Source organism: Corythoichthys intestinalis, chromosome 12, assembly GCF_030265065.1.
Source record: "Corythoichthys intestinalis isolate RoL2023-P3 chromosome 12, ASM3026506v1, whole genome shotgun sequence".
Lineage (NCBI taxonomy): Eukaryota > Metazoa > Chordata > Actinopteri > Syngnathiformes > Syngnathidae > Corythoichthys > Corythoichthys intestinalis.
In genome coordinates, this window is record NC_080406.1 from 19720928 (window position 1) to 19783498 (window position 62571).

Consider the following 62571-nt stretch of genomic DNA (forward strand, 5'->3'; position numbering starts at 1 on the left):
TTCTGGATTTTTTTTAGATAATGTCTCTATGAGTGGAAATGCATCTATGATTGAAATTTAAGACCTCTACCTATTTTCTAAGTGGGTGAACTTGCAAAATCACAAGGGGTGCAAATACAATCAATCAATCAATCCATCAAATTTATTTATCTAGCCCTTTACAAAACCCGAAAGGTCCCAAAAGTGCTTTACAACAAAGACAAACATGGCACATAGTAAATAAAAGGCAGGAAAGTATTATACAATGACATAAGGAAGAAAAAAAAAAGAAAAAAGAAACGAAACAACGCATCACAATAAAAGTCAGACAGCAAATAAAACAATAAAACATAAAATCCGAAAACATTAAAAACCCGAAAGAAATAAAACCAGGCTAAACTAATCTTGGGGAAAGGCGAGTCTAAAAAGGTGTGTTTTTAAACAAGATTTAAAAAGGCCCAAATTTGTAGTGGTGCGGATTTCAGGGGGAAGACTATTCCATAACCTGGGCGCAGCAACCGCAAAAGATCGGTCTCCCCACTGTTTGAGTTTGGACCTCGGAACGTGCAAATGAAGTTGGCCGGTAGAGCGAAGGGTCCTGCCAGAGTTACGGATGGTTAAAATTTCCAATAAGAAAGAAGGAGCCTGGCCATTAATAGAATTAAAAACAAACAGTAAAAGTTTCAAATCAATTCTAAAATGGACTGGAAGCCAGTGGAGCAATGATAGCATGGGGGTAATATTGGGAAGACCAACATAAAGTGCGTTGCAGTAATCCAGCCTTGAGCTTATAAAAGCGAGAATTGCTTTTTCAAGGTCGTGGCGAGTATGAAGAAGCTTCTCTTTGGCCAAGAAACGGAGCTAGAAAAAACTTGCTCTTACAACAGAACTAATCTGTTTTTCAAAGTTGAGCCTGCAATCGAATATCACTTCATTTCTATCATGTGTTTTTAAAAAGGGAGCCAGAGTGCCAGGGTTGGGCTCAAGGACATTTAACATAGAAGGTGTGCCAAAAGTAATATATTCAGTTTTGCTTTCGTTAAGATGTAAAAAGTTCTGTGCGTCTTAAAACATTGACTTCTGATCCTTAAATGATTTTGGAACCAACCGGGCAGTGTGCTTTAGGTTCTTGTCCATCTGAAAAACCCATTTGCACTTAAGCTATTCCTACTTGGCTAATTTCTTCAAATGTTGGCTTGATGAGTCCCTGTATTTCAAAGGTGGAGACGGTGTTCTAATGTTTCCAAGACTACCTACTTTAGTGGACAACTTTCAGTATTCATTTTACAGTGGATGACATTCTTAGCAGGTTCAGACAGAATATTCACAGGTTATCGGTTTTATTGGTTGAAAGAGTTCAGATTAAAAAGCCCATTTAGGACAAAAAGCCCATCTCTTTCTTGAGTGGTATGACGGCAAGTGGTTTTTATACTTGAATATGGTTTAGAGTTAGAAAACATGAAATGATCCTCAGCCACTGGAAATTGAACTCAAAGATAATTCAGACTTGTGAAAGCCCACAAATGTCTCGCTGATATCTTGGCTGCTTTCCTTTGACTTGCCATGATGTTCCACAAACAAGTAATGAGTGTTAAGTGTGTCTTAAATTCATCCATAGTCGTGTCACTAATTCGATAAAAAAAATGTCACTGAATCAATCAGAAGCTTCCAAAGAAATAACAGCATCATCTTGATAGGCAAGGTCGCGGCGGTCTCTTGACTCGATCATGCCAGCGATTCAAACATCCGTTGCTATGAAACTCCTGGATTCATTTACTACTATTAAGGGCAATTGAGAAAAGAAATGTTTTATTGAACCAACTTAACTCAAACTCCCAGACTTTTAGTTGCACCTGTTTGCTGGTTTTTAGTCATAACACAATTTGGCAATGAAAATATTTTATGAAGATATGAAATTGGATAAAGTGGCATCGAGGGTATGGCGTTCATCATGACATCATATTTTGGCAACATTGACCAATCACAATTGCTTGGGGGAGGTATAACAACACATAAAGAGAGATGGACAACAGGGAGGTTTTGGCAGAGCGCTGTCCGACCTCAAGGTTCTCCATGGACACTGAGGACCAATCGGATCTCTGCTTCCCACAGCTAGGCAACATCTCCTGCAGGAAGACAACCTCTGCTTGGTCTCAGATGTTTTTTTTCACAGTGTTCCCACCCATCACATGCATCCTCACTGTGCTGCTCAACCTCCTCGTCATTATTTCAATCTCCCACTTCAGGCATATGTTCTTTTTCTCTGAACCTAAGATCATGTTGTGACAAGCATAGAAATGTACTGTGTTGAATGATGGTTTCGTCTAATCCTAATCAAAGTGTTGTTAATAACAAGTTGTTTGCATTATCGATTGTTTTTTGTGTGTGTTTGTGCAGGCAGCTGTACACCACAACCAACCTCCTCCTCCTCTCCCTCGCCATCTCTGACGTCCTGGCGGTCTTGACGACGTTGCCATTTGTTATTAACAAAATCAAATCCTGCTGGTTTCTTGGTGACATTGCATGTAGTCTGATGAATTACCTGGTTTTCATTTGTCACTCTGCCTCAGTAGGAAACATGGTGCTGATATCCGCCGACCGTTTTGTGGCTATTTGTGATCCTTTGCGTTATACTGTCAAAGTCACCGTGAAAAATATTCAACTTTGTATTTTTCTCTGTTGGTCGGCTGCTGCTATCCATTGTGGCATCGTTCTGAGGGACAAATTGGCACATCCTGAAATTGGTAACACTTGCCTTGGAGAGTGTATTTGCTCTACTGACATTATCGGAGGGTTTCTGGATATTATCGTGAACTTCCTGATTCCTCTCGGCATCATTGTCATTCTCTACACGAGAGTGTTTGTGGTTGCTGTGTCTCAAGCGAGAGCCATGCGCTCTCACGTGAAATGTTATAAACTGCAAAATTCTGCCCCTTTCAGAGCGAAGAGATCTGAGCTGAAGGCCGCCAAGGTCCTGGGTATTGTCGTCCTGGTCTTTCTGATGTGTTTCTGTCCATACAATATCGCCAGTCTGATGATTTATCAGGAAAACGTGTGGAATTATGTTGCTTATTTGTATAGTTTGAACTCGTGTTTGAACCCTTTGATATACGCTGTATTCTACCCCTGTTTTAGAAGAGCTTTTAAGCACATTGTCACTTTGCGCATATTACAGCCTGGCTCCTGTGAAGCCAATATACTGTAATCGCAATGTGCTCACATTCAAAACATTTAAAATTCTCTATGAATGGACGCATTGATGTCTTACTGCAAGTTGTTTTACCCTGATGCGTTTTGAATCACCTCATTTTCCTCTTTGCCCTTTCAAATGTTTGCTTTAGTTATCACAGTACTTTATGTATTATAGAAAATAAATGTTTTAGTTTATGATGCTCCATCTTCTTGCCTCCCTCTTTCCAGCAAGCCTCACCCTGATCAAGCTATTCCACAGTCTACACTTTTTTGTAATTGTTCTACTGTATACACAATGTTGGGTTGAAAATAAATATATTCCACCTTCACAAAAGGGCAAAGAACATCATTTATGTCTTATTATATCTTATCTATTATGTCTCGTGTCTTCTAATTTATGTCTGGAAAAGTACTGTTCACTTATATATATGCATGTTTGTTTGTTATCACCCAAGATAAATGTGGTATTTATTGGGCATATCTAGTGTTTATATAACTATGTATAGATTGTGCATATATTAATGTAAATACAGTATTTTATAATGCACTTTGAATGACATAAGCCTTTACAGACTGCCTGTAGATTTGTCATTTGTTTTTTGTCCCCTACTGCAACTTTGAAATAAAAAGTTGAAAAATCAAATAAATCGATTGTCACTTTTGTTTCTCTGTGCTATGTTTAAGCTAAACATCATGTGGACTGAATTAGCGACCCTGACAAAAATAAAAAATAAAATAAATATAATATATATATATATAAACAAATCACGCTTTTTTCGCTTGCTCTTATCAAATGCATATAAACTATGCCCTGATTTATTTTTTATTCAATTGAGCGTGTGTTATTTTATTGCTTTGAATATTTGTGATGAAAACAGTTCATACTTTTTTTTTTGCAAATACAACTTTAAGTTTGAACCGACGTCCTCGGTCAATGCAAACCAATTTGCTTGCGTCTGCTGCTATCTGCTGGAGAAACAGCTGAGTGCAGGCAACCTGTGAGCACTCGAGACACATCAGATCTGTTAGCTCAGATTTTGTTCAGATGATTTCTCGATTGCCGTTGTGCCACATCAAGCATATTATTCACTGTATTGTAGCATCCCTTAAATGAAGACAACAAACCATTAACTCATTTACTCCCAGCCAATTTCACCGGAGCATTCCCATTCGCTCCCGGCCGTTATACTGGATTTTGACTGATTTTGCAAGGCCCACAGAAAATTCTGTTCTATTGCTATAGACCCTACCCACGTGACGTCACAACTCCGCCCTCCTGACTGGTGCCGCCCAATTGTCCGTCAACACATCGTGTTTACCTGTTATGGCTACGTACATTCCTCCTATTTACGGCGTGTTTTTCTGCTCGTTAACATTAATAATCAAAATGATGAAGGCGTGTGTGGCAGTCGGTTGCAATAACAGAGAAGATAGACGGAGAGACTTGAAGTTCTACCGGATTCCGAGAGACCAGGAGAGGAGAGCGAGATGGGCTGCTGCAATTCGACGAGAAAACTGAGCTCCAAACGATTACCACAGATTATGTAGTAGTCATTTTATATCTGGTAAGATGCATTTAATATATATTTAGAGGGTTTTGGGCTGACAACCACAATTAAGATCATTGCTAGGCTAATCGCCGGCAACATACACGTATGTATGTAGTGAGAGTGCTATCGCTAAACCATATAAACATTAAAAGCCCTAGCTCCATTGACAAATGACATGAAATACATTAGACTTGACAGTGGATGTTAGCAAGAACAAAAGATTTTGAATTGAAAATTTCGTAACTCACCTTTCCAAGCACAAGATAGATTCCTGCCGAATTTTCGTGGACGAGGACCTGTTTCACCCAACCAGCAACGAAGTATTTATAAACCTCCAAGCTCTTAAAGTTTTTCAAACTTTCGTGAGAATAGGCTGATTTTGTGTGGACAAGATAGTTGTAAATATCAGGGTAGCTAGCAGATGTCAGGCAAAGACAGCGAAGACAGCGGGTCGAAAAACATCGATTTAGGCATCAAATATGGATCTGGCGAATGGATAAACTGAAGCTTTTCCACATAACGCCTTTTATGCAACGCATCCAGTGAGTTTACGGCATCCGAAAGCACAGGGTCTTCCATGAAATGCATTATAAATTGCTCGATCAATTGAGACCATTGATAATACAGACACAAAATGACAGACAATGGGGCGGAACAATACAGCGATCACGTGATTTTGTGACGTCGGTGGGTAGGGTCTATATAAACATGGAACCCACCAAAAGAAAGATTAGACTCTCTTCTTTCAGCAGGAAAAAAAGTTGGTTCATATCTTTTCCGTTCTATAGAAATCATCATTAGAAAATAGCTTAGTTTGAGTAATTTTCCAATTTCTGATGAAAAAAACAGAAATTGAGCTTTTTGTCAAAGCATACATTTCAAACATAACTTTGACTTTAACACAGCTATTTTTTGCTTTTGTGACATCCCAAACATCTGAATAATGTTTTCCCTTAAACAAAATACCATAAACAACAAGACAAATGGAGCTTTTGATCGCAAAGTAACAATTTATTTACACATAACGAAACTATTGAGCTGAGAGATGATGCTGTTGTGGCCGCGACAGCCAGTGTAAACTTTTCCCTCATCGCCGCCTGACTCATCAAGATGGATTGTTTTTGAGTCTTTCTTTTGTGGTGACCACTGCCTCGTGGCAGAGTTCGCCTGGGGAACTTGTGTGGAGCACGGCGGCGCGGGCTCTGCTCGGTGAGTAGCACGAACTCAACGGCACGCTAACAAGTTTACCAAACCGTCAGTGACACTCTAAAACACCAAAACAACATGTGAAATGATATCATAATGTGTTAATAATTTCACACATAAGTCGCACCCCCAGCTAAACTATGAAAAAAAACTGCGACTTATAGTCCGAAAAATACGGTAATTATATTTATTACTACAAATGTTTGTCATTTTTAGCTTAGAATCATCAATTGATGTCTACTATTTAGTTTTTAAAAAAAGAAAAAAAAAACGACTTTAAAAAATTATTCTCTCGCATATTTTAAAGTTTTAAAGAAATTACGTCAGAAATCGCGTCTGTAAATAAGTCACAGATATCTACCTCATAACTATCGCTTAATTGTATTTATTATTTTTTTTTATTAGTCGCATTTTCCCCAATATGTTAGCTCAGACATGCCCAAAGTGCGGCCCGGGGGCCAAATCCGGCCCGTGGTCAAATTTCATCCGGCCCCCAGCCTCTGTCATAAGATCAATAACGTCTGGCCCGCACACAGACTTAATAAATTGGTCAGCAGTACTGCTACCAGCATATGAAGTAGCTTACACATTAAATGCTGCTCCTCATTTACCCACTAAAAGGCAGCAGCACTCTAAGCAACGTTACCCCCTGTGACGCTTAACTTCCAATTTTCTAAAATGGCAGCAATCAACAACAACAAAAAGTTGACTTCCACGGCCGACGCTTCAAGGATAGGTGGAAATTGGACTATTTCTTCACTAAAATACACAACAACTGTGTCTGGCTTATTTGTAAAGAAACAGTCGCTATTTTTAAGGAGTTCAATGTGAGGCAATATTACCAAACAAGACACGCTGACATGTACGACAAGATTACAGGGAAGATACGCAGTGAGAAATTAAAGCTACTTGAAGCTAGTTTAATTTCACAGCAGCAAGATCCTGAGAGTTGAACGCCACAAAGGCTAGTTGCGAAATTGTTGAAATTATTAATTAAAAATAATAATAATAAAGCAAATGTGACACACAGAATGGCTTGCTAAAATTTGCTTAAATATATTGTTCTACGTAAAGGACGTCAGCCAAGGTCGGGCCCCCACATTTTTACCACACCAAATCTGGCCCCCTTTGCAAAAAGTTTGGACACCCCTGTCAATCAAAACAAAGAAAAATTGAAAAACAACGTTTAAAAGGATAAATGTATGAAAAAGAACATCTCGATCACTTTTTGTTGTCTGCGATTTCTGCATCATGACTTTTGTTATATTACCATATTTCACCCATAAAATCCCCCGAAAATCCGGCTGTGGCCATTCACAGCTTTCTCTTGACATTCAGTGATACATGCTACATGGAGTTTTTGGAACGAAAAGAGGTAAGTACGCGATAATATCTCGTTAAAATCATGGAGTCTTTAATTCTGCTCTCTCGTGCTCTCACCTCCAGTTAGGGTTTCGCTGTTTATTTTTTTATTTATTTATTTTTTTTAAATGCCTTCCTGTTCAAAAATTTTCTCCCCCAAGAAAATTTAGATTTTAAGCTTTCCAATGATGTACCACACAATTTTTAAATTTGGCCAAATTGGGGATCTCAGAGCAGAACTTTAAGTCACCTGAATGTTTTCCGCCTTATACCTCTGCATTATTTTTTGCTTGTAACCCTTAACTCATTCACTGCCATTCTCAGTTGTCAGTTCTAGTGTCGCAGCCTTTGGATATTTTTCCATCGCCAGTCTGACAAATTCATCGGCGCTGTCCAGGGACACCAGGCGGTCCTGAAATAGAAGTGAAAAAGTTAGAAAGTCCCCATGCATAAAATCAAATGCTTGTGGCATGTACTGTAATTCCATTAACTGACCCTTCAATTAGTTGCTCTTTTATTAAGTTAGTAAAAGTGGGTAAAAATAAATCTACAAGAGATGCTTTTGTGTTTGGGGATTAGTGTACCATGACATAGAGGTATCTGGTCCGATGTCCTGTTCCTGCAGGAAACAGGGAAGTGTGTTCCAACAACTGGGTTAAGAGTTCAGTCGCTCTGGTGAGGCTCTCTTGGTCTCGATTCAAGTAATTTTGTTTGTTGACGTACAACAGCGTATCTACCTCAGACTGATAACCTGCAGGGTGAGAACAATCCATACATTAGTGGTTTTGAGCACTTTCTAGATTTTTTTTGTATTTTATCTTTTTTTAGGAAATGAGGATCGCCACGAGCACAGCAGTGCGTCTCACCTAACTGCAGCAGGATTTTCTTCCATCTTGCTCTCACTTCTCGTTTGGCATAGCGTAGAGTGTGGATGTCAAAATTCAGTTGTTCCCATTCCTTGGGAAAACACATGATGTAAAATGGATTAAAAAGATTAGAAATCCTGTTCTAAGTTCGGCAAAGGCTCGTAAATGATCTTTATCACTTATTATTAGGGTTGTTCCGATCATGTTTTTTGCTCCAGATCCGATCCCGATCGTTTTAGTTTGAGTATCTGCCGATCCCGATATTTCCCGATCCGATTGCTTTTTTTTGCTCCCGATTCAATTTGAATCATTCCCGATCATATACATTTTGGCAATGCATTAAGAAAAAAATGAATAAAACTCGGACGAATATATACATTCAACATACCTTACATAAGTACTGTATTTGTTTATCATGACAATAAATCCTCAAGATGGCATTTACATTATTAACATTCTTTCTGTGAGAGTGATCCATGGATAGAAAGACTTGTGACTTTGTATATTGTGACTAAATATTGCCATCTAGTGCATTTGTTGAGCTTTCAGTAAATGATACTGCAGCCATGCCCCAATGCATGATGGGAAGTGGAACCATGATGGGAAGTGGAACCATGACTGTGCGTAGTGCTAGCAATTCATATATCTTCTCTGCGTTGGGAAATAAACTAAGGTGTTATGAAAAAGATTAAATGAGACCTTGCTTTACCACATTGCTTCCCATGATATTTCTAATTGTAGGGAGAGGGATCGTAAGGCTTTCTCCAATTAAAATTAGCCTCCAAAGGCTGCCAAAATTCACTCTACTTATTTTATGCTGCCTTTTATCTCTCTATATAGGTAAAGTGGCGCCATAACAGATTGAGCGCGATAATGCGTGAGTGGCTCGTGCAACGCATGCATTAATTGCGTTAATTTTTTTAACGTGATACATTTTTAAAAAACTTATTACTGCCGTTATTGGGATAAATTTGATAACCCTACCTTAAACCTAAACTAAAGACTCTTGATGAGTGTAACATATTATGTCTGTAACGTTAAATACAATTAGAAAACGATTTAATTAAAAAATATACAGTATATATATTAAAAAAGGCATGGCCGATATTTTTTTGCCGATTCCGATACTTTGAAAATGACGTGATCGGACCCGGTCGGACATCTCTACTTATTATTATTATTATTATTATTATTATTATTATAAAAAGACGTATAATTGAGTAAATTCATAGCAATTACAATGTATAAGGCAGACCAGTGCTGCCCATAAGGTGAGCTCGGCAAATGCCTTAGGGTGCAGCAGCGTCCAAAAGGGCGTCAAGCAAAATATTCAAATAATATTTGATGATAGCAGTATTAAAAAAAATTATACAAAACAATAAAACAAATGAACAACAAAACCATTCGTATTAAGTCTTTAAATAATAATGAAATCCTTTTTCCAGTGTGCCTTCTGCCCATTTCACTTTTTCCTGTGATGCGATAATTTCACTACAGACCCTAGTCTCACCACCCAGCAGACCAGCAAGCTACCTGAAGGTGCTATTTTTAGCCTCCGCAATTGAGCGACGTTACGGTGACAAGTCAACTTCATGAAAAGACAAAAACCCTCCGGGTCAGAAGAAAAAGAAAGAAGAGAGCATAAACGTGAAGAAAAACAGAGGTTTGTTGTGATGATTTTTTCAACAGCATAAGCACGTACAGTGGGGCAAATAAGTATTTAGTCAACCACCAATTGTGCGAGTTCTCCTACCTGAAAAGATTAGAGAGGCCTGTCAACATGGGTAAACCTCAACCATGAGAGACAGAATATTGGGGAAAAAAAACAGAAAATCACATTGTTTGATTTTTAAAGAATTGATTTGTTTTTTTTTTATTTTGTAAAATGTCATTGTATAATATTTTCCTGCCTTTTATTTATCTTGAGCCATGTTTTGTTGTAAAGCACTTTGGGGGCCTTTCGGGTTTTGTAAAGGGCTATATAAATAAATTTGATTTGATTTGATTTGATTTCCAAATTAGAGTGGAAAATAAGTATTTGGTCACCTACATACAAGCAAGATTTCTGGCTGTCAAAGAGGTCTAACTTCTTCTAACGAGGTCTAACGAGGTCTAACGAGGCTCCACTCGTTACCTGTATTAATGACACCTGTTTTAACTCATTATCAGAATAAAAGACACCTGTCCACAAACTCAGTCAGTCACACTCCAAACTCCACTATGGCCAAGTGCAAACCTGACCAGGCTGGGAAGACTGAATCTGCAGTAGGTAAAAGGCTTGGCTTAAAGAAATCAACTTTGGGAGCAATTATTAGAAAATGGAAGACATACAAGACCACTGATAATCTCCCTCTATCTGGGGCTCCATTCAAGATCTCACCCCGTGACGTCAAAACGATAATAAGAACGGTGAGCAAAAATCCCAGAACCACACGGGGGGACATAGTGAATGACCTACACAGAGAGCTTGGACCACAGTAACAAAGGCTAATATCAGTAACACAATGCGCCGACAGGGACTCAAATCCTGCACTGCCAGACGTGTCCAGGCCCGTCTGCAGTTCGCTAGAGAGCATTTGGATGATCCAGAAGAGGACTGGGAGAATGTGTTATGGTCAGATGAAACCAAAATAGAACGTTTTGGTAGAAACACAGGTTCTTGTGTTTGGAGGAGAAAGAATACTGAATTGCATCCGAAGAACACCATACCCACTGTGAAGCATGGGGGTGGAAACATCATGCTTTGGGGCTGTTTTTCTGCAAAGGGACCATGACCACTGATCTGTGTAAAGGAAAGAATGAACGGGGCCATGTATCGAGAGATTTTGAGTGAAAATCTCCTTCCATCAGCAAGGGCATTGAAGATGAGACGTGGCTGGGTCTTTCAACATGACAATGATCCCACCCAAAATTTCACTGCTCTAGAGGAGATCTGCATGGAGGAATGGGCCAAAATACCAGCAACAGTGTGTGAAAAGCTTGTTACAGAAAACGTTTGGCCTCCGTTTTTGCCAATAAAGGGTAGATAACAAAGTATTGAGATGAACTTTTGGTATTGACCAAATACTTATTTTCCACCATGATTTGCAAATAAATTCTTTAAAAATCAAACAATGTGATTTTCGGGGTGGGGGGGGGGGGTTTGACATTGTGTCTCTCATGGTTGAGGTTTACCCATGTTGACAATTACAGGCCTCTCTAATATTTTCAAGTGGGAGAACTTGCACAATTGGTGGTTGACTAAATACTTATTTGCTCCACTGTATACTTAGCGCAACTGCAAGCTAGCCGTTATTTACATAGAGTTTATATGACTTACTGCTAAAGCAAAATTATACTGTAACATTAGCCAGGCTGTTGTTTTAGAAATATTTTCAGAATTCAGCCAGCCGTGGATCAGTTTCAGTTAAATTTACCCCCCCTCCCATTTTAGAGAAATTTGGACAAAGTTTAAGGGGGAATAAAATTGTCTTTCTTATTTTCATGTGATGTGAACCATTTTTACCTTGTGTTAAATTGTGCTTTTCGAATAAATTTGCCTTGCCTAAAAGTGCCACGGTTAATTAAATAAATGCACCATTAAATATGCAATTAATAATTTCAAAGTTCTGTTGTGTGGGGGACTAAAAGTGCCACGGATTTAAATGCAAACATTTGTTATTAAACATGTCATTAATTCATTAGAATGGCGATCACGTTCATGTAAAAAATATTCAATTTATTTATTTCATTTTGCTATCGTATATTATTTAAATCATTATTATTGGATAGTCCTGTGTAGTTGCAGTGCTTCAAGAATTTATTTTCTTTTAATTACGCCCATCAAAGATAGTGGCCGGATCCAATAGACAGGTACAGTAGGCTGCAAGAATTTAGGCGCTATTATGGTTATGTGATGCTGGTTTTAAAACCAACAGCTATTTGACTAATAAAATGTAACATTCCACTTTCATCTCTTTGTAGATGCTCTTCTGAAATATTTTCCTTCTACCTCTGTACATCCTGGGCCATCTTTTACAGCGAACCTATTCACATCTGCACCAAGTCCAAGCCCACCAAGTCCAGGAAAGAATTGCACACTCCAAAACAACTGTTTTATGAAAGTGCAATAGATGCTTTTGCATCAGTGAAGACAAGGTGAGGTTATAGGTCAAGGTGAAAAAAAGTTGCATTTTAAAGCATTCTGTGTGTCTTTTATAGGTTTGTGTGGGTGGGTGTTAATCATATTGTAATAACAAATGTAATTTATTTAATGTATTTGTTTTTGAAGTGTTTTTATTGGTGCTTTTGAATAGTTATTACAGCATTTTTATTTTTATTTCTGCACTTGTTCTTTGTTGTCTTTTTTTATATAATAAATTACAAAGAGATAATGTGCTTTTTCAGTGTACGTGTTTAAATATATGTGGTGAAAATAGGGGGGGGGGCTCCAACAAATGTGTTGCCTAGGGGACCAAATTGGTCAGGAACGGCCTTGGTATAGAGAGTAATGGACGGAATAACAAATGGTTTTATAAGCAACTTGAATGATTTTTTTTTTTTTTAATTGGTTTAGTTATTGTTCTAACTTCGTTTTAACCGTTGGCAGCGCTCATTTAATATGATTAATTAATGGAATAATTTCACTCACTCACATTACTCATTATGTGCAACAGTACAAGTAGTGTCTAACGTTCCAGACAACCACAGTGCTAGACTGTTTTGTCCTCGTAAGCCAAATATGCTTTTGGTCTATTTATCTAAATGGAACATTATTTAAGTGCTTAATATGTTCCCTCATCCTCTAAAGGGAATTTGAATGTTGTCTGTCACATGCACTGCTCACTTAGCACAGTGTGTTGAGTCGAGCTATGATTCTGTTGTTGTGATAGTGTGGCCTATATTTTGAACACACTTTGTGTTGGCTCTTTAAATTGTTGTCAAAGAAACGTTCTCATATACAGTGGGGCAAATAAGTATTTAGTCAACCACCAATTGTTCAAGTTCTCCAACTTGAAAAGATTAGAGAGGCCTATAATTGTCATAATGGGTAAAACCTCAACCATGACAGACAGAATGTGGAAAAAAACCCGGAAAATCACATTGTTTGATTTTTAAAGAATTAATTTCCAAATTAGAGTGGAAAATAAGTATTTGATCACCTACAAACAAGCAAGATTTCTGGCTGTCAAAGAGGTCTAACTTCTTCTAACGAGGTCTAACGAGGCTCCACTCGTTACCTGTATTAAGAGCACCTGTTTTAACTCATTATCGGTATAAAAGACACCTGTCCACAACCTCAGTCAGTCACACTCGAAACTCCACTATGGCCAAGACCAAAAATCCAACAATGCGATTTTCTGTTTTTTTTTTCCACATTCTGTCTCTCATGGTTGAGGTCTACCCATGTTGACAATTACAGGCCTCCCTTAATATTTTCAAGTGGGAGAACTTGCACAATTTGTGATTGACTAAATACTTATTTGCCCCACTGTAAATGGTCTCACCTCTGTTGCCTGGTCAACCTGATTCCTCATGCTGATGAAAGCCTGCAGCTCTCGGTCCGATTCCCTTCTCCTTGATGCACTGTGCCTATTCGTCCTCTGCGTGGTCAATGGAGTCCTCGTTGTGAGCTGTTGGTCAAACTGGTTCTCTTCCTCTGTGTCGCTGGACTCACTGGAAAGCTTCTCTGGTGTCATGGGCGTATTGGAAGTTTTGGCAGTGTTCATGCTGCAAAGTGAAAAGCACGTTATTAGGAAATAAACTAGTTGATAAATAGCCCGTCCCTGCAGCTTACCGCAGGAGTGGTTTTTTCTTCTCTCTGTTGTACTTCAGAAAGAAGTGGCAGCAGCACAGAGTCAAACTAGCACCCATTTTAAGGGATGTATTCTCACTCTTCGTCCCTGACTTCTCCCTGCAGTTTTTGCTCACAATGTTTCCAACAGCAATGTGTGTATTAGAGGATGAATACAAGCAGTGTCCAAACTTCTGTCCAGCCCCCTTGCTCATGTACTCTTGACCTGAATGAGAGTCATTTGTCAATTAGGGTTAATCCTCGTGAGAGGAATCCAGCACACAAAAAACACAAGTCAGTGTGGCAGAGATGAAATTCCAATTGAATGTTAGTCAATAACCTTTGAATGTGAAAATGTATTCTTAGAATCTGATCGGAATATTTACTACGCTGAACCAAAGGCCCGTGTCTACTAGTTGCAAAGTATTTTGCAAAAAGAATATATTTTTCTACGGTTTGCCCTATCGTCCACACCAGTGACGTGCGGTAAGGTTCATGGTTGGTGAGGCACTGACTCCTTTAGTGTCAGATTTCCAAATATATAAACCAAAAAGGGTAGCTTATTCAATTGGCTACTGGTTATTTCATATCTCATCAGCATTCTTCACAAAACACGCGCACACGGTACATATTATCGATACGTAAAAGTAAGAAAATAACATGCATTTGCTCTACACCCTCAATGTGTTGGCCGTCGCCATTCTATAATTCATGCAACATAAATAAGAGTAAAGAGTGGTGTACAAAACCACAGCATTCAATTCTGACCTTTAGTGAAATATTTAGTTGTTTTTAAAACTTTTAATTCTGATACTTTAATCAATTTATTACAGATTGCTAAACAAAAAGTGTGAAAAGAAAAACAAAGGATATTTTATTTAAGTCCAAAATTTAGTTTTTAAATATTCTATTGTATTTTTCTTAGTCTAAGCATTTTTTTTTTTTTTTTTTTTTTTTAATAAGATTGAAATGAAAACTGTATGTGGTCTTGCGCCTGTCCTTCACCACAAAAACCGCCGTTACTTTGGAAGGGCATAGGTTTGGTCTCAACATTCGTAGGGACGATATAACAGCATAACCTGCATGTAGGTACACTTTTTGCTGGGGACGGGACATTAATAAGACCAAACAGATTGGATGAAGGGGGCAAAGGGCCACATTTCTCATGTATATGTACCTAATTAATTAATAGGCAAAAATGATCAATGCAAAATAAATCCTTATCTACTGATAATAACTTTTACGTGCATTGGTTCAGATGATACACTGTTCGATTCAAACCTTTGTTTTCAAAAAATACTAAAGAAACATTTTGAAAACTTCCTGAATAAATGTCTGGTTTTTATTAGCAAACATAAACATAATGAAAATAATTCACTTAATAATGGTAGGGTCAATTCTATCCTTACAACATATGGAACTATTGAAAGATCTAAATTCTCTATGTAACTGAACATTATATCAAGCAAAAAAGGTAAGGTTGCTTAAAAGTTGGTGGGGACAATTTTAGCATCCTGATAAGTTGGTAGTGTTATGTCCCTACCGTCCCTATGCAAACCTACGCTCTTTTTGTAAAAGTCCTCTTTATTTTCCTTTACTTTAAAAAATCTCTCTGACTCAATGAAGAGGATTGCTTCAATTAGATCGTTCTGTATTCTATTTGACAAGCCAGAAAACACAGTGGATGTGTCCAAATGTCTAGCTAACCTTTCATCTTTCTCAGCAAAACCATGTAATCGTTCTACATATATGCCACGTTTAGAAGAGCTTACACGCTCATCGTTACCACGAAATGTTAACTCCTGTTTAGTTAGGATGCAGGTTGCATTAATGAGGTCTTTCAAACTCTTTCGGTTTTCCTTTACCTTGGGCATTGTGGATGGTACCGTTGAGCTTCCGCTGTTCGTCAAAGCCGAATCGATCCTTGAGCTTCCAAAAGTTTTTAAAGCAATCAGGCTTTAAATTTGAGTGGTCGAGCTCTCATGTTTGCTAAGGCTTCGTGGTAGTTTTTTAATGTCACAATATCTCGTGTTAGTCCAGGCATTGGCACAAGTTGAGAAGAAAAGGCAGGGAATGCAGCAAAGGCGATTTTTCGAAGGACAGCCACATAGCCAGTCTTTTCGGGTGTACCAGTCCGTTTGAAAAGCGCGAGTTATCTTCTGTCCCGTAGTTTGAAGCAAATGTTTTAGCTCCGGTGTTGTTAATCGCGTCCACTTTTGACGGAAAGTCCAGTTTCACGTACGCCCCCTTTCAGTGCGGCAGAGTACTATCTGCCGCAACCTGTGCCTTTTCACTGCGGTTTTATTTCCCATCAGCAAAACTAAATACGTCGCTAACAAACATTAAACTTTAAGGGTTAAAGACATTAGCCAGACTGTGGAAAATCAGGTCAAATAAACGTATCTGGAAACATTATAATGGCGACATGCAGATGTACAGCAACCAGCACGCTCCAATTCCATGTATCAACCCAGTTTGTTATGGATTGCGCAATCAGAGGTGAGGCTTTACTCGTTGCTGCCGCACCTCTCGTTTCATTTCGTTATTTGAACAGGAAATGGGCAAATTCAGCGATTTTGACTATAAAAAATGTTTGAAATGAGTCATACATTAAGAGCAATGGACAAATATTAATATAAATTTGATGCTATAATTATTTTTTTGTCATGATGACAGGTGAGGCAGCCTCCCCTGACCGCACGTCACTGGCTCCACACGCACACGCACACGCACATTTAAACAAGGGTTTTTAGGAACGCCGGGCAAAGTGAAGAAGTGCGAATTCTGCGTTTGTGGCGCCATCGTGTGGACACTGATAGATAACCAAAAATGTTACTGTGGAAACCACTGGCTGCAACTATGGTGCGCCGTTTGTAACGCAGCATTCATTCATTCCATGCTGAAAATTACGACATTTTCTCACATTTAGCGCCACACAGTGTTGAAAACGTGGTGTGAAATTTTTAGTCACCTTTTTTTTGTGTGCACATTTACATTATTTAGCAACCTAAATATTCATTTTTAATAAGAATTATATATTATATTATTATATATTATATTTATATTATAAGAAAAAATATTTAATTTAAATCTTAAATTTATATGCTAAATCTGGAAACGGTTGGAACTAAATATTTAGCTTAATATGCAAATTCACATGACTGGAGACCGGAAGTAACAAAATAAGAGTTGGAGCACACAAAATACTCTTTAAATTGGTGGTCCCCAAACTACGGCCCGCTGAACAATACCAGAGAGCATTTTGATTTTTTTTTTTTTTTTCTTTTTTCTTTCCCATAGTGCTATTTATTTCCTGGCTTTTTTCTGTGAAGAACCCAGAGAGGGTTAATTGGTTATTATCTATTTAATTAATAGTGTTATTGTTATTTATTATTATTATATTATATTATATTATATTATATTATATTATATTATATTATATTATATTATATTATATTATATTATATTATATTATATTATTGGCCCGAATATAAGATGGTGTTTTTTGCATTGAAATAAGACTGAAAAATTGGGGGTCGTCTTATATCCGCGGTCTGGATGTTAAACCCATTCACGACGCTAGATGGCGCCAGATATCATTGAGGCGATGTTCTGTCATGACAAATCGCAGCTACTCTCAAGTTTAACCAGTTTGCATTATTTTATTGCCATGTTTTTCCTTATTCAGATTTGTTTGAAGACTACAGTTAGAGTTAGACTTCACTTTGATGGTAATGCAGTTATTGCAATTTTGTTGTTTTATCTCAATAGATTGGTTTATTTACATTTCATAAAAACAGAAGCCATTCATTTACGAATGTGATTGCACTTTAGTTTACATATTTAAATGTTCAGATATTAAAATTTGAATGAGACAAAATAACATGCCTTTTCTCTCAAATATATTGTTATAATCATTTGTTTCAGATCTACTGTAATTATTTTCTGTATTAAAAATTAATTTTGTGTTCAAAAAGTCTTTTTTCAAACTTTAGTCTTGAAAAAGAGGTGGTGGTCTTATAATTACATTATATTATATTATCTTATATTATATTATATTATATTATATTATATTATATTATATTATATTATATTATATTATATTATATTATCATTTTTATTTTATTTACTTTTGTTCCATGAAGAATCCAGAAAGGGTTATTTGATTGTGGCTTTCCTTTTCGGATTGAAGGTGCCAGAGAGCCCCGCCAAAATGGTGAGCAGAGTTTCAGTTTGTCCACTAAAGACGCTAATTGTACATACAACACAGCCACAACCAGGCGTACCATATTCAATGGTCGACGTCCTTAGCCAAAAGCATAGCTGTCCCGAGCAGCCTGATATAGAATTCCCCTAAAAATGATGGGAAATAAAAAAATGCTAATTTTCAATGTAAACTTTGGTTATAAGTATTCCCGGCTGGAATATTCAGTCAAAAAGGAGGCCGTCTCTTGTTTTGCCTTCCGCCATTTTCAAACTCACCACAGTGATGATTCGTTTCGCAAGGGTGTGAGTGACTATAAAAACCCGGCATCAAATTGGCTAGCTCCGCGGAATGCAAAAATCGGCGTCTTCACCACAAAAAAAGATGTGCACACTAACGCACGCACGCACACCCATATAACTGGGATGCCTGTATTTACGAGCATGGGCTAAGATACGAACCGAGCATATATCTTGTAAGTTAATTTTATTACAGACACTGCATTTCAGGGTCAGCAACATGTTTTGCCCCCCCACCTGTCACAAAAGTCAAAGTCCACCTATGATTTTAAGTTGGGCTGTGATGATGTATTTGGAAGCTGAAGGCGGACCACAGCAGTTCATGGGGCACCGAACCAAAGGCATTGGAAGGTCCGCTAGACTAAGTGGAGAGCCTTCCTCTCTGCATTTGCAACTTAGTTCGGGTGCATAAGCGGATTTAAAGGGAGGGCCAGCCCCCCCCGGTGGCCGAACAGTGTAATTGCATGTAATTGACTTTCCTATATATATATATATATATATATACATACATATATATATATATATATATATATATATATATATATATATATATATATATATATATATATATATATACACATATATACATATATATATATATGAGTTGTAAAGCAATAAAACTGCAACAAAAATGAATGACATGAACAAAAAATATTTATTTTTATGTAACCGGGTGAACTGCGTAATGTTAACTAGTGGGAGTTGCCTGCGCCCAAAATGTTGCGCTGCCGCTTTAAGAATTGCACGGTCACGTAGGAGTTGGCAGCGCGGGGTTTGGAGTTAATGCGGAAGTGGAACAAGGAAAGAAAGCGCGAATACACGCAGTTGAGAGTAGTGACGGGATCTGTCGTTCACTTGAGTAAACGAATCCATTCCGGTTCGTTCAGTAAAACGATTCGTTCAAACGAATCGTTCAACGAATCGTTCGCCCCCCTCATCTCCCTCCCCACCCAAATGAATCGTTCGGTTAGTGAACGGGAAGTGACGTTGCCGAACGAATCACCAAAGACCGCTTCGCAGTATAACTGAACGGGAAGTGACATTGCTTGGTCCCTCCCTCTCTTGCACATTGACCACTCGTCGTAGTTTCAGAAATGAGTGACAGGCGATATCATTCTGCTCTCAGAGACAGCCTCGTCTCCCTCCCGCTGCTGCAAAAGCGAGGGAGAACTTCCGCGTCGTCTGTCCTAGTTCTATGGGCTCAAAGTCATGGCTCGTGCTTGCATTTCGAATTAGGACACGGTTAAACATTTTCCTTTTGAGGGGGAAGTCGGGGTTTGGGGTCGGGGGCGCACAGACTTTCTTTAGCATGATCTTGCTCACATATACAATGCTGCTGCTAACAGCCAACGCGGCATGCCTGCTGTCACGAAAATAAAAATAAATCGAAAGTTTAATTTCTAATTATGGAACGGCCAACACATCATATTAACCTCTCGCTCTGTTGTATTTTTGTTTTTTATTATTAAGATGATCGTTTTGAATTTTTGCACTGGTATTAATAAATAAAATAATCCGGTCAGCTCCCCTGTCGTCCCCGCATCTCAGATCGTCAAATGCTGACGAGAAATAATTGTTTGCTTTATGATTTCGCCTTTCTACTCTCATTAGTCTGTTATAGTGACGGGATCTCTCGTTCACTTGAGTAAACGAATCCATTCCGGTTCGTTCAGTAAAGAGATTCGTTCAAACGAATCGTTCAACGAATCGTTCGCCCCCCTCATCTCCCTCCCCGCCCAAATGAATCGTTCGGTTAGTGAACGGGAAGTGACGTTGCCGAACGAATCACCAAAGACCGCTTCGCAGTATAACTGAACGGGAAGTGACATTGCTTGGTCCCTCCCTCTCTTGCACATTGACCACTCGTCGTAGTTTCAGAAATGAGTGACAGGCGATATCATTCTGCTTTCACAGACAGCCTCGTCTCCCTCCCGCTGCTCCAAAAGCGAGGGAGAACTTCCGCGTCGTCTGTCTTAGTTCTATGGGCTCAAAGTCAGAGAGCAAAGTCATGGCTCGTGCTTGCATTTCGATTTAGGACACGGTTAAACATTTTCCTTTTGAGGGGGAAGTGGGGGTTTGGGGTCGGGGGCGCACGGACTTTCTTCAGCATGATCTTGCTCACATATACAATGCTGCTGCTTCTACCAGCCAACGCGGCATGCTTGCTGTCACGAAAATAAAAATAAATCGAAAGTTTAATTCTTAAATATGGAACGACCAACACATCATATTTACCTCTCGCTCTGTTGTATTTTTGTTTTTTATTATTAAGACGATCGTATTGAATTTTTGCACTGGTATTAATAAATAAAATAATCCGGTCAGCTCCCCTGTCGTCCCCGCATCTCAGATCGTCAAATGCTGACGAGAAATAATTGTTTGCTCTTTATGATGTCGCCTTTCTACTCTCATTAGTCTGTTAAGAAAAATGTAGACATATTGCGACATCTCCCGTGTCCGCGCGCTTTGTTTTGGGCGCTTGAGTAGCACATGATGGACGGATTGACATAATTTGTCAAACCAACCGACACCCTCTGACACGAAAAAAAAAAAAAACACTCGGAAAAAATTGACATGTATATACAGTTTCATTGCAAATCAGTATTATGGTGATCATACTAAATATTCTTTTTTTTTCTGTGCACATATGAGGTACATATCGCTGCCATGAAGCCTCCATATAGTGACAGTTCTCTGCCCGCTTCACTGCCGTCACGCGACCGCAGCTCAGCTTTTGCTTGCCTCGTAGCTACGCGTGTTTTAAATTACTGTAAATTTGATAGTATATCGTCATAGGTACAGTCCCGAGTCTGTTGAGAAAAGTAGAACACTAAACCATGCTCGCTAGATTTGTGCGGTGTTTTTGTCTGTTTGAGCAGCATTTGATAGGCTCCACGTTAACAAATATGTGACAAAGTCATTTCCTTTCATTTTATGACTCGTTCACCGCATAGTCATTACTGGAAAGTCAAGTTAGCAGCAAGCTAGGTCAGGAACCGGAGGACCGAATCACTGAACGGGAAGTGACAAAACTCAGTCTTTCCCCCCTGCCTGCACGCTGGCTGCTTATTTGGCCACACGTGGAAATGAGTGACAGACGCCTTGATTCTGTTTCCGCTCCCTCCCCTGCACGCAATGAGGCTGGCGTCTGATTGGTCGTGTGCGATGTCAGAAGACGCTGCCGCTTGCTCAACGCCCTCCCACGCAGCGAACAAGCGCCACCAACTTCATAGAACGAATCAGTGCAGATGGTGATTAGTTCGGTCTCGTTCACCCAAACAATTCGTTCAAAAAGAACGAATCGTTCGCGACCGATACAACACTAGTTGAGAGGAGCGGTGCTGGAAGACAGTTGTCAATCAGTACACTGAGAAGCCACGCGTTGAAACAAAATACAGTGTAATACAGGTAAACCAGTGAACTGTTAAGTGTTAGAAACGATCTGTTGTTATGGATGTTTTATTTTGATGATGTTTGCGCAGTGATGGTGTTCGACATGCGCCCAAGGATGACCGCGCTACGCAATAATTGAAACGGCGGTGCAGTGTAAGTGGTGTTCAATGCATAACCATGAAAAACTGTATTTCTACCCATAAAGGGAAATTAAACAATATTATTTTGTTCCACGCTGTTTAGAGGGGAGAGTTTGTTGCTTGTCGTGTGCGTACGGGCGAGCGCGGCACATTAGAAGTGTGGTAGGTGAATCGTTCGAGTGATGTGCACTATTTTTGTTAGCTTTGGGGATCTCTAGTGGAGTGGTGAGTGACTAAAGAAGTATTTGTTTTTGTTCAGCCAGCCACTGTTGTTGTCTATTTATTTTGTGTTGAATCAATCTCACAATTTGTCCTATTAATGCTGTACAAATTTATTTTAACTTGATGTGCAGTCGGGAATAAAGCCCACATAAAAAATAAAATTACTTGTGTTGGTCCAATCAATTCACCCGGCCACATTTATAATGGGTCAGAATTATTTTTTGAACAGATCATGTGACTAGCAACTTAGATGGTCATTTGCTTTGCATATAATTTTCAAAAAATAAATAAATACAAAATTTTTAAAAAAAATAGGGGAGGGGAATTTTAATTTTTCAAATGATTTTTTTTCTTTGATTGAAAATATTTTTTTTGATTGAAGCAACTTTTTGGGGGATTAAAAGATTTAGACACACATGTCCTACCCATAATATGGCCCGAACACAAAAAGGACTGCTTCAATCAAAGAAAACTTTTTCAATGAAAAATTAAGTGTTCAAATGCAAATTTTTCAATCTCAAATATTTCTTCGCATTCAAAAACTTTTTCCATGATTGAAATTTTTGTTTTTTCTTTTTGAAATTATATATTTTTTGAAGCAACTTATTTTTTGGTTGAATAATAAAGACAAAAATGTCCTAGCCAAAATGTGGCCCATACACAAATCAACATTACTTCGATCAACGCCCCCCCCCCCCCCCCCAAAATAAATAAATAAAAAATGAAAGAAAAATAAAAATATATATATTTTTGCATTCACATTTTTTTTGATTGAAGCGACTTTTTGGGGGGTTGAAAATATATATTTTGATTGAAGCAACTTTTTTTGATTGAATAATAAAAAATAACAAATCGATCTCCATATGGCTCCGCCCAGGTGATACAATTTTGAACTGGGGTAACTACATTGGCACGACAACGTACCATATTCAAATGGATGATGATCTTGCCGAAAAATATTGCCTCGGCAGCCTGATTTAGAATTCCCCTCACGAAGGATGGGAAACAAAAAACGCTCATTGTCAATTTATTATTATAAATATTCTTGTAAGTTAATTTTATTGCTGACACTGCGTTTCGGGATCATCAACATGTTGTGCCCCACCCAAAAACTCAAAACTCTGCCTATGTTTGGGTGTCAGACCATGCTGACATGTTCGGAACACCCGGAGAATCCTGATATTCCTTCCTTCTATACAGATGTATCGATGTACAGTTTAAAAAAAAAAAAACATCTCCTGAGTGCCCATTCAGGTCTCAAAAAACTTCCAAATCTAGGTACTTACCTTGAGTTGGACTACATTTCGGTTTTCTCAATCTTGTTGCCTTGAGACTAGTTTGGTGGTAAATAAAAAGTGTAGTTTCAGTAAGTAATTACCGTATTGGCCCGAATATAAGACGGTGTTTTTTGCATTGAAATAAGATTAAAAAAGAGGGGGTCTGCTTATAATCGCAGTCTAGACATTATACCCATTCACGACGCTAGATGGCGCAAGATATCATTGAAGCAATGTTATGTCATGACAGATCTCAGCTACTAGTTTAACCAGTTTGCATTATTTTATTGCAATATTTTTCCTTAGATTTGTTTCAAGACTACACAGTTAGACTTCACTTTGATGGTCAATGCAGTTATTGCAATTTTGTTGTTTTATCACAATAGATTGGTTTATTTACATTTCAAAAACCAGAAGCCATTCATTTACTAATGTGATTGCACTTTAGTTTACATATTTAAATGTTCAGATATTAAGATTTGAATGAGGCAAAATAACATGCTTTTTCTCTCAAATATATTGTTGTAATCATTTGTTTCAGATGTACTGTAATTATTTTCTGTATAAAAATTAATTTGGTGTTCAAAAAGTCTTATTTTCAAACTTGAGTCTTGAAAAACAGGGGTTTCAGGGCCGTCTTATATTCGGGCCAATACGGTAAGTAGTGTCAGTGTAGAATTAGTAATTGTCATTACTAATGAAACGCAACTTCACTTTTCATTTAGAATTGTCTCTCATTAATGAAGTGCACTAGCCTTGCAAGCAAGACGGTCCAGCCGGATTCACACATTATTCTTGCAGTATGTGTAATATATTCTTAGCGGATATATGGAACAATCAATCTGGCGTGCCACGTTAGGAGTGCGCGTTTTCCACAAATTATTTTTAACATGCAAGACTGCATTACTATCGGTACTTTCCATGTCACGTGCTGTTGGTATTTTTTCTTAGACAAAGACCACCACATTTTTTTCATTATTTTTTTTAACAAACCAATCAATCAAATACGTTCAAACAAACAACTACATTATAATTCTTAATAAAAGCATGCATAGTTTAACAAGCAATGGATATAAAACACTTTTAGAAAACATGATTAAGAATATCAAACAACTGCAAAAACAACTGCAAACAAGGAGATGCTGGATGATTTTCAATCAGATCTCATCGGCGGAGAACTACTCAGGATTTAAAGACCGCAAGACATGCTGAGCTGCAAGCTCTTGAACCTTCTCCATTGTGGCAGCTTCGGTGGGTCCGGGCAAGAGCCCCAGCTGCCCTTGGAAGACCATGCCTGTGCCTGGGATACAAACCTTGAAGCTGAAGTATAAGTATCCTTCACGGCAAATGTGGTTTAAGTTGAACTCAAACTGTGGTGCACCAATTCCAATCGCAGCACAAATATTCCCGAGGGAAGAGGCTGCAGAGGTTACTGGCCAGGCATGCGGATTTGGAGCGTAGGGCACTCGCACAGCTCTGCAAAAATTTGCAGGGGTAGGTACTGGGTGTCGCAGACTTGGAAGTTGGCCTAACCCCAATGAGTTGTTCGGACGAAAAAGCATTTCATCCCAGCGTGGTTGCATTTGGGAGTACCACTTGACGGAGATTCTTAAGCCATACAGCTTCCTAAATGCTAGTAAAAAAAACACAAAACGTGACAACTAAAAAGATAAGTTTAAGAGGAGAATAGAAAATGTTTACGACAGATTATTGCCTGTCATACAGTGCCTTGCAAAAGTATTCGGTCCCCTTGAATTTTGCAACCTTTCGCCACATTTCAGGCTTCAAACATAAAGATATGAAATTTATTTTTTTGTCAAGAATCAACAACAAGTGGGACACAATCGAGAAGTGGAACAACATTTATTGGATAATTTAAACTTTTTCAACAAATAAAAAACTGAAAAGTGGGGCGTGCAATATTATTCGGCCCCTTTACTTTCAGTGCAGCAAACTCACTCCAGAAGTTCAGTGAGGATCTCTGAATGATCCAATGTTGTCCTAAATGACCGATGATGATAAATAGAATCCACCTGTGTGTAATCAAGTCTCCGTATAAATGCACCTGCTCTGTGATTGTCTCAGGGTTCTGTTTAAAGTGCAGAGAGGATTATGAAAACCAAGGAACACACCAGGCAGGTCCGAGATACTGTTGTGGAGAAGTTTGAAGCCGGATTTGGATACAAAAAGATTTCCCAAGCTTTAAACATCTCAAGGAGCACTGTGCAAGCCATCATATTGAAATGGAAGGAGCATCAGTCCACTGCAAATCTACCAAGACCCGGCCGTCCTTCCAAACTTTCTTCTCAAACAAGGAGAAAACTGATCAGAGATGCAGCCAAGAGGCCCATGATCACTCTGGATGAACTGCAGAGATCTACAGCTGAGGTGGGAGAGTCTGTCCATAGGACAACAATCAGTCGTACACTGCACAAATCTGGCCTTTATGGAAGAGTGGCAAGAAGAAAGCCATTTCTCAAAGATATCCATAAAAAGTCTCGTTTAAAGTTTGCCACAAGCCACCTGGGAGACACACCAAACATGTGGAAGAAGGTGCTCTGGTCAGATGAAACCAAAATTGAACTTTTTGGCCACAATGCAAAACGATATGTTTGGCGTAAAAGCAACACAGCTCATTACCCTGAACACACCGTCCCCACTGTCAAACATGGTGGTGGCCGCATCATGGTTTGGGCCTGCTTTTCTTCAGCAGGGACAGGGAAGATGGTTAAAATTGACGGGAAGATGGATGCAGCCAAATACAGGAACATTCTGGAAGAAAACCTGTTGGTATCTGCACAAGACCTGAGACTGGGACGGAGATTTATCTTCCAACAGGACAATGATCCAAAACATAAAGCCAAATCTACAATGGAATGGTTCAAAAATAAACGTATCCAGGTGTTAGAATGGCCAAGTCAAAGTCCAGACCTGAATCCAATCGAGAATCTGTGGAAAGAGCTGAAGACTGCTGTTCACAAACACTCTCCATCCAACCTCACTGAGCTCGAGCTGTTTTGCAAGGAAGAATGGGCAAGAATGTCAGTCTCTCGATGTGCGAAACTGATAGAAACATACCCCAAGCGACTAGCAGCTGTAATTGGAGCAAAAGGTGGTGCTACAAAGTATTAACGCAAGGGGGCCGAATAATATTGCACGCCCCACTTTTCAGTTTTTTATATGTTAAAAAAGTTTAAATTATCCAATAAATTTTGTTCCACTTCACGATTGTGTCCCACTTGTTGTTGATTCTTGAGAAAAAATTAAAATTTTATATCCTTATGTTTGAAGCCTGAAATGTGGCGAAAGGTTGCAAGGTTCAAGGGGGCCGAATACTTTTGCAAGGCACTGTATCAGTCAATCTTGATTGTATGCAGGGGTGAAAGTGGCTAGAATTTCTTGCCGGAACTCCCCTACATGAAGGTCGCCACGGAGCCAGAAATTTTGTTTATTTATTTATTTATTTTCATTTTTGGGGGGGGGGTGTTTTGGCACAGTGTTTTCTATAACAACATACAAAAACTGATTTTTGTTCAAAATTGTATTTTTTTAGATGATTTGCAAACTAAAAGTTAACAAATACGGCAATAACCCCAACCTCCACCTCCTAATTTTTATTTTCCCTCATTTCCTCACATACTAAATGCCAAATCTCAATTTTAACTACTTAAAAACATAGGATGTATATTGAAATTATTGTGTATTGTGTATTGTCGTTATTGTCCATTAGTATGTTTCTGAATGAGAACACTGTAAAATACGACAACTCACCCTTCTGCTCATCTGATCATTTTTTTTCTTGATTGTCTTGATGTACGCAGTCTCCTGACTATAAGCTTTTAGTAGTTTCTTAAGGAGACCTGACTCACACATAATCTTGGCTAAGAACTATGATATGATTAGAGCTGTCTCGACTAGTCGACATAGTCGACGTCATCGATGACGTAAATCCGTCGACGAGCACAACATCCCGTCGACGGTTAATGAAGGGTTAAAAAAAATACATGCGTGGAAAGTTCAGAATGTCGGACGCTTGGTATGCAAGCGGGGAAAGCGGCACAAAGCCAAAAAAAAAAAAAAAAAGCGCACCAAAGAGTCCAAAACATTGACTTACTTTTAAAGAAACAAAGGAGGGTACACTGTTGTGTTCTGTCTCTTCAATGCCAAGCTTGGCTGCACGTCGGCCGTGAATGATAACGACAGGAAATTGTAAGTCCATCTAACTAATGACATGTATTACTAAAGTTGCTAAGCCTGTCGCGATATGCCATGAGTCCATTTATCGCATGGTAAATAAAAATGAGGACGGTCATTTTCACGGCTGCGTTTAATTGCTGCGCGCGTGTGGGTGCGTCCATTTGTGCATGCGTGCTGATGGCATATGAGACTCCAGTTCTTTTCCCTCATCAACACGCTGTAGAATTAAAGTTCAGACATACAAAATAAGAAAACACATCTATATTAAACACTATATACGTTAGCATTGCTACATTGAGGTGAATGGGGAAAAAAGATGACCTACTTTCGCTGGCTATAAAACAGGCAGCCTTCTCCAAAACTTGCAGTTAAAAGGTGACACTTCAAACATGAAAAATCGCTGGTTAACAGCATTTGCAAAAGGAAAAAAAATCTATTACTGACAACACATGCAATGACAAAAAGTGCTTTTTTTTTTGCGGAGTGTAAAGCTTAAATTAGCGGTTTAGCGAACGTACTTCCGGTGATTATTTCAAAATAAAAGCATGTAATATTCTTCATATAAATAACGATTTCTGGAGTTAATCCCACATACTTCAGATTCTACACTAAGAATACCTTTAAAATGACACACTTTATGAAAAGTCTGATTGGCAATGAATAATTATTATAATACTATTATATATAGTACTACAGTATACTATAATATTAATGCAAGGTATTTTTTTAAGAATTGTTTTAAATTATTTTGGAAAAGTGAAGTCAGTGTTCTGAATCTGTTTACATTCCATTCTTTTGCACAAGTTAATTCTATCAGCATTTGAACTCATTATTTGTGATTTATTATTGTAATTTATCTGTTTATTTGTACTTAAACAAGAATTTAAGTGTTCCAAAATGTTTTTGTGAATTGATAAGCGTCAACAAAAATTTCATTGCTAAATTAGTAAAAAAAATAAAAATAAAAATAAAATATTTTTAATTATAAGATTAGTCGACTAATTGTAAAAATAGTCGGCTGACTAATCCGGAGAAAATTACTCGTTTGGGACAGCCCTACATATGATGTACAATTTGTAAATATGAATGTGTGTGTGAATAAATTGAAATTGAAAATTGTTAAAAGTTAATGTACGCATTTACTTTTGCTTTTTTTTTTTTTTTTTTTAATTATAAAGATAAGTAACATCCTTTCAGAAAAATAAGTACAAATGACTTATAGTATGCAGAGTGAAACAGAATATATTTTGAAGATCGCGCAAACATTGACTTTTTTAAATCATAAGGAAATGAGTAAGTAGCCTAACATAAATGAACAAATATAAGTCCAAACTGCACATTGACAGCTAAGATGTTCTGAACCTCCCAATCAGAGCAAATAAAACTAAATATGTTAAATAAGCCTCCTCAACTTTTTCGTTGCTCTTAAAGATTTTATCCATGTTGCATTGTCCTTTTTTTGTCGCATCAATTTAACCTTTTTTTTTTTTGCTGTTCCAGAAAACATGCACATTTGAACCAATCAGAGTTAACTATCTCTGCTGATCACATGTCAGTATGTCAGCCAATTGAACGGATAAATGAGTCCAAGCATTTTGCTTTGCCGCGTGCATTCGCGTATTGACGTGACTCATCATCGTCAGACTCAGATAACTGCAGCAGCTGAGGAAACCTCCATGCCGTCCGTGGAATAAAATAAATAATAAATATAGGTGGAAACGGATTACGCTACACAAGCACTTTATTATGCTTGTTGTTAACACTTGTCTATGAAAATCTGATGTACGATTTAAAAATTTCTTTTTTTTTACATAGCATTTTGACAGTTGCCGTCATATTTTTGGAACCAAAGCACCCTGTACCGGAACTGCGTTCCGGCCCTGAATCTTATACCGGAACTGCGTTCCTGACCGTTCTGGTCCACTTTCACCCCTGATTGTATGTCCTGCAAATGTACGTAGTTTACTCACCTTCCACTAGCATCTTCTTAGCCATAGAAGCAGCATGGTGAGATGAGAAGTCAATGACAGCTAACACAGTCTCTCGTTGGGGTTGAGCCTTGAGACAGAGCGTCTCAACACCTTCTGCAATTCTCCGCAGTACCTGGTAGATCCAAATAAAAACCCCTCCAAAGATTAGGTTCACTTGCATTATTGATCAATCAAATCAACAAAATAGTGAAGATAAGGATATATGGCGGAAAACACTCAGGTGACTTTTAAAGAATTTATTTCCAAATTAGAGTGGAAAATAAGTATTTGGTCACCTACAAACAAGCGAGATTTCTGGATGCAAAGAGGTCTAACTTCTTCTAACGAGGTGTAACAAGGTTCCACTCGTTACCTGTATTAATGGCACCTGTTTTAACTCATTATCTGTATAAAAGACACCTGCCAACAAACTCAGTCAGTCACACTCCAAACTCCACTATGGCCAAGGCCATAGAGCTGTCGAAGGACACCAGAGACAAAATTGTAGACCTGTACCAGGCTGGGAAGACTGAATCTGCAATAGGTAAAACGCTTGGTGTAAAGAAATCAACTGTGGGAGCATTTATTAGAAAATGGAAGACCTATAAGACCACTGATAATCTCCCTCGATCTGGGGCTCCATGCAAGATCTCACCCTGGGGCGGCAAAATAATAACAAGAACGGTGAGCAAAAATCCTTGAACCACACGGGGGGGACCTAGTGAATGACCTACAGAGAGCTGAGACCACAGTAACAAAGGCTACTATCAGTAACACATTGCGCCGCCAGGGACTCAAATCCTGCACTGCCAGACGTGTCCCCCGCTGAAGAAAGTACACGTCCAGACCCGTCTGCTGTTCGCTTGAGAGCATTTGGATGATCCAGAAGAAGAATGGGAGAATATGTTATGGTCAGATGAAACCAAAATAGAACTTTTGGGTAGAAACACAGGTTCTCGTGTTTGGAGGATAAAGAATACTGAATTGTATCCGAAGAACACCATACCCACTGTGAAGCATGGGGGTGGAAACATCATGCTTTGGGGCTGTTTTTCTGCAAAGGGACCAGGACGACTGATCTGTGTAAAGGAAAGAATGAATGGGGCCATGTATCGAGAGATTTTGAGTGAAAATTTCCTTCCATCAGCAAGGGCATTGAAGATGAGACATGGCTGGGTCTTTCAGCATGACAATGATCCCAAACACACAGCCAGGGCAACAAAGCAGTGGCTTCGTAAGAAGCATTTCAAGGTCCTGAAGTGGCCTAGCCAGTCTCCAGATCTCAACCCCATAGAAAATCTTTGGAGGGAGTTGAAAGTCTGTGTTGCCCAACGACAGCCCCAAAACATCACTGCTCTAGAGGAGATCTGCATGGAGGAATGGGCCAAAATACCAGCAACAGTGTGTGAAAAGCTTGTGAAGAGTTACAGAAAACGTTTGGCCTCCGTTATTGCCAACAAAGGTTACATAACAAAGTATTGAGATGAACTTTTGGTATTGAACAAATACTTATTTTCCACCATGATTTGCAAATAAATTCTTTCAAAATCACACAATGTGATTTTCTGGGGGGGGGGGGGGGGGGGGTTCCACATTCTGTCTCTCATGGTTGAGGTTTACCCATGTTGACAATTACAGGCCTCTCTAATATTTTCAAGTGGGAGAACTTGCACAATTAGTGGTTGACTAAATACTTATTTGCCCCACTGTAAATCCGATTACTTACCTTCTTTTTATGGCTAGGTTTAAACAAAAGCGGTTGCGCCACGTCTGTAAATGGGGATTTCCAGGGTAAAACGGACAAATTAAAAATAGTTCGGGGACTTAATGCGCCATGAATCTGCTATGGCAGCATATAGACATATTGTTCTATCAAACAAACAGTTCTTTTGGCTTAAAATATAGCAGTTTAATTTAAAGAGGGGGTGCAAGAGCAGAAACTGTTTTTTCAGCCTTGTCTGTGTTTTCCGCCAAATGCATGTGGTTATTGTTAAATTATCTGTTTAATATGTCAGAGTGCGTGAATTTTTAACATTATATACCAACTATGTTCCCTCATGGGAAAAAAAGTAAAAGACATAAAAACCCTGTCTTTGTGGCTAAATGAGTTCCAGGACTGGTGTGAAACCAAATCCCAGAAAGGGCCAAGAGAGTCCTGAATTTCATTCCAACCAGTGTTGTTTTTGCGGCCCTTATAATTTTCATTTTAGTCTTTTTAACAAAGACACTTTTTAGTCTTAGTTATAATTCAGTGAATTCAAAACAAGTTTTCCTCTAATTTTAGTCATCGAATACTGAAAATGTATTCGCCTGTTAAAGGTTTTCGTCAAAAAAAAAAAAAAAAAAAAAAGGCGGGGGCTAACATGCTAGGATAGGCTAGGCTAACATGCTGAAGTTGCAGCGCAAACAAGCTATTAGCCTGAACTCGGCGCTCCATTTACACCACCATTATAGGTGTGTATTGCCTCATATCTGGAGATATGATTCATATCATGATTCACAGGTCAAGATTTGATTCGATTCTGATTAATCCCGATACTACACTTGAAGACGATTACTGCGATATTTGTATATCTTAGAACTAGGGCTGTCCCAAACGACTAATTTTCTCCCGATTAGTCAGCCGACTATTTTTACGATTAGTCGACTAATCTTATAAAAAAAAAAAAAAATTTTTTTTTTTTTTTTTTTTTTTTTTACTAATTTAGCAATTCAATTTTTGTTGACACTTATCAATTCACAAAAACATTTTGGAACACTTAAATTCTTAATTGAAGTACAAATAAACAGATAAATAACAATAATAAATCACAAATAAACAATGACTTCAAATGCTGATAGAATTAACTTGTGCAAAAGAATGGAATGTAAACAGATTCAGAACACTGACTTCACCTTTCCAAAATGATTCAAAAACAATTCTTTAAAAAACTACCTAGCATTAATATTATTATAGTATACTGTAGTACAATATATAATAGTATTATAATAATTATTCATTGCCAATCAGACTTTTCATAAAGGGTGTCATTTTAAAGGTATTTTTAATGTAGAATCTGAAGTATGTGGGATTAACTCCAGAAATCGTTATTTATATGACGAACATGACGAACATGCTTTTTTTTTTAAATGTTCACCGGAATTACGTTCGCTAAACCGCTAATTTAAGCTTTACACTCCGCAAATAAACACTTTTTGTGATTGCATATGTAGCAATGCTAACGTGTATCGTGTTTAATATAGATGTGTTTTCTTATTTTGTATGTCTGAACTTTAATTCTACAGCGTGTTGATGAGAGAAAAGAACTGGAGTCTCATATGCCATCAGCACGGACGCACAAATGGATGCACGCACGCGCGCGCAGCAATAAAACGCAGCCGTGAAAATGACCGCCCTTATTTTTATTTACCATGTGATAAATGGACTCATTGCATATCGCGACAGGCTTAGCAACTTTAATAAAATATGTCATTAGTTAGATGGACTTACAATTTCCTGTCGTTATCATTCACGGCCGACGTGCAGCCAAGCTTGGCATTAAGGAGACAGAACACAACAGTGTAACCTCCTTTGTTTCTTTAAAAATAAGTCAATGTTTTGGACTCTCTGGTGTGCTTTTTTTTTTTTTTTTGGGCTTTGTGCCGCTTTTCCCGCTTGCATACCAAGCGTCCAACATTCTGAACTTTCCATGCATATATTTTTTTTAACCCTTCATTAACCGTCGACGGGATGTTGTGCTCGTCGACGGATTTACGTCATCGACTATGTCGACTATGTCGACTGGTCGGGACAGCTCTACTTAGAACAGGGGTAGGCAACCCAAAATGTTGAAAGAGCCATATTTCGGCCAAAATAACAAAAAACAAATACCGTATTGGCCCGAATATAAGACGGTGTTTTTGCATTGAAATAAGACTGAAAAAGTGGGAGTCATCTTATATTCAGAGTCTAGACTTTATACCCATTCACGACGCTAGATGGCGCCAGATATCAATTAAACGAATGCTGAACTTGAGGAGCAATGTTCTGTTGTTCTGTCATGAGAGATCTCAGCTCCTCTCAAGTGTAACCAGTTTGCATTATTTTATTGCAATGTTTTTCCTTATTCAGATTTGTTTCAAGTAGTGCTGCAACGATTAATCGATTAACTCGAGTATTCGATTAGAAAAAAAGATTTGAATTCAATTTTGCTGCTTCGAGTATTTGTTTAATTTAAGTGGCGTTCTAATGGTTTATTTTGAAAGTGTTTGCATTTAGTTTTATTGATTTGGGTGGATACACTGCCTTCTAGTCTTCCTCATTCCACATGGCTGAATCCAGGTGCTCCCTGTTGAGACCAACATAAGCTAAGTTTTTGTTTGAGCTAATGTTTTTTTTTTTTATGCATTCATAATTTAGTTTATAGGTATATTTAGCCTATTTTTGTGGGAATACGTGTCTGAACCATTTGTTAAGAGCATTGTAAAAAAGTTAGCATTTTATAGCATTTAAACTAGCGGACTTTTGCTATGTAAATTAGCCAATTTTTCTTTTGTTGTACGTAGATCCTCATTTATTTATTTATTTATTACACTGTTTGAGGCTCAGCTCAGGTAATTTAAGTTTTCATGTTCCTTATCCGATTACTCGATTATTCGAACTAATGGTTCATCGATTAATCGACTACTAAAATAATCGATAGCTGCAGCCCTAGTTTCAAGACTTGTTACAGGTCGACCTCACTTTGATGGTTAATGCAGATATTGCAATTTTGTTGTTTTATCACAATAGATTGGTATATTTACATTTCAAAAACCCAAAGCCATTCATTTACGAATGTGATTGCACTTTAGTTTACATATTTAAATGTTCAGATATTAATATTTGAATGAGGCAAAATAACATGCTTTTTCTCTCAAATATATTGTTATAATCATTTGTTTCATATGTACTGTCATTATTTTCTGTATAAAAAATAATTTTTTCAAAAAGTCTTTTTTCAAACTTGAGTCTTGAAAAACAGGGGGTCTTCTTATCATCAGGCTGACATTTCTTGCGTCATTCAACCAAATTGTGGAAACACAGTAACCCAAGCCTTGACATCCTTAGTAAGGATAACGGCGTTGCAAAGATTGGAAAATAATTAATTAGAATACTCAATACTGACAAAAATAACGCTGTTAGTAATGACGTCATACTCGAATGCCGGTATTAACAACACTGTGCGGTCGTATCGAATCATGAGGTACCTCTGGGTACCTCACGATACGATTTGCGATACAAGGCTCACGATAACGATCTCACAATATAGCGATGCAACAATTATAGATAACGGAAAAACAAGCTCTTTTCATCCTTCTGCTGTACATTGTGTACATCACTAGAAGACGTCCAATTCATTTGAACTAGGAGGGTCCCGTCTCTCCCACTTCAGACGGATTGAACGTCTATGGCGGTCAATGGCAAGCAATGAGTTTAATTTTGGGGCATTTCAGGTGATTTACTGTTGATTTTCAGTCACTTCCTCTTGATTTTGGGACATTTCTGGCTCATTTCTTGGGGATTTTGGGGCATTTATGGGTCACTTCCAGTTGATTTTTTGTTACAGAACAGGAAGTAACCCAGGAATGAATAGGAAGTGACCTGTAAATGCACTAAAATGAACAGAAGGTGACAAGAAAATGCCCTGAAAATCGGAAAGACTGGTTCCAAATGCTCTTTTTTTCAATGAACAATCGTTCATTTGCCTCTCCCAGTCTAAATTTATTTAAAAAAACGATATAACGATTCTTGCCAGGAGCATATCGATAACCTTTTGGGATACAAAGTATCACGATATGTGACCATTTCGATATTTGGACACACCCCTAGTGTGCGGTACCTTAAAATTCTTCTTCTTTTGAATAATTGCGGTACAAGAATGTGCAGTTTTGTGCACCACCCAGGCTTCCACCCTAACGATCTATCGTAATGTCGTTCAAGAATTTAAAAAGTGTTCCTTACATACCTGTCTTCCTCTCCCTCACCCCAAGTAAACCCTTCAGAGACCATTCATGCTGTTAAAAATTTATATGAAGAACTTAAAACGTTACACACTTTGTTATAACATACAATGTTTCTCAAAGGTTTTGACAAATATCTAAAAATTCACTAGCCTTTTTAGATAGGCTTTGATAAGATCGATGCAAAAATGTACAGAGGCTTCAGAGTCCTATATTTGCACATGTGCGTATAGTTTATGTTCTACACATGTAGATTAAAACTGATTCAGCATTTAAAGCAGTAATGTCAAGTAAGGTTGGCCAACCATGTTTTTGAATAATATCAATGGTTAAACAGTTATAAGCCAGTGACGGGATCTGTCGTTCACTTGAGTAAACGAATCCATTCCGGTTCGTTCAGTAAAAAGATTCGTTCAAACGAATCGTTCAACGAATCGTTCGCCCCCCTCATCTCCCTCCCCGCCCAAATGAATCGTTCGGTTAGTGAACGGGAAGTGACGTTGCCGAACAAATCACCAAAGACCGCTTCGCAGTATAACTGAACGGGAAGTGACATTGCTTGGTCCCTTCCTCTCTTGCACATTGACCACTCGTCGTAGTTTCAGAAATGAGTGACAGGCGATATCATTCTGCTTTCACAGACAGCCTCGTCTCCCTCCCGCTGCTGCAAAAGCGAGGGAGAACTTCTGCGTCGTCTGTCCTAGTTCTATGGGCTCAAAGTCATGGCTCGTGCTTGCATTTCGATTTAGGACACGGTTAAACATTTTCCTTTTGAGGGGGAAGTGGGGGTTTGGGGTCGGGGGCGCACGGACTTTCTTTAGCATGATCTTGCTCACATATACAATGCTGCTGCTACCAGCCAACGCGGCATGCTTGCTGTCACGAAAATAAAAATAAATCGAAAGTTTAATTTCTAAATATGGAACGACCAACACATCATATTTACCTCTCGCTCTGTTGTATTTTTGTTTTTTATTATTAAGATGATCGTACTGAATTTTTGCACTGGTATTAATAAATAAAATAATCCGGTCAGCTCCCCTGTCGTCCCCGCATCTCAGATCATCAAATGTTGACGAGAAATAATTGTTTGCTCTTTATGATGTCGCCTTTCTACTCTCATTAGTCTGTTAAGAAAAATGTACACATATTGCGACATCTCCAGTGTCCGCGCGCTTTGTTTTTGGGCGCTTGAGTAGCACATGATGGACGGATTGACATAATTTGTCAAACCAACCGACACCCTCTGACACGGAAAAAAAAAAACACTCGGAAAAAATTGACATGTATATACAGTTTCATTGCAAATCAGTATTATGGTGATCATACTAAATATTCTTTTTTTTTCTGTGCACATATGAGGTAAATATCGCTGCCATGAAGCCTCCATATAGTGACAGTTCTCTGCCCGCTTCACTGCCGTCACGCGACCGCAGCTCAGCTTTTGCTTGCCTTGTAGCTACGCGTGTTTTAAATTACTGTAAATTTGATAGTATATCGTCATAGGTACAGTCCCGAGTCTGTTGAGAAAAGTAGAACACTAAACCATGCTCGCTAGATTTGTGTGGTGTTTTTGTCTGTTTGAGCAGCATTTGATAGGCTCCACGTTAACAAATATGTGACAAAGTCATTTCCTTTCATTTTATGACTCGTTCACCGCATAGTCATTACTGGAAAGTCAAGTTAGCAGCAAGCTAGGTCAGGAACCGGAGGACCGAATCACTGAACGGGAAGTGACAAAACTCAGTCTTTCCCCCCTGCCTGCACGCTGGCTGCTTATTGGCCACACGTGGAAATGAGTGACAGACGCCTTGATTCTGTTTCCGCTCCCTCCCCTGCCCGCGATGAAGCTGGCGTCTGATTGGTCGTGTGCGATGTCAGAAGACGCTGCCGCTTGCTCAACGCCCTCCCACGCAGCGAACAAGCGCCACCAACTTCATAGAACGAATCAGTGCAGAGGATTATTAGTTCGGTCTCGTTCACCCAAACAATTCATTCAAAAAGAACTAATCGTTCGTGACCGATACAACACTATTATAAGCATATTTTCGTTTTTTTTTTTTAACGCAACCCTTCCAGATTCTTTGTTTAACCCATAGCAACGCCCTTGACAACGAAAATGCTTTTCTTCGGCAATCTTCGGAAATCACGTCACACCGGGAAGTGCGAGGGAAGTTCGCCATAGAACAGTATTGTTTGTTGCATTGCTTCTCGGTAAGATGCCACGGCGGTGTGTGGCGAGGTTTTGTTCTCACTCAAACGAAAAGTTGTATGAGTGGCCAAAAGATAGCAGGGCACGTAAATTGACATCTTTTGTTCGCACTAAGCGAATGAATTTCACGCCATCATCGACTAGTGTTCTCTGCTGCAAACACTTCGAAGATGCCTGCTTCCTTAACCGGTCTGCTTATGATCAAGGATTTGCCAAAAAGTAAGTGTGATTTTTGGATAGATGACTGATGACTTTGTCAAAGCAGAGCTGCCAGCTGTTGTGGAATGAAGAGTATAAGCTAGCGACGTTAGCCGAAAGTTAACTCGTGGCAATCCCCGATCATAGTTGTTTTTGCTTTCGCTAGGTTAAGCGTGTTTAAATTGTGCGTCATCTACGATCTTGTCCAAAAGGGTTAATCCCTGTCAATCGGAAACGGGTGTTGATGTGCATATAAACGGGTCGGCGTCGCGGTAATTCACGGTCACGTTGCAGTAAGAGACACACACCACCGGTGAGTTTTTGCACATTTATTTGTATTTGTATTATGTATTTCCACCTTCATGCTTCAAGCATTGCATTGCATTTGTACGGTTCGCCGTTTCTTTCACGGTAATCGCTCGATAGCCTTCTAGTTTGTGTTTTACGTACAAGAGCCGCTGACAGGTGACAAGTGTTGCTTTTAATGTCTGGCAGCGAATCAGCGAGTGCGCAGGTCACGCAGTGAATCATGGGAAATGTAGTCTCGGGACAACACTGAAGTGGTGCTTTGTAATCTGTTCGCTTGTGTGAAAAAACTACATTTCCTCACGCCATTAGACGCCACTTCCTCCCGAGAGCCCCGAGCCGTGTTGTACTGATTAGCTTCATGTGTTAAAAAAGAAACAAAGTTGTCGGCACGTCGTGTGTTCGATACATTTGTAAACAAAAAGCTCATAACAAGACACTATGCACAATCCGTTTAAGAGACGCTGGAGTAGTAGGAGGCGAGGAGGAGATCAGCGAGAAGCAAAACTTCGCGGTCGAATGTGGCGGCAGTCCGCTATTATTTTGTTTTCTTATGGTTGCCACAATAAAGTGGAGAAAGCCATCAACGACTCATCTCCTTCTTTCCCCCCAACGTTTTTATATTATTATTTTATATGCACGAGAGCTGCCGGATCTGAAATGAACATGAAGTCTGACTATTATTTTTTTTAACAATGTCATCAGATAGACAAAAACATAAAATTATGTGCAAATGCCTGCATCTTCAAATCATGTAAATAATAACAGCCTATATCTTACCAATCTTGTAATCTCGATGGGTCTTGTATCCATTCCATGTCAGGTAGTCTAGGCACGTTGTTTGCATCCTGATTAGCGTCTGGCTAACACATGTTAGGTCCAACATAAAATTCCAACCTCCTCTTCTTCCTCCAACTCTTCAAAAACTTGGATCTCCTCCCTTGCGCTCGATCTATCGCTTATATTGCTGTTTGAATCATTGTTTGAAGGGCTTTGTATGGTGGCCGTATGTATGGAGCTGCCATCGCTGTTCCCGGTGTGACGTATCACTTCCGGGTTCGTCCCCTTTCAGGCTCGAACTTCGGAAACGCGGTTATTTTGTCAAATATACAACATATAAATGATTTTTTCATGCTTTATTTGTTGGACAATGTTTAATTACTTTAATTGTGACTCTATTTGGCATGTTATGAAATTACTTCACATTACTGCTTTAAGGGTATTGTTTTTTTCTATCTATGGCATAATCATTGGATGCTTTCTTATGAGTCATTTTTTAAGCCAAAATTAATGACACCCCAAAAAAGTATGAAAAATGTAATTTCATCGTTTAATCCATCACATATATATCTATGTCTGCCGTCAACACTCGAGAGGAAGTGGCACCTGTAAGCACATGCGCAGTAGTAATCCGGTAGCCTGTCAAGGTTGGGTATTGACGCTCCTAGCTACACTTTCACCTAGGGCACCTAGTTACCCAGGATGGCCTTGCCTACAAGTGTAATCAGATGATTGCAGTCAGGTGATGCCTGTTTCATCAGAAAATTCATTGGCTCAACTCTCTGCGCTATATTGGTTGGAACAAAATCCAGGGCCCTCTTGGCCCTTTGTAGAATTGGTTCGACACCCGAGTTGAAGAAATATGGCAGTGGCAGTACCTGAAGAAGCTGATCTTCCTGGGTGAAAACTGGTAACTCAGCGATGCAGAGCTGCTTCTTCTCGGTGCTATGGTACACCAAAAGATGCACGCCTGGCTCCAGCATGTGACCATGTAGCATATGTATTGCTTTTTTAGCGACCTCCGATGAGCCATATTTGGCATAGGCGAAACCGCGGTTCTGCCCACTGAAGTTCATCATCAGTCGAAACTCCCACAGTGGCCCCACGGAGCTGAAAAGGGGAATCAATAGGTCCTCGTAGGTATTCCGAGGGATGCGGTTGATGAAAACCTCACAGTTGGATCCCGGGTCTGGACCATTCCACCCTTTCAAAGAAATGAGAAAGAAAAGTAGGGCATAGGTTTGACATCTGAATTGCACGTCTTGTAAGACTCTAGAAGGAAATGTTTATTGTCTTACCATCAGGTGGCCCCCCGTACTTGCGCTGTCCATTAACTTGTGTCAGCTTTGTATTGGTTGTTTGAAGCCACTGTTGCAGTGCCTGCAAACGCTCCGTATTTGGTGCCTAGGAAGAAATAGAGCAAATCACAGTGACAACCAAAAAATGATTTAAAAATATAAAAATCTTATTATATTTCAGAAAAAGACAAGGTCAATGTAACCTAAACCATTGCCCTTTTTCCAAAAGGTCAATTGAGATCTTTATCATGGGAGGAACCTTTAAAAAAATATGGCGGTTGATTGCACAAAGGCTCTTCTTGTCATCACCGACCAATCCAGTCATAGTATGACGTATTGTCCTGTCAACAAAGCTTTTGGTGACATTCTTTGCTTCTCTTTTGATGAGGAATTTTGAGTGTATTTCTGACAAAGCTTCAAGAATGTCTTTATGAGGTTAACTTTTAAACTCTGCCATTGTATTCAACCTGATTGTTGCTTCCTTGTGATGTGTGTGATGTGAGTTAACTCCAGCATGTGTAGTGTGTCTAGCAGTGGTAAAACATACTGTAACGTAAGCTTGTTAACGAGGCAGCTAACATGGCTTATTGGCATGCCACTTTTTAATTATATTTAGAATATTTAACTTATTGTTATTTTTTTATTCATTTGTTGAATTTCACATCTCAATTACTATTCCGATTTGCGAATGTTATTTTGAAAAATAAAAAGTCCTGTTCAATGGAAAAAAAGTTTTTTTTTTCTCAAGATAAAACATTTTAAAGCTGTAATTGCAATAGCTTGATACTGAGAAACCGTGATGTTTTAATGTTTTCAAACAGTCAGAATCTCACACCGGCACATGACGAGTCAGGTGTTTCAATTATTGCAAAACAATAATATCTGAGTCAATCTAAATGTACAGTGATCCCTCGCTACTTCGCGCTTCAAACTTCGCGCCCTCAGTCCATCGTGGATTTTTTTTTCAATTAAAAATAAAAAATACAAGTAAGCTGTCCCAAGCCGATCGCGTAGTCTCACTCTCCCTCCCGCCTTCTTCCTGCTCTTTGTTGGTCAGGCAGTGCACAGGAGTTGCTTGGTTATATTAAAGTTAACGATGATTGACAGACGATTAATGTTTGATCTTGCCACAGATTCCTGGAACCCAAAGCTTCAAAGCACCAAATGCATCGATCATCATTTAACTTGTTAAACAGTTGTTGTGGCATCTCATTGTCTGTAAGTGAGCAGCTTGAGCGGATTTGAGTGGACTCACTCAATGACGCATTTAATAGAGACAAGCGTTTTTATACTTTATTCTTATTTAAAAATAATTCGGTAGGACAGTAAGATGTTTAAAACTTAATAATTATTATGTTTGAAGTGCTTAACAAACATTTATTTAACATATATATATATAGATATATATATATACAGTGCCTTGCAAAAGTATTCGGCCCCCTTGAACCTTGCGACCTTTCGCCACATTTCAGGCTTCAAACGTAAAGATATAAAAATTTAATTTTTTGTCAAGAATCAACAACAAGTGGGACACAATCGTGAAGTGGAACAAAATTTATTGGATAATTTAAACTTTTTTAACAAATAAAAAACTGAAAAGTGGGGCGTGCAATATTATTCGGCCCCGTTGCGTTAATACTTTGTAGCGCCACCTTTTGCTCCACTTACAGCTGCAAGTCGCTTGGGGTATGTTTCTATCAGTTTTGCACATCAAGAGACTGACATTCTTGCCCATTCTTCCTTGCAAAACAGCTCGAGCTCAGTGAGGTTGGATGGAGAGTGTTTGTGAACAGCAGTCTTCAGCTCTTTCCACAGATTCTCGATTGGATTCAGGTCTGGACTTTGACTTGGCCATTCTAACACCTGGATACGTTTATTTTTGAACCATTCCATTGTAGATTTGGCTTTATGTTTTGGATCATTGTCCTGTTGGAAGATAAATCTCCGTCCCAGTCTCAGGTCTTGTGCAGATACCAACAGGTTTTCTTCCAGAATGTTCCTGTATTTGGCTGCATCCATCTTCCCGTCAATTTTAACCATCTTCCCTGTCCCTGCTGAAGAAAAGCAGGCCCAAACCATGATGCTGCCACCACCATGTTTGACAGTGGGGTCATCATCATCGGTCATTTAGGACAACAATGGATCATTCAGAGATCCTCACTGAACTTCTGGAGTGAGTTTGCTGCACTGAAAGTAAAGGGGCCGAATAATATTACACGCCCCACTTTTCAGTTTTTTATTTGTTAAAAAAGTTTAAATTATCCAATAAATGTTGTTCCACTTCATGATTGTGTCCCACTTGTTGTTGATTCTTGACAAAAAAATTAAATTTCATATCTTTATGTTTGAAGCCTGAAATGTGGCGAAAGGTTGCAAGATTCAAGGGGGCCGAATACTTTTGCAAGGCACTGTATATATAGTAAGGAGAACAAGTATTTGAAGCACAGTCAATGGGAAAACCCATTGGCAGTGTATCAAATATTTGTTCTCCCCACTGTATATATACATATATATATACACATATATATATATATATATATATATATATATATATATATATATATATATATATATATATACACACATAAAACTTTTTTTTCTCAATTATACTGTGATATGGATGGGATGTGGTATGGGAACAGGCTTGCAGGCTCAGTGTTGACTCCTGCCTACAGGAGGAGCTAGAACCCCATTTAGGCTGAATTACCCCGTGGAAGCGTGTGGGAGGATGAGGAAATGAAACGAGTGGATGAACTGTTGTTGGGGGGGCTACAGTGCTATACCCTCACCATATTATAATACTTTGGGGAAAAAAAACATGTGTTGTATGTATCTCTTTCCAATGCTAAATCTAAATAAATACAATGAACACACAGAAGAAAAACAAAATCTTTTGTGGGGGGTTTTCACTTATCACGGCGGTTTCTGGTCCCCATTAACCGCGAAAAACGAGGGATCACTGTATTATCGTCTGGTAGGCCTAATATAGGGAACTGAACTGAAAACTTCCAGCAGTGGATGAGCTCATGTTTGCGCCATGAAAATTGTAGTTGGGTGAAGAAATCTCAGTGATGACAAGTTATGTACCCTTAAGCGTAAGTAAGACGTGTGCAAAAGCACAGCTGACAATGGATAATTAACTGCGTTTCATGCAACTTGTCAAACCCTGACCAGGTAAAGTCAAACTACTTCAAGATAATATACTCGACGGTTTTGCATTCAACAACATACATACAGAAGCAACAGCACTTTAATGGAACAGGAGTTTGGTATTTTTCCATTTTCTTTTTGTTTTGTTATGCTTTTGTTCTTCTTCTTTTTTTTTTTTTTTTACCTGGAGCTGGTTGTTTTCCATCGCGTTAGGACGCTTGTGCATTCTGCAGTCTAACCGAGGCCACTCGTCTTAACCGTATAAAATGCTCACTTAACAGGCTTCTAATATAAGATCTTATTAGCCAGGTGGGACTCGACTACGTATTATGATATAATGCCTGGAAAATAATGGACTGCTGCTGACCTTGTTTTATCAAACACGACCTTATGCTCTGGGAATGGGACTCTTGTGATTGGAGGATTTGCTTGTCAGTCTGTGCAATGCGCCGTCGTGATTGGATCGTAAGGAAGAGGTGCCAAGGTTTACAAACAATGTCAATTGAGGAAAGCCATCTCCGTTACCAATTTCGTCAATTTTTGACAAAGCAAGAGGAAAATGACAACATAAAATTCTAACCGGCAATTGGCAAGTCGGATATATCAAATTTCGATACTGTTTTAAGTCTCTTTTGATTACTTAATAATTTATTTTGCGGGAGCCAATCAGTGAAGCCGAGTGGCCGTCAGACTTCTTCGCAAATTTGGACATTTTTACTGATGTCTATTTTTCGATTATCTATGTCATATCCGTTTTCCTTAACCCTTTTTTTTAGGCCAAGTTAGTATTTAATTATTTTTTTTTTTAATAAATAAATAATAAATTTTAAAAAATTTAAATAAATTAAAAAAAAAGTAATTCCATAAAGCTTTGGCGTCCACATACTTGGCCATAACATTAAAAATTCGATGTGGATAAATGCAAACGTGTCTTATACTTAAAATAATATTAATAATAAAAAAGCCAGTCAATATTTTTTTATTTTTATGATTAAATAATATAATTGTTAATACAAACAACATTGATAAAATTTAACTGACTAAAAACAGAAATACACTCTTGTTATGGCCTCCAATCACACTATAAAAGCTATTTTATTTCTTCTTTTTTTTTTTTTAACGTCATAGTTTTTCGCTCATTGCCTGCTATCGAAAACGATAGACCTCCAACTCATTTAACCTGGGGGAATTGGCTGAGAATCCTCATCTTTCAGTGCGAATGAGCTGTGCCAGCCTCACCCAGTCAAAAGTGGGCATTTAGCACCATCAATGGCAGCCAATGAGTTAAATGAGTGCCCCATCAAGGTTTACTCTAAATATCCAACCTGTTTGTTGTGTTCTATTAAAACTAAGCGATACGAGATGTTCAACTTCATTGGAATGTTCCTCATGCCATTATTTAACAATTATGTTCAATGATTATGATGCCAAAATGTTAGGTGTATTCATTATCTTGTCCAACCCCTGTATATCAGAATTACATTAACACAAGTGTGTAGGTTTTGTCTCAACATTGGTAGGGACAAATATCAGCATAACCAGTATGTACACATTTTCTGGTTATGGGACATTAATAAGACCAATCAGATTGAGTGAACGGGGGTCAGGGCTACATTTCTCACAATAAGAACTTAATTAACTGATAGGCTGAATGATCAATGCAAAATAAATCTGTATTGATCAATACAACTTTCATGTGCTTGTGTTCAGGTGATACACCGTTCAATTCAAACCTTCGTTTTCAAAACTACTAAAGAAACTTTTTTGAAAACTTCCAGAATAAGTGTATGCATTTTATTAGCAAATTTAAATTATAATATTTGAACTTAAATCATATTAACATACACAATAAATAAAAATTTGTTCAAAATCTCTTAACTATCCAGGAATGTAAAATATAAACATTTGTCTTAAGCATAGGCAGACACTGCGAAACGCAGTGTCAGCAATAAAATTAACTTACAAGAATATTCATAATAGTAAATTGAAAATGAGCATTTTTTGTTTGTTTGTTTCCCACCATTCTTGAGGGGAATTCTAAATCAGGCTGCTGAGGACAGCTAAACTTTTCACCAAGATAGTCATCCACTGAATATGGTATGCCCACCCGTGTCGTGCCAATGTAGGTACCCCAGTCAAAAATTGGATCCCTGGGCAGAGCCATATGGAGGTAGATTTGTGTCTTCGTTATTCGATCAAAAAAATATGTTTTAATGCAAAAATAAATTTGAAACTCAAAAAAATGCATTTGAAAGCTATTTTTCTTTGATTTTTCTTTTTTTTTTTTTTTTATTGATTGAAGCAACTATTTTGATTGAAGTAATGTATTTTTGCGTTTGGGCCACATTTTGGCTAGGACATTTGTGTCTTTATTATTCAATCAAAAAAAAAAATTGCTTCAAAAAAAAAAAAAAATTTTTTTTCAAACAAAAAATCACTTCAATCAAAAAAAAAATGCAATCATAGAAAAAAAGTTTTTGAATACGAAAAATATTTGAGACTCAAATATTTGCATTTGAACACTTGATTTTTAATTTTAAAAGTTTTCTTTGATTTTAGCAATCCTTTTTGTGTTTGGGCCATATTATGGGTAGGACATTTGTGTCTAAATCATTCAATCCCCCAAAATGTTGCTTCAATCAAAAAAATATTTTCAAACAAAGAAAAAAAATCGTTTGAAAAATAAATTGTCCTCCTCTTTTTTTTTTTTTTTTTTTTTTTTTTTTTAAATAATATGCAAAGCAAATGACGGTCATGATCAGTTGGAAAAATAATTTTGACCCATTATAAAAATATATTTTTTTGTTCATTTCATTCATTTTTGTTGTTTGCTTTATTGCTTTACAACGTTTAGTCAAAGTCAATTACATGCAATGACACTTTTCGGCCACCAGGAGGGGCCTGGGCCCTTGGCTTCCCCTTAAACTCCGCTTATGGTCTTAAGACCACTCAACGTTTTCTGTCCAAATAAATAATGTAAATATAACTGAAAGAACATCTTAGTCAGGGTATATCAAAAATAAGTAAAAGTGGAGCCTTCTTTCAGGTAAAACACAACTGCTCTTGTCCAAAATCACAGCTAAACTCAACAAAAAATGAAAACGTTTTACCTCGACTATGATTAATGTCTGATTATCTGAAAAATGTCTGCATTGGCAGCAAAAAAAAACATTTTCATATTAATAATGTAGAAGATAAAATCAATTTTAAATGAATGCAAGTCATCAGCCAATGAAAGGTGTGTTTGGGGGTGGGGGAGAGGGGGGATGGACCGGCACATTCAGCAGATGAAAAGGGGTATATGTAAGTCTGAACATAATGAAAATAATTCACTTAATAATGGTAGGGTCAATTCTATCCTTATAACATTTGGGTAGACAAGCTAAATGATCTATATAACTGAACATAGTGTACAATGCAAATAAGGTTGCTTAAAGGTTGGGGGAGAATTTGAGCATCCTGAAAAGTTGGTCGTGTTATGTCCCTACAAATATGCCAGCAGCGTGTGCATTCTGCTGAAATATATTAAAATATATTAAAAGAGGAACATAATGTCAAGGTTTTGGCTGCTTTAACATTGGAAGAATGTTCAAGCAATCTGATATATTGTTTGGCTTCATTTTCAAGAATACAAAAAAATGGTTTATGGTTAGAGCATTTGGATTTAAGAATATGCCATTTAGGAAACAGTATTATTAGATAATATAAACTATTTTAATATTTGCATAAATAATCAGTGAAGCAAAAAACTACATTACATAATACATTTCCATGGTTCTGTCGAAACGGACAATCCTAAAATGTGATCCAATATCGAAAAAAAGTTTTTTGTTGAAAAAATAAATAAATAAAAAAAATTCCAAACACGTTACTGTCCACCCGTGCCTCCTTCATATTGTAAATTATTTTTAAACAAGAATAACGTAGAACTGTAAAACTGAAGAATGGCTTAAAATTCCTTCACAAGTTGTGTGAAAAAATACCTTGGAGAATTGAGACTGTAATTACCGCAAAAGGTGGACCTACACCAAATTAAATAAGTTTTTCTTGATTTTTTTTTTTTTTTTTTTTAAGGTGTTTCTATTATTTTGTCCTACCCCTGTAGCTCTGAACATTGCTTTCTTGTGACCGCAAGAGGGCACTGAAGTGGGCAATTGTTTTCCTGCCTTTATCATGAGCATTCACTGCAGGCCTACATGTTGTTATGGATTGGATCAGCACTGGACTGGATGTTTTTCGCCGTCACTGGAAGCGAATGAGTTCAGTGAATTTTTGTCTACCTCACATTGTCAATTGAATTGTTGTAAATCTTAAAAAGAACAATGTAACAATGAACAACTATTTTACATGTGTTCATCAATTTTGTCTATTTTGAATTGATTGTTTCGCTTATTCAAGTTAAATCGCAGGGCTTTGTCATTCCTCATTTAACTCATTGGCTGCCATCAATTAGACGTCCAATCCATTTTGACTGGGTGGGCTAGCAGCAAACGATCGCTTGCATGCCTCTTCCAGTTTAAATGAATTGGACATCTATTTATATCACTAGCATTGAGTTATTAAGGCAAAAGATATAGAGTGTTATTGGGTGCCACAAGCAGAGTATATTCCTGTTATTATTTATTATTTCCATTAATCCCTTTCGCCTTTTCCCCTCAGAGCAAAGCAGCAGCAAAACAGTCTATCCAGATGAGTTTTGGCACACAGGTTTTTATGGATTCCCTTCCTGACACCACTCACAAAAGGGACTCCAACCCAGGCCTGCCTTCTAAAAATGGTTTGACTTGCCCTCGCCAACTTGCCCTAGGCCAGGGGTGTCCAAACTTTTTTGCAAAGGGGGCCAGATTTGATGCGGTAAAAATGCGGGGGGCCGACCTTGGCTGACATCCTTTACGTAGAACAATATATTTATTTAAGTAGATTTTACCAAGCCATTCAGTGTGTCACATTTGCTTTATTATTTTTTGTAAATTGAATAATTCCAACAATCTTACAACTAGCCTTTGTGGCGTTCTCTTTCGACTCTCGGGCTCTTGCGAAATACTGCTGCTGTGAAATTAAACTAGCTTCAAGTTGCTTCAATTTCTCGCTGCGAATCTTCCCTGTGTGTCTTGTTTGGTAATACCGGCTAACATTGAAATCTTTAAAAACAGCGACTGTCTCTTTGCAAATGAGGCAGACACAGTTGTTGCGTATTTTAGTGAAGAAATAGTCCAATTTCCACCTATCCTTGAAGCGTCGGCTGTCACAGTCAACTTTCATTTTTTTTTTGTTAATTGTCTCCATTTTAGAAAATAGAAGTGATGGGTCACACGGGGTAATGTTGCTTAGCCCTTCAATACCTGCAACATGAAGCAATTATCAGAGAATCCCAAAATTTGAAAAATAAGGTCATAATGAAACAATTTTTTCAAATTTGTAAAAAGAAAAGTCAAAATGAATATGTGTAATAAGCGCTCTAATATCTATAACTCATGCTAAATCATGTTTTTTTTCTCATAGAACCTGCAAATGCATGTGTTGACTTGCATCCCTCGTTTTTTGTTTGTTTGTTTGTTTGTTTTTTCAAGATCATAAAATTTTAGGTGTATCAAATGTGATACATTTGGCAATAAAGGTTTAAAGTGCTGCTCCCTTTTAGTGGGTAAATGAGGAGCAGCATTTCGTGTGTAAGCTACTTCATATGCTGGTTGCAGTACTGCTGACCAATTTATTAAGTGTGTGTGCGGGCCAGACGTTAATGATTTTATGACAGAGGCTGGGGGCCGGATGAAATTTGACCACGGGCCGCATTTGGCCCCCGGGCCGGACTTTGGACATGTCTGCCCCAGGCACTTGCTGTGACGTGACACTGAGGCCACTTGAAGGGCAAAGGGAAAGTGGGTGGGGGGGAATGAAAGACGTACTTAATTTTTGGACTATAAGCCGCTACTTTTTTCCTTCATTTTGAATCCTGCAGCTTATAGCCCAGTGCAGTTTATTTGTTGATTTATTTGGGTTAATAGATAACTTTATTTAATGGCGGTGTCATAAGACTGTCATAAGACAGTCATAATTATGACATGACACTGTCATAGGCATTCCTGAATGTTTATGAGAGATGTCATTTAGGCTACGTTCAAACTGCAGGTCTTAATGCACGAATCCGATTTTTTCGTGTTTTTCCGACTTGAGTGAGGCATTAACTTGATGGCCTAAACGGGACAAGTCGCACAGAAGTGGACCATTTCAAATCCGATCTGGGTCACTTTCGTATGTGGTTTAAATCCGATCTGGGCCACATTTTTCCAGAACGTCGCGGCGGTCTGAACTGGCAAGTCTCCCAAATCGGAATTCATGCAGCAATTACGTCATCAAATAGCGAGAGAGGCGGCGCGCCACGGTAGCGGTGCAACTGTCCATTAGCGCCTAGCTTGCCTTGAACCCGGCTTTTGGGGAAGGGTCGGGCTTGGCAAAAGTCATAAAAAATAAAAAAGGGTTGAGGGTAAGCCTGAGAATGATCAGTTTTCTCTCTGCTCTGTATGAGCAATATTTCAAGATTCCTTACACGGCCGAGAGTCGGGGCAAACTGCGTGTATGTGTGTGTGACATGCACGGACAGTGCGGGCATGCTTCGATCCACAGAAACTTTGAATATAAGCCTAAACGGGGATTATTTATGTCTGTTATTTGTGTCCTCTTTTTGGAAATCAAAATATGATTGCCCTGGAATGACTGATAACAGCCAGCACGTGTAGTCATTTGTTTTGATGCTTCTGCGCATGCAGTTCTTCTTGCTCACCGCGTGTCAGACTGCGAATTATTGCGCATGCATAATACCTGAACGGTCTCAATGGATAAAGGCAGTCTGAACGGGCACGCCAAAAAAACAGATATGACAAAAACTCGGATTTGTACATTAAGACCTGCAGTATGAACGTAGCCTTTGTGCCAGCTTGGATATTTTACTTCCATTCAAAAGGGAGATAATTTGCCGGATAACACTAAATGACATCTGTTATAGGCATTCATTATTGCTCATGACAGTGTCATGTCATAATTATGACATTCTTAAGGCACCACTGTCCTATAAAGTGTTACCAAATACCATAACAAGCAATTAATAAAACAACTGGAACAGGAACTGAAGAAATAATTAGCACAGAACATGAATCTTGATTGTTATTTACAATGCATGCTAGGAGGCATGTTGGACAACAACAGTGGTGGCAGCAGAGGTTCACTGTCTCCCTCAAGGGAGCAGTGATGGCCAAATGAAGCTTGTTGAAGCAATGATGGGTGTTCATTTGGTATTATGACCGTCAGATGATGCCGCTGTCAAATAAAGTGTTACCGGTTAACATCTTTTCGTTTAAATATCCTATAATTCAGTGAGGACAGCTGCGGCTTATAGTCCAGTGCGGCTTACCTATGAACAAATGCCGTTTTTGTACCAAATTTGGTGGGTGGTGGCTTATGATCAGGTGCGCCCTATAGTGTGAAAATTACGGTCAATGGAACACACTTGCCCTCGTTCACTCACAGGCCAGACAATCATGGATCAGCCACATATTGTTGAAGTGGCGCTATACTGCCTATTCCAAATAAATCCCACAAAATATACGGAGACTAATGTCAATAAGATGAAGATGTATTCCGTGCTTGATGGCAGTACGTCGGTATCTGGGAATGATCAGAATTATTAGTTTTGTGTGTTTTTATTTGGGGAATTCATTATATTTTTTTGTTTGTTTGTCTTTACCTCATAATTTGTAGACATATTTGTTGTTTAAATACATTTACCCAGCTTTCAGTTTAGTTGACATTAGTTTCAGTCCCTCTCAACGCCATTTGATTAACAGATCGTTCCTTTCGTTAAAAGCAAAATAGAAAAGGCAAGCGAAACACAAAAGTCAGTGACAACAATTGTCATTTTTTTTCCTTCTTGTGATTTTTAATGAAAAAAGTGAAAGTCAATGACAAAATATACTTTTATATTTTCATGTTTTCATTTATTTCTCTGTATATTTATTTATTCATGCATTTTTTTATTTTTGCACTCCTGTAATTCCGTACGCTCTGCCATAACTGCCACAGACAGTCTATTTTTTTATTTTTTTTATTTTCTATTTTTTTTTACAGCAATGATGAATTTTACAATTTGAAAGGCAGTTTGGTATAACATTCAAACACTGTGCTGGCACCTTAATTCATTTTTTTCTTCTTGGTGGTAAACAGCAGCCAACGATATTTGAGCTTCATTTACACCACTGCATGGACATATTTTCCGTACACCACTGCAATGCATTGAGGGATATAGGAAGCTCTGAAGTGACCATCGTTGTTGACTTGATCACTAAGCCCTCAAAGGGTCGATCTCACTAAGGCTGCGTTTCAATCGCAGTTTAAATGAGCCCTCGCTCACTTGCCCTAGCCACCGCCCCCCCGTGGGAATCCCCGCCGCCACCTTAAGGGCCGTTCCAATTCCCAAAACAGCGAAGTGAACTTGATGAGATGGACCCTCAGAGGGCTCAGTGATCGAGTGAAAAACGATGGTCACTCCGGAGCTCCCTGTATCCCACAATGCATTGCAGTGGTATACGGAAAATATGTCCATGCGGTGATGATAATGAAGCTCAAATACTGTTGGCTGATGTCTATTTACGACCAGAGAAGAATAAAATGAATGGAGGAGCCAGCACGGTGTTTGAATGTGATACCAAACTGCCTTTGGAATTGTAAAATTTATCATTGTTGTTAATAAATAAAAATAAAAAAATTAGACTGTATGTGGCAGTTATGGCAGGATGTATGGAATCACAGGAGTGCCAAAATAAAATTTAAAAAAATAAATAAATAATAAAAATAAAGAGAAAGAAATGAATAAATAAAGAGTAAAGTTACTTTTTATTGACCTTTGTCAGTAAAGAAAAGGAAAAAACTGACAATTTTTGTCATTGATGTTTCTATTTCGCTTGCCTTTTCTATTTTGCTTTTAACAAAAGGAATTTTATGTTAATCAAATGGTGCTGGGAGGGACTGAAACTAAACTTCAAATAGGTTAAATGTATTTGAACATCAAATCTGTTTACAGATTATAAGGTATAGACAAATAACTAAATAAATAATGAAATGCCCATATAAAATTTGATACAAAACTAATAATTCTGATAATTCCCAAGTACCAATATATTGCGATCAAGCGCGGAATACTTCTCTGGCTTATTGTCATGAGTCGCAGTATATTTTGTGCGATGTGGAATAATGATGCCACATGGGGGTGGCGAGCCCTGGCCACGGCTCCCCCCAATGAATTTGTTGGTTACCCCACTGGTCACCCCACTCGCCAGTATAATGTAGATTGTAGTAGCTGCGGAACTCAAAATTTTGACTGGACTATTATGGACTATGTACATTAACACAATATAATAGTATACAATATAACACCATCAACAAAAGTATATCAAAAAGTGTGTCTTGAAGTCTTTCTGAAAATTTTCTACTGGCCTGTTTAATACTACAACATAGTAAAAACCTGAAATGATGGCTTTTATTTTTTGGTGTGCCACCCCAAGATTTTAAGTGGCCCCATTTGGCCACCCATATGAAGAATTTCTGGAGGCGCCACTGATTTAAAATAGGCAGTATAACGCTACTCCCACACCTTGTGGTTGTTCCATGATTTTCTAGCCTATGAGTGAACGAGGGCAGGTGTGTTCCATTTACGTCTTTCGCTCCCCCTCCGCCCACTTTCCCTCCAGCCTCCAAGTGGCCTCAGTGTGACGTCATCGCAAGTGCTTAGGGCAAGTGAGCGAGGGCAACTCAAACCGCGATCGAAACGCAGCCTAAGTTTACTTCAGCTGTTTAGGGAAATGGAACAGCCCTTAAGATGGCGGCGGGGATTCCCCCAAGGGCAAGTGCCTAGGACAAGTGAACGAGCGTGCATAAAACCGTTACTGAAACGCAGCCCAGGCCTCTAACAATGGCAGCTGAAAGCTGAGACCACTTAGCTTCTGCCCGGGTTATTTGTAATCATTATTAATTCATTTTGGGAATAATTTTATTGTTCACAGATATATTTAAAATCATATGGTATTTTGTAGGCCACACTTTTTAATGTTGTGATGACCTAAAAAATGTATTATTCATGTTCATATATTTTTTTAATGATCTAAAATAGTTTTTGCCCAATAGAAATTGGTATAGGTCCATGTCAGCGGTCTCCTGGGCCACCTTTTTCTCATAAACTCTTGACTGTGAGGTAGATGCACTAAACGCTTAAGTCAATGCGAGTTTTCACTGTGCAAAGTGTAGTTCCAATTTGAAAATTCCACTTTTTGGACATACTTACATTGCTGATCTGATAGGTCATCTCTGTTATTCTATTTGTAAAGCTTATCTGGCAATCTAAGGTTTTGGTGATTCACATGCTTGAATCATCTGGCATGAGATGGCACGTTGTTAAAAAAAACATTTTAAAAAATGCCCGCAGGTCTCTATCAGTCTGGAGAGCAGAAGAATGTTGGATGAAAATGTATCATGTGTTTACTCTGCCTCTAAATGGGCCGTGACTCATTGGTGGGCCACTTAGGTTATTAGGCTAAAAATCCATGTGACACACAATACACGGAAGCATTAGCATGTTCTGCTTCTCACGACATGACGTGTCTAAATCCACTGCGCTGTGAGAAGCTTAGTCAGTATTCTGGGATGCTTATGGGAATTTAATTGCATGCCACTGTGGAAGCACCGTAAACAAAAAGAATGGGAAGAGTGTGAATAAAAAGGTTTGGTATGAGGCATTGACTGCTTTCTGTTATACAATGCTACCTTCCATAAAGGATGTCATAATGCTTTATTTTCATTGATAAATCTTATCTTCCAAAATTCCAAATTTTTTTTGCACTTAGCCGGGATTGCTGTCACTCTTCTACATCTTTTAAACATTTTGTTGTCCCAGTTTTTCAATCATTCAGTTTGCCAGGCTTGGTAACTCATTGGATTCCATTTTGATTATCCACTGTCAGCCCACCCAGTTGAAATAGACATTGTGCCTCAGAAACATGATGTATGTTAGCAATTTTAGAACTGTGTATTGCATTTTGAGAGACACATCCATCACTGTTTCCTTCTTGTGTTTTCAAGACTGTGAGTTTGTCCAATCACGGGTTTACGCCACCAACTAGCATGCGGGTTCTGCTGCAGCTATTGTGTGAGTAATGTTTTCAAATGGTATCTACTCTAAAATAGGACCACTTGATTGAAAAGAAGTGACATTGAGATTTATGCAGCATCTTGCCATGATTTCAATGCTCATTGAAGCTTTTTATCCATTTTTTATCACCCTGCTCAGTGCCGCCATTCATCTCGACATATCGTCATTTGATTCAATTAGTTTTAACCCTTCAGCTGTCTTGGTGTCTGTTGACTTTGTCCGGTGAAAATGGAAACAACAGCAGCCACACTCCTTGAAGGACAAACATAATCTCATTATTGATACACATAACATTATTAGATATTACATGTGGAATGACATCACTTTGTTTTTATTCCCATGGTTAATCATGTTAGGTGAGGGGCCTAGTGACATCACAAATGACAGAGGAAAAAGACAAAGTGAAAAAAAAAAAAAAAAACTGAAAGGAATTTATATACCGTATTGGCCCGAATATAAGACGGTGTTTTTTGCATTTAAATTAGACTGAAAAAGAGGGGGTCGTCTTATATTCGCGGTCTAGACATTATACCCATTCACGACGCTAGATGGCGCCAGATATCCTTGAAGCGATGTTCTGTCATGAAAGATCTCAGCTACTCTCAAGTTTAACCAGTTTGCATTATTTTATTGCAATGTTTTTCCTTATTCAGATTTGTTTCAAGACTGCAGTTACAGTTAGACTTCACTTTGATGGTTAATACAGTTATTGCAATTTTGTTGTTTTATCACAATAGATTGGTTTATTTACATTTCAAAAACCAGAAGCCATTCATTTGCCAATGTGATTGCACTTTAGTTTACATATTTAAATGTTCAGATATTAAGATTTGAATGAGGCAAAATAACATGCTTTTTCTCTCAAATATATTGTTATAATCATTTGTTTAGGATGTACTGTAATTATTTTCTGTATAAAAAATAATTTGGTGTTCAAAAAGTCTTTTTTCAAACTTGAGTCTTGAAAAAGAGGGGGTCCTCTTATAATCAGGGCCATCTTATATTCGGGCCAATGCGGTATATGGCGGAAAACACTCAGGTAACTTGATGTTCCGCTTTGAGAACCCCAATTTTGCCAAATTTTAAAATTGTCCTATAATCATGTGTGATACATCATTGTAAAGCTTAAAATTTCAATTTTCTGGGGGAAGAAATATTTTGAACAGGAGGGCATTTAAAAAAAAAAAAAAAAAAAAAGAAATTCAACAGCAAAACCCCAACTGAAGATGAGAGCATGAGAGAGCATAATTAAAGACGCCATGATTTTAATGAGATATTATCACGTACTTACAGTTTATCACAAAAGTGAGTACACCCCTCGCATTTCTGCAGATATTTATATCTTTTCATGGGTCAACACTGACAAAACGACACTTTGACACAATGAAAAGTAGTCTGTGTGCAGCCTATATAATAGAGTTAATTTATTTTCCCCTCAAAATAACTCAAAATGTAGCCATTAATATGGCTACATAACCCCTGGCAACAAACGTGAGTTTACCCCTTAGAAAAAACGTACATCCCTAAATATCAAAATTGAGTACTGCTTGTCATTTTCCCTCCAAAATGTCATGTGACTCATTACAGGAAAGCTTTCAGCATTGCTGCAGAGATTGAAGAGGTGGGGGGGTCAGCCTCTTGGTGCTCAGACCATACGGCGTACTCTACATCAAATTGGTGTGCATGGCTGTCACCCCAGGAGGAAGCCTCTTCTGAAGACGGTACACAAGAAAGTCCGCAAACAGTTTGCTGAAGACATGTCAACAAAGCACATGGATTACTGGAACCTTGTCCTATGGTCTGATGAGACGAAGATTAATTTGTTTGGTTCAGATGGTCTCAAGCATGTGTGGAGGTGACCAGGTGAGGAGTACAAAGATAAGTGTGTCATGCCTACAGTCAAGCATGGTGGTGGGAATGACCCCCCCCCCACCTCTTCAATATCTGCAGCAATGCTGACAGCACTCCTGTAACGAGTCACATGACATTTTGGAGGGAAAATGACAAGCAGTACTCACTTTGGACATTTACGGATGTATGTAATTCCCATGCGGTGTACTCACTTTTGTTGCCAGGGGTTTAGATATTAATGGCTATATTTTGAGTTATTTTGAGGGGAAAATAAATTAACTCTATTATATAAGCTGCACACAGACTACTTTTCATTGTGTCAAAGTGTCATTTTGTCAGTGTTGTCCCATGAAAGATATATTTAGATATCTGCAGTAATGCGAGGGGTGTACTCACTTTTGTGATACACTGTACCTCTGTTCGATCCAAAAACTCCATGTAGCATCTATCACCGAGAGTCAAGACACAGCTCTGAATGGCCACAGCCGGATTTTTGAGGGATTTTATGGGTGAAACATGGTAATATAACAAGGGTCGCCATGCAGAGAACACAGACATCAAGGACTGGTCGAGATTTTCTTTTTCAAATATTTATCCTTTTAAACATTTTTTCTTTCCAAATTTTCTTTGTTGGGATCAAATATTTATCATCTAAAATATTGGGGAAAATGCGCCAGTAACAAAAAAAAAAACAAAAAAAAAACAATTAAGCGATAGTTATGAGGTAGATATCCGTGACTTATTTACAGACACTCTTTTTTTCATTGTGACGTAATTTGTTTAAAAGATTAAAATATATGAGTGAATAATTTTTTGTCATTTTTTAAAACGAAATAGTAGACATCAATTAATAATTCTAAGCTAAAAATAACAGACATTTCAAATAATAAATATAATTACTTCATTTTATAGCAGGGTTGAAACAAAAGCAGTTGCGCGACGTCTGTAAACGGGGGTTTCCAGGGTAAAACGGACAACTTAAAATTAGTTCGGGGTTTAATGCGCCATGAAACTGCTATGGCAGCATATAGACATATTGTTCTATCAAACACAACAGTTCTTTTGGCTTAAAATTCAGCAGTTTATTTTAAAGAGGGGTGAAAGAACAGAAACTGCTTTTCAGCCTTGTGTGTGTTTTTGTTACCACGTCGATCTAATCTGCTTAGGGCCTTCAGAATCAGAAGTGCTGATCCATGTTACTTCCATAGCTGTCTTTTTAAAAATTGTCCTCACAGGTCCAGGTGATGATGCCAGTATTTTCTGTCAACCGATTGGTTGATCAGAGCAATTCTAGTTTATTTGATAAATACAGTGTTTGACGTGGAAGCTGATATCTAATAAATATCTATTGCATGTTCATAAAGCTGCTGGTAGCGACAGCCTGCTTTGTTAGTTTTCATTTCCTCACTCTCGCTTGTGTTAAATCATAAATTATTGAAAAGGAGACCAAAAAAAGTAGCTGATCAATGCGCGCGCTGTTCAATACCCTCCCGGGACCACATAGTGTGCTTTTTACGCAATCAATCTACTTAATTGATTTCAGCCGGTAGTTTGTATCCACAAACAATTCTGAAGACCCCATTTGTATTGCTGCTCACGCCACCTGGATGACTTAGCACTTATTCAGCACGTATTGTCACATTAACGATATTTTTTCTTTCAGTAGAAAGACAGTGAATTGATTTTTAACGGGAGTCCATCAGCTGTCTTACGCTTGAGGTTTGGTTGCTGCGGACCTACCACAAATGGACCTCAATGCAGTCCAGCAGGAAGTGGCCACAGTAGTAAATATCTGCTGGTTTGTTTGTTTATGACAGCTTATACTTTTTAAACAAATACAGCGGAACTTTTAAAAATATCGTTGCACCCCGCAGGCCACTGTTTCCTCTCGGAAAAATTCCAGCAAAACTTTTACACGCCCCTGGTTGAGAGCGTGTGTCGCGTGCTGTTTTCTCTTGTCGCTTTGATCATGTCTATCGTCTGAAAGCACACACAGAACACAGACAAAGAGCAACTGTCCTATCGACCTTGCAGACATGACACTCAGCTGACTAGGTCAGCGTAGGAATACAAGTAGACAACTTAAGTGTGCCTTCATGCAATCACATGAGAAAATTTGGGGTTTGTTGATTATTTTAGCTCTAGTTTAGTCAGTGGTTGCATTTTTTGGATGAAATCAGTAAATGCAGTTTATTTACTTATGATCTACAGGAGGATCTCAAAATATACTGTAACCCAATGATGCTGCGTTGTGGCTCCAAACCTCCCCAATGCGCTATAGCTGTCTGTCTGTTTTGCCATGCGTTATTACACAAAGTGCAAACAACATAAAGCACATAAACACCCAAGAGAAGATGTATTTTGGGTTGCTTGTAGCTTGCTCATGGCCATGTTATTATGAATGGAGAAGTTGCAATCACACCAAATAGCCACTGATGGCGCTTAGTACTTATATAGCGGGTGAGGGTCTACTCAATACTCATGCATACCTGTCAACCCGAGGCCGATGGCAATCTTACAAATAGTGACGTATGCCCTTACAAATTGGTGACTAATCTTACAACGTTGTATATAGCGTGCAATGTGAAAAAAAATAAAACTCAATTTTTAAAATAATATGAATTTATTGGTTATATTATAACATATAACCTGGTGCAATCAAAGAACAATCAACATCTTCAGCTACGTCATGATTACTAAAATTGATTTACTATTATATAATATTTATTTACTTTTGTTATAATTGTATGTAGCACTTTTGGCAATTTCTATCATGTCTTGATGACTGCACTTCATGGCACTTCAGCTCGCTATTCAGTTTGACTTGTAGGTAGTTCGTTAGTGTGTCCAATTATAAATTAAAAAGGTCAATTGATAAAATTAACTTACCGATGCAATCTTTGAGTCAGGGAACATTTCTTTTGCTAATTCTGAGAAGTGATCAGCAATAGTTGCAGGCAAATTGTGTTCGGCAACAAATTGGCAGAAAGAAATATCCGCTTTTGTCACTTTTCATTCTGCAGACTTCATCTTTATGACCAGTGTTGTTAATCTTCCTTTTAAAAAGTAATTATTTAGGTACAAATTACTTCTCCCAAAAAGTAATCGAGTTAGTAACTCAGTTACCTCAAAGTAAAAGTAATTAGTTACTTGGCAAAGTAACTGGTGTTAACTTTCATGTTTTTTTTTTTTTTCATCTAAAAAAAACCCCAAAACATAGTAACCTTTGCTATGTTTGAGAAGCAAGCAGTCCAGTGCCAGAAGCAGCAAAGCAACCCCAAAACATCAAGGAACCTCCGCCATGTTTGACTGTGGGAACCGTGTTCCTTTCTTTGAAGGCCTTGTTTTTTTCCTGTAAACTCTATGTTGATGCCTTTACCTAAAAAGCTCTACTTTTGTCTCATTTGACCAGAGAACATTCTTCCAAAACATTTTTGGCTTTCTCAGGTATGTTTTGGCCAAGTCTATCGTGGCTTTTTTTTTATGTCTCTGGGTTAGAAGTGGGGTCTTCATGGGTATCCTACCATAGAGTCCCTTTTCATTCAGAGGCCGACGGATAGTACGGGCTGACACTGTTGTACCCTCGGACTGGGGGACAGCTTGAACTTGTTTGGATATTAGTCGAGGTTCTTTATCCACCATCTGCACAAAATTTCGTTGAAATCTCTCATCAATTTTTCTTTTCCGTCCACATCTAGGGAGGTTAGCCACAGTGTCATGGGCTTTACACTTATTGATGACACTGCGCACGGTAGACACAGGAACATTCAGGTCTTTGGAGATGGACTTGTAGGCTTGAGATTGCCCATGCTTCCTCACATTTTTTTCTTCTCAAGTCCTCACACAGTTCTTTGGTCTTTCTTTTCTCCATGCTCGAATGTGGTGCACACAAGGACACAGGACAGAGGTTGAGTCAACTTTAATCCATTTTAACTGGCTGCAAGTGTGATTTAGTTATTGCCACCACCTGTTATGTGCCACAGGCATGTAACAGGTGCTGTTAATTACACATGTTAGAGAGGCATCCCATGATTTTTCAAAGGGTGCCAATACTTTTGTTCGACCCATTTTTGGAGTTTTGTGTACAATGATAACGATTTAATTTTTCTTCCATTCTCTCTTGTATTTTTTCATTGCAAGCAAAAATAAATGAAGATATTACTACCAAAGCATTTGTAATTGCAATCATTTTCTGGGAGAAATTGAGCATTATCTGACAGAATTGCAGGGGTGCCAATACTTTTGGCAAGCACTGTACATGTGGGTCTTATTGAATGCAACTGCCTGAAATGAATAAATACATAAATAAATATCAACAATAAATATGGCGGAAAACACTCAGGTGTCTTGAAGTTCTGCTCTGAGACCCCCAATTTGGCCAAATTTCAAAATTGTCCGATATGCATGTGTGATACATCATTGCAAAGCTTAAAATCTTAATTTTCTGGGGGAAGAAAACTTTTAGACAGGAGGGCATTTAAAAAAAAAAAAAAAAAAAAAAAAAAAAGGGTTTTAAACACCAAAACCCTATCAGGAGGTGAGAGCACACGAGAGCAGAATTACCGACGCCATGACTTTAATGAGATATGATCACGTACTTGCCCTGTTTTGCTCCAAAAACTCCGCGTCGCGTGTATCACTGAGTGTCAAGACACAGCTGTGAATGGCCACAGCTGGATTTTTGGGAGATTTTATGGGTGAAACATGGTAATATAATAAGAGTCGCGATGCAGAAATCGCAGACATCACAAGGAGTGGTCGAGATTTTCTTTTTCATATATTTACCCTTTTAAATGTTTTTTTTTCAATTTTTCTTTGTTAGGATCGATTATTTATCATCTAACACAGACATGTCCAAAGTGCGGCCCGGGGGCCAAAATACGGCCAGTGGTAAAATTTCATCCGGCCCCCAGCCTCTGTCATTAGATCAATAACGTCTGGCCCGCACACAGACTTAATAAATTGGTCAGCAGTACTGCTAACAGAAAATGAAGTAGCTTACATACTAAATGCTGCTCCTCATTTACCCACTAAAAGGCAGCAGTACTCTAAGCAACATTACCCCGTGTGACCCTTGACTTCCAATCTTCTAAAATGGTGACAATCAACAACAAAAAAATGAAAGTTGACTGCGACGGCCAATGCTTCAAGGATAGGTGGAAATTGGACAATTTTTTCACTAAAATACGCAACATTTGTGTCTGCCTCTATCCAAAGAGATAGTCGCTGTTTTTGGAGAGTTCAGTGTGAGGCGATATTACCAAACAAGACACGCTGACATGTACGACAAGATTACAGGGAAGATACGCAGCGAGAAATTGAAGCAACTTGAAGCTAGTTTAATTTCACAGAAGCAGTATTTTGCAAGAGCCCAAGAGTCGAAAGAGAATGCCACAAAGGCTAGTTGCGAGATTGTTGAAATTATTAATTTTAAAAAATTATAAAGTAAATGTGACACACAGAATGGCTAGCTAAAATTTGCTTAAATATATTGTTCTACGTAAAGGACGTCAGCTAAGGTCGGCCCCCCACATTTTTACCACACCAAATCTGGCCCCCTTCGCAAAAAGTTTGGACACCCCTGATCTAACATGTCTAAGAAAGTGCGACAGTAACAAAAATATATAATTTAGCGATAATTATGAGGTAGATATCCGTGACTTTTTTACAGACGCCATTTTTTTCATTGTGACGTAATTTGTTTAAAAGTTTAAAATATGCGAGTGAATGATTTTTTAAAGTCTTTATTTTTATTTTTTTCAAACAAAATATTAGATATCAATTAATGATTCTAAAATGACAGACATTTTGAATAATAAATATAATTAGACTTACCTTGCTTTCATGGCTGGGTTGAAACAAAAACAATTGCGCGACGTCTGTAAACGGGGGTTTCCAGGGTAAAACGGACAAATTAAAATAGTTCGGGGGCTTATTGCGCCATGAATCTGCTATGGCAGCATATAAACA

General features: G+C 38.3%; 3 protein-coding genes across 4 annotated transcripts; 1 reads left to right on the forward strand and 2 right to left on the reverse strand.

The window, feature by feature from the left end:
• The first annotated feature begins 2052 nt into the window (after nt 1–2052).
• On the forward strand, nt 2053–3184 carry LOC130927590 (trace amine-associated receptor 13c-like). Its single transcript, XM_057853531.1, has 2 exons — nt 2053–2225; nt 2377–3184. Exons 1-2 carry the CDS (start codon nt 2053–2055, stop codon nt 3182–3184), a joined length of 981 nt encoding a protein of 326 aa, XP_057709514.1.
• Nucleotides 3185–5839: 2655 nt separating this feature from the next.
• On the reverse strand, nt 5840–14067 carry LOC130927305 (melanoregulin-like). Its single transcript, XM_057853019.1, has 5 exons — nt 13932–14067; nt 13642–13864; nt 8156–8246; nt 7874–8040; nt 5840–7701 (listed from the first exon to the last, which is right to left on the reverse strand). Exons 1-5 carry the CDS (start codon nt 14006–14008, stop codon nt 7594–7596), a joined length of 666 nt encoding a protein of 221 aa, XP_057709002.1. The 5' UTR covers nt 14009–14067; the 3' UTR covers nt 5840–7593.
• Nucleotides 14068–24462: 10395 nt separating this feature from the next.
• dnd1 (DND microRNA-mediated repression inhibitor 1) lies at nt 24463–54015 on the reverse strand. 2 transcript variants are annotated; one of them, XM_057852671.1, is made up of 5 exons: nt 53887–54015; nt 40407–40512; nt 39987–40312; nt 29631–29763; nt 24463–25096 (listed from the first exon to the last, which is right to left on the reverse strand). In XM_057852671.1, exons 1-5 carry the CDS (start codon nt 53905–53907, stop codon nt 24642–24644), a joined length of 1041 nt encoding a protein of 346 aa, XP_057708654.1. In that variant the 5' UTR covers nt 53908–54015; the 3' UTR covers nt 24463–24641. The 2 variants fall into 2 exon arrangements, with proteins under 2 accessions (XP_057708654.1, XP_057708653.1); XM_057852670.1 differs by lacking the exon at nt 53887–54015 and adding an exon at nt 43741–43912.
• Between the last annotated feature and the right edge of the window lie 8556 nt (nt 54016–62571).

Bases quoted from the DNA above. Each gene is read 5' to 3' on its own strand.
- LOC130927590 (XM_057853531.1), top strand. From the start codon at position 2,053: ATGGACACTGAGGACCAATCGGATCTCTGCTTCCCACAGCTAGGCAAC. The intron at 2,226-2,376 runs GCATATGTTCTT...GTGTTTGTGCAG, and splicing joins ATTTCAATCTCCCACTTCAG to GCAGCTGTACACCACAACCA.
- LOC130927305 (XM_057853019.1), bottom strand. From the start codon at position 14,008: ATGGGTGCTAGTTTGACTCTGTGCTGCTGCCACTTCTTTCTGAAGTAC. The intron at 8,247-13,641 runs GTGAGACCATTT...TGTTTTCCCAAG, and splicing joins AGGTTGACCAGGCAACAGAG to GAATGGGAACAACTGAATTT. The intron at 8,041-8,155 runs GTGAGACGCACT...CTCACCCTGCAG, and splicing joins GAAAATCCTGCTGCAGTTAG to GTTATCAGTCTGAGGTAGAT.
- dnd1 (XM_057852670.1), bottom strand. From the start codon at position 43,782: ATGCACAAGCGTCCTAACGCGATGGAAAACAACCAGCTCCAG. The intron at 40,313-40,406 runs GTAAGACAATAA...TTTCTTTGAAAG, and splicing joins GTACGGGGGGCCACCTGATG to GGTGGAATGGTCCAGACCCG. The intron at 29,764-39,986 runs GTACTGCCACTG...TGGATCTACCAG, and splicing joins AGGAAGATCAGCTTCTTCAG to GTACTGCGGAGAATTGCAGA.